At 45.7% G+C, this 72089-nt stretch overlaps 1 long non-coding RNA gene across 1 annotated transcript; it reads left to right on the top strand.

Annotated features, from left to right (window-relative positions):
* The first annotated feature begins 27067 nt into the window (after positions 1 to 27067).
* LOC138580975 (uncharacterized) lies at positions 27068 to 51686 on the top strand. The gene is made up of 2 exons (XR_011304386.1): positions 27068 to 27614; positions 50866 to 51686. It is a non-coding gene; the product is annotated as an uncharacterized lncRNA (long non-coding RNA).
* Positions 51687 to 72089: the final 20403 nt, after the last annotated feature.

Here is a 72089-nt window from a genome sequence, read left to right as displayed (position 1 = left end):
CTCTGAACTTGTACCTGCAAGATAAAAGGGACAGTTAGTGCGCATCGTGAAGCAGACTACAAGCGCTTACTTACGTGCTTCCAGGCGCTTCTATTCCTCACGCGGGTTCTATCCTCAACTCTCATCAGCCCGCCATCCGCCATCGCCGGAACCCTGCAAAACAAGAGATATCATTACAAAAGACTTTTAAGACATTTGAAGTGCCCAGAACTTACCTTTCGTGCAGTTAACGACGGACAGCAGTCCTCTGAGGTCAAGAGGCCTGCTCCCTTATCCAGTGAAGAAACTGGTTACGGCACCCTGCCCCGAGGCAGATGGAGAGCTCGGCGTTCACTTACCTAAGGTGAGGGCGTTAACCTTTGGGGTTCTACAGGAGAAGAGAAAGGGAGGAGGAGAGAGGCACCCAATAACCCCAGTTCATTAATCCCATATTTTCTATCTGCAGACATCTTACTCTTCGAGTCAGACATACAGTGCACAGAGGTCCAGCCCAAAGAGCCAACCGTGTGTTACACATCACCTTTGAAGATACGGCATTCACCCAGTCAAGACCGGCGCCTCTGCGGGAATCAGGTGAGCGTTACAGAACGCAAAGCCGACCGCAAAACTCCCACCCAGGCGCTATGGAAACCTCGGATACCGACCAGCTAGCCCAGTTACTTGGGGAACTAAGAGCAGAAGTGCATGCAGCCCGTCAGGAAACAAACGCTCTAAGAAGGGAACTGATTATTTCCAAAGAGCGAACAGACGATCTCGCTAGACAATTGCTACAGTCACAAGCCGGACAAACTCCGTTACCCGCATCAGGGGCAAATCTTCCTTCAACATCTTCTGCGAACCCAGTGCTGATCAACCTACCTGGGAATGTACCTCTGGCTCCGCCCAAACGATTTTCTGGTGACCCAAAGAGGTTTGCAGTATTTATTAATCAGTGCCGGTTGCACTTCTTATGCTGGCCAGCAGCCTTTCCAACTGATCAAGCTAAGGTAGCTTTCGTGCTTTCGTACCTTAGTGGCAATGCGGCAGACTGGTCGATCCCTCTAGTTAATCAAGATGATCCGGTTCTCCATGATTTTCAAGCTTTTCAGCTCAGTATGGAAAAACTGTTTGCAAGACATTCACAGGGGCAGGCCTTGGACAATGAGCTCCTTTCATTGCGACAGGGTAATCAAGACCTTTTGGCTTATATTGCGTCTTTCAACAGACTGATAGTGGAAACTCGATGGCCTGAGGACAAAAGGATTACGCTGTTTTATAGAGGTCTACGTGGAGAGCTCAAAGATGTGTTAGCCCAAGTAGTGAATCCCCCGCAAGACTGTTTGGACTATATTGACTTAGTCGTTCAAATTGACCACAGACTGCAGAACAGGAAGGCCGATGGTTCCAAGTTTGATGCTCAAGTATTTTCCAAACCACCAACTCCTACCAAAGGAGTAGACTCCGGGGAACCCATGCAAATAGGGGGCCTGAAAGGACCACTAACACAAAAGGAGCGGGAAAGGAGAAAACAGCTGCAATTATGCCTCTATTGCGGAAACTCGGGGCACTTTCTTCGAGACTGTCCGGTGAAACCAGCCAAGAAGGCAGTAGGAGCTGCAGTTACCAGGGTCACAAACTCTGAGCAGGGAAACGACCTCGCCCGACAAGAATAGAGGTCCTCTTGCCGAGCGTTAAAACCAGTTCCGTGACCTCGCATTTCGTGATACCTATGGTCCTCATTAGCCCTGAACATCCGGATCGATTACATGCGATTGAAGCTTACGTCGACAGCGGTGCCATCGGCAATTATGTGGATCATGAAATGGTTTTGAGGATGAATCTGACTCTTTGTCCAAAGGCTGTAAAGGACGTCATTACTACGGTGGATGGTACGGAGATAGCCTCCGGACCAGTAACGCATACCACCCAAGAAGTGACGCTAGTAAGTCAAGATGGACACCATGAGAAGATCGTGTTCGATGTGATTAAGGCCCCTCAGTTCCAGATTATTCTAGGAATTCCTTGGTTAGAGAAGCACAATCCTCAGATCAATTGGCGAGCAAGAACGGTTCAGTTTCCAGAATGTGTCTCTACGTGTCACCCTCGACCTGGTGTTGCACTGGCAGCAATTTCCTCGGCGGCTCCCCAGTTACCTCCTGAATACCTAGAATTCCAAGATGTTTTCCGGAAGGATCAGGATAACTCTCTACCTCCTCATAGGTCTTATGACTGCCAGATAGACCTGATACCTGGATCTACTCCTCCTTGTAGTAGAATTTATGCCCTCACCGAGCCTGAGAATCTTCACCTCCGACAATACCTGGATCAATACCTAGCGAATGGGTTTATTCGTCCTTCCAAGTCCCCTGCTTCCTCAGCTTTGTTCTTCGTTCCAAAAAAAGAAGGGGACCTTAGAACTTGTATAGATTATCGCGCCCTGAACCAGATCACCGTTAAGAATAGATATCCGTTACCTTTGATCCCTGAACTCCCGGACCAAGTCCGAAAAGCATGCATATATACAAAGCTGGATCTTAGAGGAGCCTACCACTTGGTACGAGTAAAAGAGGGCGATGAATGGAAGACGGCCTTCTGCACCAAGTATGGGCTATTTGAATATCAGGTCATGCCCTTCGGACTTTGCAATGCCCCGGCCGCCTTTCAATATTTTATGAACGATGTCCTCAGAGAGCTCATAGATGTGTGTGTTGTTGTTTACATTGACGACATCCTCGTTTATTCTTCATCGGAAACTGAACATCGGAAACATGTGAAAATGGTCCTCGAGAGATTGCGTCAACACAAACTTTTCGCTAAGTTGGAAAAATGTGTTTTCAACGTGACTGAAGTTGAATTCTTGGGATTCATATTATCACCTAGCGGAGTGCGTATGGATTCAAAGAAGGCCGATGCAATTCTCAAATGGCCATCGCCATCCTCCGTAAAAGGTGTTCAAAGCATGTTAGGCTTCGCTAACTTTTACCGCAGGTTTATCCCCGAATTCTCTCGAATAGTCCAGCCCATCACCGCCTTGTTAAAGAAAAACAAACGTTTTGAATGGTCTACCGAGGCGGAACAAGCTTTCCAGAATTTGAAGACTAGATTTATCTCTGCACCGATCTTAAAACATCCTCGCCCAGAACTCCCCTACATCGTTGAAACTGATGCTTCGAGCCTTGCCATGGGGGCAGTTCTATCACAAAAGGACCCAGTAACCAATCAGTTGCATCCCGTGGCATTTTGGTCCCGCAAATTCTCGCCTCCTGAAATCAATTACACTATTACTGATAAGGAACTTCTAGCTATCAAGTCCGCCTTTAAGGCTTGGCGGCATTATCTTCTGGGGGCCCGACACACCATTACTGTGATTACAGATCACCGAAACCTGCAATATTTGAAAACCGCAAAAGCTCAATCCTCTAGGCAACTCCGTTGGGCACTATTCTTTGCCGAGTTTGACTTCATAATTACCTATCGACCTGGTACAAAAAACGGTAAAGCTGATGCCCTTTCTCGGATGGGAGTGGAAGAACATTTGATCAATCCTAAACCTGTACCTATCATTCCCGAACAAAGAATTCTAGGTGTAATCGCCACACAATCCATAGAGGAAGTTAAGGATAAAGCCAGGCTACTGGTAACTCCAGCAGACATACAGAATTGGCATCTGCAGGGAAAGGACTTTACGGTGAAGGACAACCTATTATATTTCCAAGAACGGTTATACCTGCCCAGCACAGATTTACAGAAAAAGGTAATCTCTTGTTATCACGATTCTTTAATGGCAGGACATCCCGGTATGACCAAGACCTCGGAAAAGATCAAGCGCTACTTCTGGTGGCCGTCTTGGAAAAAAGATATCAGAGTCTTTATAATGTCCTGTGGAGTATGCGCCCAAAACAAGAGTCAAAAGGAAAAACCAGCCGGCCTCTTACGCCCTATTGACATCCCACCTCGCCCTTGGCATACGCTTTCTATGGACTTCATCACCGATCTACCTCCATGCTCCGGATACAATACGATCCTAGTAATCGTGGACCTATTCTCCAAGATGGCGCATTTCATTCCACTCAAAGGCTTACCAACAGCAGCAACTCTGGCCCGAGAATTTCTCGGAAACATCGTCCGACTGCACGGTTTTCCTTCAGTTCTCATTTCGGATCGAGGTAGTCAATTTATTTCTCATTTTTGGCGAAGTTGCTGTCGGTCGGCTCAAATTGATGTGAGACTTTCGACCAGCCACCACCCTCAAACCGACGGACAAACCGAGAGGACCAATCAAACTCTGGAACAGTATTTACGCTGCATGCTACAACAAACTGAAAAAACTTGGAAAGATATCCTTTGGATAGCCGAATATGCCTACAATAACTCTGTCCACTCGGGAACTGGGAAGACCCCGTTTTTTCTTTTATACGGTAGTCACCCTCGGAGTTGGATCCACTCCAAGATCTTGGAACACCAGCAGTAGACCACCTGCATTCTACAATCACTCAAGCCTTTAAGGAAGCCGTTTCTCACCTTCAAAGGGCTAAAGAACAATACAAGAGAGGAGCAGACCAACATCGGAAGGAAGCCCCCCAATATCAAGTAGGAGATCAAGTCTGGTTATCCACCAAATATCTACCTCTAAAAGGACCACGCACATTCAACCCAAGATACCTTGGTCCCTATTCCATCACTACCATAGTAAATCCAGTAGCGGTCAAGTTGGACTTGCCCCCTCACATGAAGATACATCCGGTCTTCCACGTCTCTCTATTAAAACCCGTGCAACCTCAAACCCGACGAACTAAATCTCCAAAACCTATTCTAGTTGATGGAGAACTCGAGTTTGAAGTCAAAAGCATCCTGGATTCCAAGATTTCCAAATCTAAACTATTTTACCTGATTGACTGGAAAGGCTACGGTCCCCAAGAAAGATCCTGGGAACCTGCAGAATATGTCCACGCCCCTCGTCTAATCAAAAGATTTCATCGAACATTTCCTAACAAGCCCAAACCCCCGAAGAAGCCCGGTTTGGGAGGGGCCTTGAGGGGGGGTACTGTCATGATCTCTGCTTCCAAAAGATCAGGACTTACCCGAATCCCTTGGAAGCAGACCCATAACCCCGGTTCCGAGTGCCAGCCAGTCCCAATTGGGACCTTTTGGACCCTGTCCTGGCGCCAGTGGCACCAGGCTCATAAAGATGCCCAGTCCCAGCGCTGGAAGCGCCGGGCTCATAATGCTTGGGTGGACTTACCTGCAGCAGACCATGCTGCTTACTTACCTGCCAGTTGAGCCCCTGATCCTCTTCTGTTTGGGACTACTTTTCCTGTTGGGTGGGGCAGGAGCCACTCCCTAGGTTCAGAACACTGGAACTCTTCTGGAAAGCAGGAACTCTTTTCTCACCTAGGCGAGGCTGTGGAAGGAGACACCTAAGCACTACAGGAGGCTATTTAAACCACACCCGATGGATGAATCTTGCTTTGCGTTATTCTGCATTCTCTGCAGCAGAACGCTCATCGTGTCTTCTGATCCTGGGCCTAAGGGAACAAAGGCTTACCATCCTGGAATCCAGTCTTCAGCAGCACCTGTAAAGACAAAGAAAGAACAGGTTAGCACTACGGTCTTCAGTGGCAGCGCATCTCTTACCTGGTCCATCGGCTGTCACCAACGCCTCGCGCTGCATTCCGGCATCTGAAAGACAAAGGCTTACCTACTCTTCGCATGCTCCGGAGGTCTTCGCACTGCATTCCGGCATCTGAAAGACAAAAGCTTACCAGCTCTTCGCACGCTCTGGAGGCCTTCGGCGCTGCATCCCACATCTGAAAGACAAAAGAAGGTGCGTTTAAAGACATTGGGCAACTTTATTACTCACGTGCCATTACTCCTTCCCACGCCGAATCCAGTGGGTATTCCAGCACCCTTCAGCTTCTCTAAAGCTCCGAACTTGTACCTGCAAGATAAAAGGGACAGTTAGTGCGCATCGTGAAGCAGACTACAAGCGCTTACTTACGTGCTTCCAGGCGCTTCTATTCCTCACGCGGGTTCTATCCTCAACTCTCATCAGCCCGCCATCCGCCATCGCCGGAACCCTGCAAAACAAGAGATATCATTACAAAAGACTTTTAAGACATTTGAAGTGCCCAGAACTTACCGTTCGTGCAGTTAACGACGGACAGCAGTTCTCTGAGGTCAAGAGGCCTGCACCCTTATCCAGTGAAGAAACTGGTTACGGCACCCTGCCCCGAGGCAGATGGAGAGCTCGGCGTTCACTTACCTAAGGTGAGGGCGTTAACCTTTGGGGTTCTACAGGAGAAGAGAAAGGGAGGAGGAGAGAGGCACCCAATAACCCCAGTTCATTAATCCCATATTTTCTATCTGCAGACATCTTACTCTTCGAGTCAGACATACAGTGCACAGAGGTCCAGCCCAAAGAGCCAACCGTGTGTTACACATCATGTCATGCACCAGCCCTGGAGAATCGCTAGTCGTTGGAAGTACTACTAAGATGGCAGCCTGTTCCATTCTGTTGGTCTAGTCTATTCCAAGATGGCCGACGTACTCTATAACTAGCGGCCATAGCAACGCTCTGCGCGTTGTATCGTTCCCGTTACGTGCCCAGCAAGTCGCTCTCAGCATCTAGCTATTCAACTTACCTTTGCTTTCAAGTCCGTTACTTACCCTCCTATGCTTACTTACCTCCTATTCTTTCCCTACACTGGAGGTGATTTCAGGTTTTCAGGTAAGGTGATTAGGGTCTTTGTCCTCTGTCCTTTCTTACACGACGCGCTCTATTCAGCGTCTTCCGTGTAAGTATTTTTCCCGTCTTTCTCTCTCAGCCGGCGCTTCAGCGTTAGTGTATCTTCGCTGTGAGCATATTCGACTGTGCTTACTTTTCTGTCCTTTTACTTACCTATTTCTTTTCCTCTTTCTTTCTTTTGTTGTTCCGTTCGTAACGCCTCTCCGGTGTTCCGACGGACCGAGTTCGAGTCCTCTCTCAACCACAGCTCAGCCGGCACGATAGTTGAGCAAGGTGTGGATATTCATACTATGTATCCGGAGCTCGACTACTAACAGTTATCAAGATCTCCAAGTTATTTTCGGACATTGGTATTCCACGGACACCTGAATACTGATAGGGGTTTTTTGCCAGGAGGCTTTTTCCCCATTCTTTAGGGCGCGCTCCTCAGGTATTCCCTTGGTCTGTTATCAGCTAGATCACGGAGGCTACCGAGGGAGCGCGTCCCTACCTTCGACAAAAAAAAAGAGAAGAAACCCGCCGAAGGAGAAAAGATTAAGAAGAAGAAAGCTGTAATAAAGACGGAAGAAGTACTGGAACAGACAGGTGAGGAGGAGTTTGAGAAGGCAGAGACTATTCGTGACAGTATACAACGCCCAGAAGACACGATGGCGTCACCAGAACAAATTCAAGACATGTGTAATGCCATTCAGAGTCTCAGAGTTGACATGCAATCACTGCATGCAGAGAACCTTCTTCTACGACAGCAAGCAGCCTCTAGGGAGGTGGGTAGAGATGATTTACCTCCAATGCCATTCACATTTGGTAAATATGATGGAAACCCGAGGTATATTAAAGAATTCCTCGATGCCTGTACCGTCTACTTTTCCTTCCGACCTCGGGCATTCGAGTCTGGAAGGGCCAGAGTTGGGTTCCTCATAGCCAACTTGACAGGAAGCGCCCTAGCCTGGGCTACCCCTTTGGTAACCAATCAAGACCCTTTGGTTAACGATTACACCCTGTTTATACAAGGCTTCAAGAACCGGTTTGAGCGTTCTGAAGTACAGTATTCTTAGTACGATGCCTATCTTGATGTCAGACAAGGTAACCAAGATTTACAGAGTTATGTTGCACAATTCCAAACACTGGCGACATCAGCTGGATGGCCGGATACGGCACAACAAACCATCTTCCGGAGAGGGTTAAATGAGGAACTTAAGGACGAACTGGCTAGAGCAGTACGTCCCAACACCTTTCAAGAGCTGGTTACGCTAGTCCTACAGATTGACTATCGTCTACAGGAAAGACGGGCAGAGAAGAGACGAGGAAGAGGATCAGCACCACGCTACAGCCCACCTTCAGGAAGGAGGGAAAGACCTATGTTGGAAGAGCCAATGCAGATAGGGGCCACTAGGGGACCGCTAACCAAGATGGAAAGGAGAAGAAGGCAGGAGCTCAACCTTTGCATGTATTGTGGTTCATCGACTCACATGCTTAAGGATTGCCCTGATATCCCTTCCAAGAGACAGGGAAACGCCAGACCCCAGGTTCTTGCAAGGGAAGCCATGGGGACCACCGTACAAACCCTTGCAACCTCACAAGACCCATTAATGAAGGAATAGAAGACAATCGTCTGATGGTATTCCAGCTGTCCATTTCCTACAGTCTGAGACAGAACCTTTCGGTCTTGACAATGCTTGACTGCGGAGCAGCCGGAAATTTCATAGACGTAGCATGGGCTCAGGAAAACCAGATTCCACTAAGAAAGAAGGACAGACCGATACCGGTTGAGGGAGTAGACGGCCGTCCACTCTCATCTGGGCTCATTACCATGGAAACGGAACCTATAACTGTAAAGATGGATCATCATGTTGAAACCCTCACGTTTGATGTTATCAGAGCAGCTCATTTTCCGTTGATATTGGGTATTTCATGGCTAAGAAGACACAACCCCAAGATTGACTGGACTGATAACAAGTTAAGCTTCGACGCCGAGTATTGCCGGGAACACTGCATGAAGGCTATGGAATTTCCAAAGGAGATACATTCCAGTCTCCCTACTACTCATTGCAATCTCTCGATATCCTCTATACCTAGGCAGTATCTGACTTTCGCTAAGGTGTTTGAAGACATTAACCCCAGACTCCTCCCACCTCACCGCCAAGAGGACTGCAACATCGATCTAAAGGAAGAGACCTCCTTACCTTTCGGCCGGATGTATCCATTATCCTTATCTGAAAAGGAAGCTTTGAAGGAATACCTCAACTCCAACTTGATGAATGGGCTTATTCGATCATCAAAGTCATCAGGAGGGGCATCATTGTTCTTCATATCAAAAAAAGACTCCAAGGAATTACGTCCCTGTATCGATTACAGGGGCTTGAACAGCATAACCATCCGAGACAGGTACCCAATGCCACTTATCAGAGACATACTGGAGGCGGTCAGGGATTCAAGGGTATTCACCAAGCTCGATCTCCGTGGGGCATATCATCTGTTGAGAATAAAGAAAGGAGACGAGTGGAAGACCGCTTTCAGGACGCCGCTGGGGTTGTTTGAGTACTGTGTTATGCCATTCGGACTGGTAAACGCCCCAGCGGTATTTCAGAGATTTGTTGACAAGATCTTTGCCGATATGTTATACATATCGGTAGTTGTTTACCTTGATGACATTCTAATTTTCTCTCCATCCTTGGAAGAACACCGGCTACATGTGTGCGAAGTACTCCGTAGGTTATTGGAAAATCAACTTTTCGCCAAGCCCGAGAAGTGTCTCTTTGAGACCACAGAAGTACCTTACCTGGGATTTATATTATCAGAAGGAGGTATTCGTATGGACCCCAAGAAGGTGTTGGCCATAGATAGATGGCCAGAGCCCTCGTCAGTCAAGGAGATTCAACGGTTCCTAGGCCTGGCGAACTTTTACCGCCGGTTTATACCCAACTTCTCTGATCTGGTATTACCCATTACAGCACTCCTCAAAAAGGGTACAGTTTTTCAGTGGGGCTCGGCAGCACAAACAGCATTCGAGACACTAAAAAGACGATTCATCACTGCCCCGGTTTTGGTTCAGCCCGAGCAGAACAAACCATTCATTTTGGAGACCGATGCCTCGGGGGGTGCCTTAGGAGCTGTCTTGTTACAAGAAGGAAGCAATGGAGAAGAACACCCTATTGCCTACTACTCTCGCACCCTAACCGGAAGCGAAAGGAACTATTCAGTTCTGGAAAGGGAATTATTAGCAATGCGGGCAGCTTGTCAAGAATGGAGACATTTGTTACAGGGAGCCTCTCATCAATTTGTTATTCGTACGGATCATAGGAATCTCAAGGTTCTCCAACAAATGGAATGCAGGAATTCCAGACATGCCCGTTGGGCCTATTACTTTTCAAGCTTTGATTTCCTGATCACCTATATACCAGGATCCCAGAACAGTGTGGCAGACGCGTTATCCCGAAGTTGGTTGGAGGAAGATCTATCGGAGGTTAAAAAGGAAAAGATACTACTTGAGAACCACTTTTCTACAATTGCTAACCTATTCCTTGAGAAGGTTCAAGGTGAACTCAAGGATTATGCTCTGGAAGAGAAACAGTCAGGCAAATTACAGGAACGCGAAGGATTGTGGTTTCATCATTCAGCATTATTCCTACCCACCACTGATCTTCTCAGACAGGCCATCAGCTTTTGCCACGATCTACCATTGGCAGGACATAAAGGGGAGAAGGCTACGTTCGAGTTGGTGTCCCGGAATTTCTGGTGGCCGTCGATGCGAAGAGACATCACCTCTTACGTGTCAACTTGTCCCATCTGTGCCATCAATAAGACCCCTCGCCACAGACCACTTGGACTCCTACATCAAGCCAAGACTCCCACACGCCCCTGGGAAGACCTCTCAATGGACTTCATAGTAGAACTCCCAGTTTCCCAGGAAAAGAAGGTGATCCTAGTGACAATTGATTCTTTCACCAAGTTAGCGCATTTCGTAGCTCTCGCAGGAGTTCCTTCAGCCTCAGAGACCGCTACAGTCTTCCTTCGCGAGATTGTAAGGTTACACGGTTTACCACGGTCCATTGTTTCAGACAGAGGAACGCAATTTACTTCAAAATTTTGGAACTCACTATGTAACCAGTTGGCTATACAAAAAGCGTTATCCTCGGGATATCACCCCCAGTCCAATGGACAGACCGAAAGACTAAACGCTAGTCTAGAACAATACCTTCGCTGTTATTGTAACAGGGAACAAGACAATTGGGCAGCTCTGTTACCAATGGCAGAGTTCGCTTACAACAACACTTTTCATACGGCAATTAAGATGAGTCCTTTCAGGTGCACCTATGGTTATGACCCACATCATCTAGGAGCCTTATCTTTCAGTAGCCAGACTCCAACTCCCGCCTTGGAAAGGATGCTGATGGATCTCAAGCGTACACACAAGGAAGCTCTACAAACCTTAGAGGAAAGCCGCAAGAAGTATAAGACCTATGCTGACACCAAACGTACTCCGGGTCCTCTCTGGAAGACCGGTGATTTGGTTTGGTTATCTACGCGATATTTACCGCGTTGGATTCATAAGGGGAAATTTGCAGCACGATACATAGGTCCCTACCCAATCCTGGCCCAGATCAATCCCGTAGCCTTCAAACTAAAATTACCTCACTCTCTGCGGAGAGTACACCCGGTCTTTCACTCCTCTTTACTCAAGACCCATCAAAGAGATCTATACAAGAGACCTTTGAGAAGGACGGTGATCACTCCACCCGAAGAACCTGAGGAATATGAGGTAGCCAGAATTGTAGATTCCCGCTACAGAAGAGGAACCCTTCAATATTTGATCCATTGGAAGGGATTTCCCATGGCCGAAAGATCTTGGGAACCAAGATCCCATATGCACGCTCCCAAACTTGTACAGCGATTTCATAGGCTGTACCCAGGGAAGCCTGGAGGAGGCAGGTATCGAAGGGGGCATACTGTCATGCACCAGCCCTGGAGAATCGCTAGTCGTTGGAAGTACTACTAAGATGGCAGCCTGTTCCATTCTGTTGGTCTAGTCTATTCCAAGATGGCCGACGTACTCTATAACTAGCGGCCATAGCAACGCTCTGCGCGTTGTATCGTTCCCGTTACGTGCCCAGCAAGTCGCTCTCAGCATCTAGCTATTCAACTTACCTTTGCTTTCAAGTCCGTTACTTACCCTCCTATGCTTACTTACCTCCTATTCTTTCCCTACACTGGAGGTGATTTCAGGTTTTCAGGTAAGGTGATTAGGGTCTTTGTCCTCTGTCCTTTCTTACACGACGCGCTCTATTCAGCGTCTTCCGTGTAAGTATTTTTCCCGTCTTTCTCTCTCAGCCGGCGCTTCAGCGTTAGTGTATCTTCGCTGTGAGCGTATTCGACTGTGCTTACTTTTCTGTCCTTTTACTTACCTATTTCTTTTCCTCTTTCTTTCTTTTGTTGTTCCGTTCGTAACGCCTCTCCGGTGTTCCGACGGACCGAGTTCGAGTCCTCTCTCAACCACAGCTCAGCCGGCACGATAGTTGAGCAAGGTGTGGATATTCATACTATGTATCCGGAGCTCGACTACTAACAGCTATCAAGATCTCCAAGTTATTTTCGGACATTGGTATTCCACGGACACCTGAATACTGATAGGGGTTTTTTGCCAGGAGGCTTTTTCCCCATTCTTTAGGGCGCGCTCCTCAGGTATTCCCTTGGTCTGTTATCAGCTAGATCACGGAGGCTACCGAGGGAGCGCGTCCCTACCTTCGACAAAAAAAAAGAGAAGAAACCCGCCGAAGGAGAAAAGATTAAGAAGAAGAAAGCTGTAATAAAGACGGAAGAAGTACTGGAACAGACAGGTGAGGAGGAGTTTGAGAAGGCAGAGACTATTCGTGACACATCACCTTTGAAGATACGGCATTCACCCAGTCAAGACCGGCGCCTCTGCGGGAATCAGGTGAGCGTTACACATCTGCTGCAACACAAGCTGGCTATTGTTTGCTGTCTTATGATTCCTTTCACGGAGGCTTTGTGGGTCTTGGTTGAAAAGGGCAAGGTTGCTTCTCTCCTTGTCACCCCTTCGGCTCTCGCTGCTTTTCTCCTCCTCTTGAACTGCCGCCCTGGGATAGCTGTCTCGTCATGCAGTTTGCCTTGCTTGTAGTGTGCTCTCATGCTCCACCTTTTATCCCTGTGGGGAAGGGAAAGGGCCGTCAGGTGTGTTTGGTTCTGGTCAATTGCCTGACTTTGCTGCCTGACTCTTGTGTTGGGAAATGTCAGGTAAACGCTCGGGTGTTAGTCCATTGTCTTTCGTGGTGTAAGAAAGTGTTCGTGTCGGAAAAGGGGGGTAGAGTGTTTGAGTATCCTACGTGGTAGGATGGGGAAAAGATGTTATAAGAAGGTGGATACTACATCTCACCCGTCCGTGTTCCACCTCCACTCCCCGAGACCCCTCATCCAGGTGATCCTCCTGCACTGGTCCACTCCCAGGAACTGGATACAATAGTGATGGCTGTGTCCTGACCACCTGAATGACAGATCCACAGGGACTAGTCAGGGAGACACTGTCAGGTTTCTCACACTGCAAAAATGTGGACTTTTCTCTATGGGAAAATTAATGGCAGTAGACCGAAAAAGCATTTTTTTGTTTTCCAAGATTTGCAGTCTGGGGGGAGGGGAGGGAGACGTGAAAAACTTTGCATATGTAAAATATCAGCCAAAAACATCATGCAAGTGAAATGTTATTAGAAATTCAATTTTGGGATTTCCTATAGAACGTGATACTCAACTATAATGTGGCGACCGCTGCACTATAATATATATGTAACAGCAGTTATAAAAGTTATGTATCGCTATGAAGAGTATTGATCTGTTGAGAAATACATAAATTGTGCTGTTCTATCAAATCTGCGTGAATATGTATAACAAACTAAACATTGTGGACTGCGGCCAAATATCTAAATATTACTGTGAAATGTGTCAGATGCTAGCAATGGAATGTATTAAATGTGTGCTTTTTTATTTTAAACTTCAATATCAAAATAATAGTGTCTCTCAAAGTCATCTTTTTTTAATCAAATTCATTGAGGGTCTTATCAAATGTATATAACATGTATTGGGGGTCATCAAATGTATTGGGGTTCAATTAAATTGATGTTGAATTTATATAAAAAATGATGTGGGTCATCAAATGTATTGGAGTTCAGTCAAATGTATACTAAGAAAATGTGGGGGGTCATCAAATCCATTGGTGTTCTTATCACATTTATATAAAATATATATAAAATGTATTGGTGTTGTTAAATGTATTGGAGTTTGATTCAATTTATAGGGGTTCTTATCAAATGTATATCAAATTTATATAAAAGATTTTGGGGGTCACCAATGTATTGGGGTTGTTAGCAAATGTATATACAATTCCTATAAAATGTATATATTTCTGGGGGCATCCAATTTATTGGGGTTCAATTAAATGTATAGGGGTTCAAGTAAATCTATATAAAATTCATTGGGATTCTTATCAAATGTATATAAAATGTACATAACATTTGTTGGGGGTGGGGTCCTTAAATGTATTGGGGTTTGATAACATATATAGGGGTTCTTATCAAATGTACATCACATTTTTATTGAAAAAATTGGGGTCATCAAATGTATTGAGGATCTTATCAAATTTATATAAAATTCATATAAAATGTATACCCTTTTTTTGGGGCATCACATTGGGTTTCAACTAAATTGACGGGTTCAAATACATCTATATCAAATGCAGTGGGATTCTTATCAAATGTATATAAAGTTCATATCAAATGTATATAAAATGTTGTTTTGGGGATCATCGAATGTATTGGGGTTCAATTAAATTTATAGGGGTTCAGGTAAATCTATATCAGATTTTCTTATCAAATGATTTGGAATTCTTATTAAATTTATATACAATTCATTTTAATGTATATTTTGTTGGGGCCATCGAATGTATTGGGGTTCAATTCAATGTATATGGGTTCAGATACAATTCTATCAAATGGTATATACACTACAGCAGGGTTCTTATCAAGTTTGTATAAAATGTATATAACATTTTTGGGGGGCAATACATTTAAAGGGGTTTAATCAAATGTATAGGGGTTCAGGGGTGTGGTAAAGGGACGGCCACCTGTCACTTGAAACGCTTGATTAAATGTTTCCCACTCTACTACTCCAGTGACCTGTAACTTGACAGAGAAATTGGCAAATGCCATAGGTTTCACACTCGTGCCGGCTGTAGCCTGCAATAAAATACATGCCAAATGAGTTGCTGAAAAGAAAGAAAGGGCAAATTACATGCAGCCTGTAAAGCTCTATTTGCTCATGGCCTAAACAATTTGTCGAAGCTTTTGATTAGTGACACCCTGGCACAAAAAAACTACCATTAGTTAGGAAATCATGAAACAGCCCTCAGCTCTGTTTTTGGTGTTTTCAGGGAAGTGGATGGGTGACACAGTATAGTAATTACCACCAAAGGGCCATTGAGACTGGCTGCTTCCAATCATGGCCACTGTACATGTTGCACCAATAGGTTTCTTTGGGGCCCACTAGTCATGGCCTCCAACAGGTAAATCTCCTTTGCCTATTTAAGCAGGCATGAGTTGAGGATAGGCGATACTCGTCAGGAGGGAAGCGAGCTGGCAAAGAAGCAGATCAAATAGCAATCGTTCTGTGTACCAAATTAAATGAATGTCCCACAAAGTTTCTAAAAATAGGATACTTTGATTAAGGTAACAATACAAACACTAACCAAAATCCCACCCCCGTGAAAGAAGACACAAAATATGCAGACTTGTGATGAAAAGGGTCACTCTACGTCTGAAGAGAGTGGTGCACAGGCAATCATTTCACCAGCAATGTCCAGTTTAATGAAGATTCTTTTCAAAAAGGTAAAGAGTGGAGTCTAACTAGTCAATAGTGCCCTGTAAGGCAGGCTGGTGGGACAGAACATCTTCATATAACTTTAATGTTTGTTCTTGGGGCTCAACAACATCAGGCCAGGCATCTGGCCGTTTTACAATGGTGTGAGTCAGCGTTAAGATATTTTGATTTGGTTGTTACAAATTCAGTACAAGTGATGAGACAGTTCTGTCGGCTCGCGACAGTCTCGCAATACAGTGCAATTGGCTCGAGTTGAGTGAAGAAACAGGCAGGCAATGGTTCGAGTCTGCTCAAAGGCATCCAATGATGCAAGGTGGTTCAGCTCAAAAACAACTAGAGCACAGGCAGGACATGGGTCGAGTCAACAACTTGATAGCTCGACAACAGATCAAAAAGTGGCAAGTTTCAAAGGCAGAGCCCGGTGCTTGCAGTGCTCGAAAAGCAACTTGAAGAAGTCAAGCCGGCTAAAAAACAGATCATAGACGGAAAATAGGGTACAGAGCTGTTTACTGATTCCTGGTTGCTGGGGAACCCTTCCAGGGTAAGTTCCTTGTTCTGCACTTCCCAGCCAAGAAGTCTTTCAGCAAGCTTGTGCAGGGTCTGTCACCTTCAGTGGGCAGGTTCCTGGGTACCAGTGGTCTCAGCTTGTTGTATGCCTTGTTCAGCCAGCAGATCACCCCAAGTGTTCCTCTGGGATGGCTGAGGGAAAAAGCTGCCCTTTTCTTGGATGTCTTTGTCTTCACCTTCATGGAGGAGGACTTTGGAGCAAACAGTACTCTCAACAACGTTCCAGGTGTAATCCTTCTTAAGTAGTCCAAAGATGATTCAGCCGGGCGGGTGGTCTCACCCCCTTTATTAGGCAGTCTTCTACAGCAGATTGGTTTCCTTCCAGACTCTTATAAGGTGTCTAATCCTGGCTGCTGTTTCCGAATAGTTGACCCAGTGTGCTTTTTCTTGAGAAAGTGGGGAAAGGATACAGGATGTTTAAGAGCCCTGAAAAAATCCAAGATAGGGAACCCTTCTGTGGACTGTTGCTTTTCTCCTAGACACGCAAACTCTGCCCTATTTCCCTGTCAACATATATCAAAGAGCATTGGTTAATTACAACCCTGGTTTGGTTTCCTTTGGGGCAGTTCCTGTCTTCCTGGAAGGTGACAAACTTTTCTCCGAAAAGACAAAGGCTTTTGCTTGAGCAAAGCCCACATGGTCTGTTTTGAGTGAAACGTCGTCCCAGGCAATGAATTAACAGGGTGGCTTGACAGGAAGGTAACTAGAAACCTAGATGACACTACATTGACATCCATAAAATTAGGCAAGTATAATTGTGGATTCCCAGGGACCACCATGTCATAACTAGACATGGCTTGTATTTAGTTATCAATCAACTGCCACCAGGTTCTGGAGCACAATTATGTTATTTAATTTAGGATCAGACTTGCTCACAGTTAAAGGCAGGTCCTGGCTGCTGGAGCTTTGATCTACATAAGTGTGTTGGCAGTAAAACACATGGCACTTTGTACTGCCATGTTGCCAAACTTCAAGGCAACTACTGAGAAGTGTCAGTAGACAGGACCAACCTATCTCTAAATTGCACTATGCTTTTCAGCATGTTGCATTGTGAAAGGGGAGTCTGGCTAGAAGACCTCATTTTCAGAGACAAATCTCCCTGCATCATTTTATTATTGTTTTTGTTATTTAATATGTGTTCTAGTTCCAAGAACTATTTCACATATCACATAAAATCACAAACAGTCATAATTAATTAACCAAATAGTATAGCATTACATTCCATGTTTCATCAAATAACAATCAATAAAATCAACCATTATTCCATATACTTACATTTGTGAACCGCCACCTTCCATACCTTGTACAGTGCGATTATCAGTGACACATTTCACAAACTGAGACAGTATGTCCAAATCTCCTTGTCGCATATAGCCTGTTCATTATAGACAAATCATGTTAGCATTTTTAAATAAATCAATTTCAAGGTTTCACGGGAGGTTAGAATATGTGGGGCAGTTACCATTATCTCCAGTTTAGGACAGGGACGACAGGTACGTGCATGCCTCGGTAGACCAAATCCAGGGCTCGGAGTAGTCTTAATTGGCCAATGATCTAATCTTAACAGGAGATAAAACTTCGAACCGAGACTGCTCGGCACGTTAGTGGGTATTGCTGAGCTAGTGAAAATGTATAACACAGTGAGCTATGGTTAGGATAACTCCCAAGGCCTTCCGAATCCAAGAAATTGGCAACCCAATCCCAGATCTTTATTTTCTTCACAAACTTCTCTTTTCATGTAAAAAAGTCCAATGACCAGTTAGGAGCCCAACTCAATAGTTCAAATAATTCTAACGACCCGATTCCGGGTGGTAGTTTGTTAACCACGTCCTTTTTGCGCAACTCTTGGATTGGGGTCTTGACATTGCTAGGTAGGGACGCTTTTAAGTGTAAGAATGCCTCTATCTGGCTGAATCCTAGGATTAGAGATAACTCCAGGACAATTTTTTGGCCCGAATGGTTCCTAATGAATGTTAAAAAGGTCTCCGACTTGGGGAATGATGTTCGGTGGCTGACTGCTGCTGAGCTGAGAGAGAGATGGAGTTTTGAGGATTTGTCGGACTCGGCTTATAGATGACTCAAGAGGTCTGTCGGTGAGGTGGACTGGTCTGACTCCTTTGACATGACTATTTTTCTGACGGATTCTAATGGACAGGGAGGTGGTTTAGCCAGTAGGTTATACAAACTTTTCGTGTCGTATTTTCGGAACAATGACAATTTACGGGAAGTGTGGAGCGAGAGAATTGGGTCTGATATTGATCTTGAGGCCTGGCAGAATATATGCGGAAATGTCTCATTATGTTCGCTGAATCTGGGCGAAAGATCTAGACAAATTAAGATCCTGAACCGTGTGTATTGGTGTCCGGAAACGTTACATAGAAGGGGTATGACTGACACCGCTGATTGTTGGGGTTGTGCTCTGGAAGTGGGATCATTGGAACACATGCTATGGGCCTGTGTGCGGGTCAGGGCTTTCTGGATTGACATTTGTGATGTGTGCGTCAGAATTTTGGGTGAAGGGTGTGTCTTGGACTTTAAGACAATGATCCTGGGGGATGATTCTGGGATGGCTGATGTCAGCTCTGCCCTCAAGAAATGGCTTTTCAGAGCAACCATTGTTGCTAAAAGGTTGATCCTTCGAGGATGGAAAGGTCAGATCCGTCCGTCATTTGAGGAATGGGTACAAGAAATGCATAGCCTGTCTAGAACAGAAAAAATGATCTACAAATTGAAATGTAAGTTGTCCTCATATGAAAAGATTTGGAACATGTTCAATGATTTTATTTGATCCGTTTTTTTTTCTATTCCTTGTTGTTCCTCTGTACTTTGATGTTTTTTTTTGTATATACTTGTAAATAAATAAATTTAAAAAAAAAAAAACCTTTAAAAAAAAATAAAAAAAAATTCTAACGACCGCTTCACCCATGCATAAAAACCATTCCCCTTCTTTTTATTGCACATCTCCTGTTGCATCATCCTCAAGAGCGGGCACTTTGGGTCCCTCTATGCCTTCATTAGCAGGATACCCCTCCTTCTGAAGACCTGGGAACAGAGAGAAGATCACCCAAACTCCAAACGGATCAGCTCCATCAGAACCGATCGGGACAAGCCCAACAAGGGTCTCCAGATTCTGCCTTCGATCCTTTTTGCCCAGCCTAAGTCAGTCATATTAACGTATTCAAGCCCATATAGTGCAGCCGGGCTAAAGCATTGTCTATACAGTTTTAAAATTCCTGCAAAGCTATAGCCCGCCGAACTATCAGCACATGAAGATAGCTCAGGGGCACTGGAAGCAAGACGACACGGAGCAACACAGTTTCGATCCCTGGGTCCACACTTAGAAACCTCTGGGTATTAACTGTGTTATAAATAACCAATTACATTTCCCAATTAGTATGATCTGCAAAGTTGCCATGCATATTTTATTAATAAAAATCTAAAATGCTGAGTCTATCCCATTCTTACAGACAGCCTTCTGACACAGTAAAGGTTCTGTCCTTTATGAGACGGCATGCCATCAGAAGAGACACAGACTCAAAGATATGTTTTCAAAGCCTTTATTTCTAAAAGTTCCTGGGTTGATGTAATGCCTCAATGGCCCTAACACCAAAGGGATGATTCTCTTAACTGATGTTTCTAAGGGCCGTCAATGTCTAAAAGAGCAACATAAATATCTGTCTGTGTCTAAACCTATGCCTGCCCTCACTCTTTTACAAAAATGTGCTAGGAAGTCTTTCAAAAGCAAAAAGTGGTGGTTCATCAAAAATAGGAAACCAGGATTGGTTTCAGGTGGTCTTCTCACCAGAGGTAGGTTGGTCAGCTTCAAAATAATGAGTTAAAAAAAGGGACTGTTTGTAGGACCCTCTCCATAGTTCAAACACTGTCAATGTATTTACTGCTTGGGGTTCCCTTCCCAAAGCTTCAGTTCCTTCAGTAACACAAAATAATCCAGATTCCACTTTGATAGGCATCTTAGAGTTCCCTCCCCCAGGATTAGGCCTATTCCAACTTCAAACACAAATACATTTCTTGGGTCTCTCAGGGTTCCTTTCCCCAAGTTCAGGCCCCTCTTAAGTTTCAAACACAAGTTCAACTCTTGGGCCTCTCAGGGTTCCCTTCGCTGGGCTTAGGCCCCGTTCCGGTTCAATCACAAAATTCAGCTTTCAGGCCTCTCAGGGTTCCCTTCCCCAAGCTCAGGCCTCTTTCAAGTTCAAACACAAGTTCAGCTCTTAGGTGTCTCAGGGTTCCTTTCCCCAAACTCAGGCCGCTCTTGAGCTAAAAGAGAAAACATGCAGTTGGTCAGGATGGGCCTTTTCTTTCATATACAGTTCTTTCAAGGGTTAGCATCAGAGAATTTCGAAAACGCCAGGTTATTTGCACCTCCTAAGCACGACCACTCCAAGCTTTAACCCCTCTACTTTATTTCCTGCTTCTAACTTTTTCCTTCAGGGTCTTTCTGCACCCCTTCTTGTTCCCCTCTGTTTCCTTGACTTTCTTTACTGTGCCCACTGGCACCTTTCTTTCCTTCTCCTGCACACGTGCACTCTCCTCTTCGTGCCCACTGGCAACTTTTCCACTCTGCTGGGTCGCTTGCACTCTTCTCTCTTTTTTTCGGGTTGCTTGCGCTCTCTTTAATATAGTAATTTTCCTTTGCGTCCCTTGCGTGCTCTGCTATCTGACTTTCTCTTTCTCTCGATCTCATCACCCTTCTTTCAATCTTCACTAGTTTTCTTTTCATTCCTCTTTTCCGCTCTGTGCTGCTTTTTGTGTTTCTTTTCACCCGCTCAGCTTCAGTCAGTCATATGCTCCCGAGTCTCTCTCTATCTCTCTCTCTTACCTTCACGAGACTCACCCGGGCAGCAGCGTGGTGACAAGCAGTCCCTCCTGGTTGTACCAGACACCATTGGGGCCGGCACAGGTTCCAAGGGAACAAGCAATGTTCCAACCGCCAACAGCAGTCGGAAAGATGCTTTGCTCTGGCTCTCAGGTGGCTCTCGGGAGACACGGCTCCCTAGCCACCCTGCAGCCCCTCAGAAACACTGAGACAGTGTCTCAGCATGCCGTTCTCCTCTGAGCCGTCGATCCTGCTCCTCTCTGCTCCTTGACTTCAAGTAGAGTCAGGTCTGAGTGATAATTAGTGAATGCCTGACTCTGCCTGACTATCAATGGGACAACTTAAGTTCTTTCTACAGCCGGTTTCCCTTACAGTCTCCCTGTTATTCCTATGGTAAATCTTCACTACTCCCGTTTGCCTCTTCCTCGTCCCAGTATTTGTTGGAAATGGGGTGGAGGTGATCGTATGGGTATAGAAATACCCCATGAAAGCTGAGGGAGAGTAGGTTGGGAAATTATTGGGACTGGGGGAATACCATGTCTCACCCTTGGGTCTCCTCCCAATCCCTTGTGGCCTTCCACTCAGGTTATCCTCCCTCGCTTGTTCACCCCCAAGGTCGGGATCCAAAAGTGATGGCTCTTCCCTGGGCACCTGTATGGTAGATCTGGAGGGAGTAGGTGGGGGAATATTTTCAGGTTTCTCACGCCTTGCATTTTAGAGCTCTTGCCTCAGGCTGCCACAGTATGAAAAGTTTGTGTTGGTAAAAAGAGGAACACCTCAACAACCAGAATGCATTGTGGGGTGCGCCACTGAAAACAAAGAAACCGATTCTTGCCATCTCATCCATGCCAGAGGACCGAGGTCAGCTGGTGTGAGATCTCAAACGTATTCCGGACAGTAAGTTCTATAATAGTAGCAATGTGCCCTAAATCCAACAAGGGCATCGTATAAAAACAATGCAGAATATTTCTACAGTGCACGCTACACACCAATTGTGAGTAAAATGAGTCTTTGAATCGTGTACTTTAATACAGTGGAAAATGTTAGGTGGCACCCCAAAGTAACACAATTTTGCTTTGTGTCATTTCTAATTACTTTTGAACTTTCTTTTTTTTGTTTTAAAGCAAACACACATTGTAGCACAAACACTGTATTACGCTATAAACTAACTCCATGTTCTTTCTCTTACTGTGACCTGCAGTTTGCAAATGTATCCCAGCAGTAGGTGTATTAACGCACATCAACCAAAACCATTGTTTAAAATGCGACTTCCTTGTCAATAAGACTCGTGTCTTCGCTACCCGAAACAAAGACTTGTTTTTTTGTTATGACACTTCCAAACATGAATTCCCCGTTGCTGTGCGTGCGTGTGCTAGGACCGGTCGCACTGCTGCTACCAGTGGCGTGCCTGTACTCTGTGTAACCTGTGCAAGGTCACACTAACCCTTTGGGCATGGCCCTGTTTTCTTGAAGCATTCCTTTGCTCCTGTCCGTGCTGGTCTGGCGGCTGTGCTGTGCCTAGTCTACGCATGTGAGGCATTGACATACAGCAGTCGCGGATACACAGGGGCAACGGCCAGAAGCCTGCACTTCCAATGCAGTGCACCCCCTTCATGAAGCCAATGGCTTAAACCTACCAATAAATAGCATTTCTTTGTGAAACTAAATATCCTCAACATTGGGGAAGCAGTTAGATGTAATAGGCCAAAGGAAAGCACAATGGATGGAGGAAGGAATTAACGACAGCAATGTTTAGCCTCATGGTCTCCGAGGAAGTCTATGTGTGTGTATGCGTTTGTGGTCTGTGTATTTGTGTGTGGCCGGGTAAGACCGTCCAGTGGGTTAATGAACCTACTGCGGCCACTCCAGGCCACACATCCAGTTCCTGGTCAGATACTGGGACATGTTTGCTTGCTGGGCTGGGACCCGTAGTCACCTCATACAGGGGAGTTGCTAGGTTTGGAAAAGACCCGGGGCTAAGCTGATGTCGGAACTGTTGGGACTGGGGGCTGGCTAGTCTTTTGGCTGTAGCTCCTGAGATTCTATCCGGGGCTACAACCAAAAGATCAGGGGATATAGCCCCATTAGCCCCCTCCCCCCCCCCGCCTGGCAACGCCCCTGACCTCACATCACCTCAATAAAGTGCCTTGTTTGATTCCCTGAACAAGTAGCCTAGCAACGCTGACCACCATGCTTCTCCTTTCCCTCAGTTTGTCTCTGGACATTTTCGGGCAGATGAGAAGCAGTTTGTGCATGCTAAGGGTAACAGAGGCCAGAGTGCACACAGCAAAGGCTCGGGTGACAGTGGGCATCAGTGGCGCATTGGCCATTGGGCAGATTAGGCTTAGCCCCCTCCCAAATGCTGGGTTATGTGGATTTAACTGGCTGGCCTACAGAGCTGTGGCAGGGCAGGGCACACCCAATAAACAGTGCCAACGGCTGCACAGTTAACAAAGGCCAGGCAATGACTTGAAGCGTTTCATTATTCACACCTGCATTCTTAGGCAATCATTTTTAGGCAGTCGAAATCGTGATGGGGGTTAGTACTTGCATGTCGGGGGAGTGATTTTAAGGGTAGAGGCAGGAGGCTCCTCATTCTCACAGCAGTTCTTAAGTGTGTGGTGAAGGAGAGAGCTAACTGCGTGTAACATTGAAGCTGAACCTCATTAGAATGCGTAAAGAAGTTAGATGCCCCCACACAAGTTTTTCCCTCCCCCAAAGTCTCTGCTGTTAGCACCTCTCCCAACATTTGAAGGGTTTGCACCCCAACCTCCCACCCTCCGAAAATGTCAGTCAACGTGCACCCCTGGTGGGCATTTGGAGGGGCATTGGATGCTGGGCGATCGCTTATGGCCCCACACGCTGCCCGCTTTTTAAAACCATACCGTAGCCCCTGAACAAAAACATTTTTGATGCTGGCGCCAGCGTGTGAGAGATATTGACAGTGTGGAATGTCTGAGGTGTGCAAGCTTGTGTCTGTGTCACATGGTCGTTTGAACCTTTGGTACCTTTTGCTCAGGGCTTTAAGTGGGCCGGGGCTAGCTAAGGCAGAGACCCGGCAGGCTCTAAAAAGTTTGTCTGTGAGACGGGGACCAGCCGGGGCTCCCTAAAGTCCCCTGCTAACTCCAACCCACCAGGCTCCTAGAAGTCAAGAGAGCTTCAGGCTTTAGAAAATAAAACCTCGCCTTTTCATTGTGTCGCTGTGCCAACCACCTGCCAGACACCACTTTCATCAGAGATGCAGGGGTGATGATCCCTGCATCACGAATGAAAGGGGGGGGGGTCTAGCAGGGGGCCGTGGACACAATGAAAAGGCGAGGCTTTTTTTCAACATCCTGAAGTTTTCGCATGTAAGTGAGAGCATCGTGCCTTTCAAAAAAGCCTCACCGTTTTATTGGATTGCCGTGTCAACCCCCTGCTAGACGTCCCCTTTCATTAGAGAGGCAGGTGAGAAGGCGATGATGCCCGATCTCTAGTGAAAAGGGTGCTTGGCAGGGGATCAGCGCTGCAATAAACGACCAGGCAACAATGACCTTACCTGACTACTGCCCGTTAGGCCACGCCCATGCCCTTTTGCAAAACTGTGCCCTCTAGTGAAAAGGGTGCTTGGCAGGGGTTCAGCGCTGCAATAAACGACGAGGCAACAATGACCTTACCTGACTACTGCCCGTTAGGCCACGCCCATGCCCTTTTGCAAAACTGTGCCCTCTAGTGAAAAGGGTGCTTGGCAGGGGTTCAGCGCTGCAATAAACGACGAGGCAACAATGACCTTACCTGACTACTGCCCGTTAGGCCACGCCCATGCCCTTTTGCAAAACTGCACCCTCTAGTGAAAAGGGTGGTTGGCAGGGGTTCAGCGCTGCAATAAACGACGAGGCAACAATGACCTTACCTGACTACTGCCCGTTAGGCTACGCCCATGCCCTTTTGCAAAACTGCGCCGGGGCCTCTTACGGGGGCGAGACCAGTGCTCGAAGTGCAGGAAAAGAAGTAGCGGAGCTATGTTCCCTACTGGTCTGCACCGCTCCTGCAAACCCCATCGCCACACCCCCTCCCATGCACAATATAAACCTCTAAACGCATGTGCCTGCAGTTTAAGGGAATTTGCAGTGCAGTGCACTGAAAGTGCAAGTTTCAAGTGCTTCCTACACTTTTATTTTAAAATGAAACCATACCGGAACGGTTCTTTTTAAAATAAAAGTATAGGAACTGTAAAACTTCATTAAAAGAAGTATAGGCGCACCGCACCGACCGCTCCCGCCCACTTCGACCACTGGGTGTGACCTAACAGGCAGCATTCAGTTGCCGCTTAAGTGCGGCACTGACCTCGTGGCAGGCCACGCCCCCGAAGTGCCCCGGCTCAAGTCTGAAGTCCACTTAAAGCACTGCTGGGCGTGGAGGAACCTTTGCGCTGCTTCTATCAGAACTGTAGCTATCACGTGTGTGGCAATCGTGCACCGCCAGACTATGCTTTTGGGAATGGGCGCTCCGTGGTGTGGAAGTGTACCTACTGTCAGTGTATTGTTGTATATAATTGTATATGATTAGCTAGCACATAATTCTTTATTGTAGTTCACTTGTAAATTCCTGTATATTTCCTCTGTAATCTGTGCAACAACAAGCTGAAAGTATTTATGTTTCCTCCTGTTATTCTGCACCCTGGTACCCTTGGGTCTGGCGCGCATTATAAATAAACAAACAAACAGTGCTTTAAATGGGATGGTAAATTGAGGGGCTCTCAATGGGGGGTGTGGTCTAAGTATTAGTGCTTAGGCCACACCCTCCAACAAGAGGCCACCCCCAGCCCTTGCATTCAAGGAACTCTGGTTAAGGAATTGCCTGCAGGGGTAGCTGAACCTCCCAGGCAACTCTGACCAATGCAGCTCCTTGAATGCAATGGGCTGCCTTTAACCAAGCACAGTTAATGGGCTTCCTGCTGCACGTTACCTCTTTATTCAGAAACAAAAGGAGAGACTGGCTAACTCAGCCCTCCTCCTGTTTCTGAATAAAGAGACATTACGCAGCAGGTTTAGCCGAATAGCTGCTCGGTTACACGGCTGACTTCAGGGTCAGTATTTCGGATTAGAAAAAAAGGTGATGCTGGCACCTGCATGCAGCCGTGTAACTGTGCAGCGCTCGGCTAAACGGCTGCCTGAGAGGTCTGCGCACCTGGGGCTAGTCAGGGTGAGCTCCATCAGAGCCCCGGGAGCCTATCTGAAAGATTGCGGGGTAGGCCCCGGCTAGCACCAGCCCACTTAAAGCCCTGCCTACTGTATGTGAACAAAGCAAGCGTGTAGTATCTGATAAACTTGGAACTAGACATGGCAATGCCAACAAACAGAAGCGACTTTAAGTGAATTGGCTACACAATATTACAGGGCGTGACACGGGAACAAGTTATATATCTATATATTTCACATACAAACAGGGCTCAAGTCAAGGGTACATGCGGGGGACGGAGTACACCCAATTTATTCAGAGGGTGGCCTCAGCACACACCCCCCCCACCCAGCTAAAATGAGAAACATTTAATGTCTTCTTTGAATTTAAGCCAACCTCGGGGATCAAACTGCAGTCGCCAGGTTTGTAAGCCGGACACTTCACCACTGCACTATATAACTTGAAAAAAAAAAAACAACTAAAGTTGAAATGGCCCATTTACTACTGCAAGTCGCAGGGAAAACATTTGTATTGGTTCTTGGAGTTTAAAACATGCACAACTTTTAACACTTCCCAAAAATCAATTAGAAGAAAATCCCCTCTCTTGGTTTTATGTGTGTGTTGATTTTAACCAAGGCAAATACTATTCCTCCTGTGCAATTTGGGTGGTTATGCAAAGCCAATTTAAAGAAATGTGCATATTTCACCTTGATTTGATAATTTCTGGCGACGTCACATCCCATTCGTTTGTTGATGAAGGCCCCCACTTTAATTTTTAGGACTTGACCCCTGCAAACAAAGGCAAAGCGTATGCTACGAATCTCCTCTGAGAGAACGCGGTGAATATTAAAAAAAAAAAAAAAAATACAGGAAATGGCGGATAGCAGCATGAGCCTGCGTCCTTTCCAGGAATAGGACGTGTTTCCCGGCAACATTGACGTCGCGTGCGAGCGAGGGGAATATGTTCCTCCCCGATTTCCTCGTTTGCAGGCGGCTGCCTGCATGTCAAAACAGAAAGCGAAAGAGAGTCTGGAGAACACAAGCGAACTTCGCTCTCCCCCAACAAGGTCTCCGTTGCTTTATTACTCGTTGGACACAACGAACACATGACTGCACAACAAAAACTTCACTGAGTTGAGCGCGATCGTTTCCAACGTTATTGACAATGGCTGGTGCCTCGAACAGGGTCCGTCTCCAATCCGTGCTGGACGAGCTGGTGGAGAGTGAGCTGAAGAGGTTCAAGGCTAAGCTAAACCAGGGGCGCTTGGTGGCTGGGTGCCAGAGCATCAGCAGGGCCAGGCTGGAAAAGGCCGACGTCCTGGATGTGGTGGAACTCATGGTTGCCTCGTATTCAGGAAAGGCCATCGAGGTGTGTCGGGCAGCCCTGTTGGCAATCGACCAAAATGAACTGGCTGCCAGGCTGGACGGCAGTTACTGACCGCTAACATGGTAAGGGTACAAACCCCACTTCCTCCCTGGGACTGTTCTCTTCCCCACCCTTATCCTGGTACAACATGCACTGTGCACTCCATGTATGGGGGTATGTATACAGTTAATTCCTGTGTACCATTGAACAGTGCCAAGGCCACCATAGTGCATTTTGCAGAGGACTGCCAATTGGTACAATTGGTTTGAGAAGTATATGCAGTTGCTTTCTATGGTGGCTTGCCTAGGCATGGGCAATAGTGTATATAATTCGAGGAAAGTTATGGTGGGTTTAAAAAGGTTTGAGAAAAACCCTACCACCTGAAATGTGAAAGAATAAGTCATTAGAACCACGTCACACATTCCACAGCCACCCAGTAGCCATCAGTGGAAGTTCACCTTCAGTTCAGAGCAATTCGAGCTAAGCATTGTGGGTATGCAAATCATGGTGAACATCCGCTGATGGCTATTGGATGGCACTGTGGAATCTGTGACTTTGCTCAAACACTTATCTCTTCTCTACGCAAAAGGGACATTTGCGGATATGTGTGTGTGTGTCTGTTCGAAATGTTAAGCATATTTCCCAACATGCTGCAAACCTGAAATTCGGCACGTGGATAGGTTCCATGGTGTAGACAATAGAAAAAGTATAAAATATACATTTTTTTTCAAATTTGTCATTTTTTTTTAATGCAGTCTGCAATAGAAATGTGTGGATATGTACGTATTTCTTTTCGCAAATATTCAGCATACTTGCCAACATGCTGCAAACTTGAAATTTGGCATGTGGGTAGGTTCCATGGCAGGGTTCGAAATTGAGATTCAATGCGCAGCAGCTAAAACCAGCTCCTGGGTGTCAGGCATCACCCAGTAGGCAGGAGCTACCAGAGGTGCTCCTTTAACTTTTTGTACATTTTGTATGAACCATGTGTTTAAATGTGTATTAGATGTGTTCCAGTTCTTGTTTAGTAACATACTCAAAGTTAATGTCACATTTACATGTTTGGAAGGTACCAGTTGGCCCTAGGAGACTCAAGTAGCTCCTGGTAGCTGTCGGTTTCAAGCTAACCAGGCTCTACTATGCTAGAAGCAGGAGCCAAATAGCTCCACGCGCCCCTTAATTTCGAACCCTGCATGGTGTAGACAATGTAACAAGTATAAAATATACCTTTTTTGGATTTTTGTTTTGTTAGCGGTCTACAATGCTTACCCCTGCCATGTGGCTCATTGCGCCGTAGTTCTGTCGTAGTTCTATGTTCATTGTTCCTAAAGGTCAGCAGTTCATGAAAACTTCAGCAGTTTATTGTTCCTAAACTTTTCACACTTCCAGCATTCTAGCAGACATAAGCAGCACTCACTTTTGAAGGCATGCGGGTGACACAAAAAAACAGTGCTTTTGTAGTAATGCGGTTAACAGGAAACGGTGCATGTCTCTTCAATAGTGTCCGCAATGACATTGTCTGTCACATCGCAGCAAATCTCTCATGATAATTACAGAAATTGTAGAAGACTTGGTTTTGGGTCCATGTTTCTTGGAAGATGTTAGGAAAGATTTCCCTTAGGTGCAATTTTCCCTCAATTTTTGGACCCCCCACATTTTTTACTTTTGTTTGGCTTACCTAACCTGACTTTTTCCAGCAGAGCACAGCCTTCAGCTGCACTCCTCTGGGCTTTTGCTCATCTCTTATGGGGAAACTGACAAGTCCTTCAGGCTGTCAGTACTGGGAAACTATGTTTCCCTTAGTCTTCGACTATGTTGCCATTTCTTGGTAACTTTTTATCTATGTGCCAAGTAATTTACAGTACCGCACATTGTGGTCCTTTTTGTTTTATGGCACTAGCCACCATTTAAGGATTTCTTTGGTGTGTGTACAAGTTTGCCTAGGATGAACTGGTGGCAGCAGTTTACTTTTAAAGTATTTTCACTTTGTTTTTATGGACCATATTGCGTTTACCACATTTGGCCGAAGACTGTGGACAATGCCAAAAATGGCTGTGCCACAAAGTCTTTTGTTCTGTCCTTTGGTCATGTTGTCCCTTTGCCTTGCCCCAGGTCGCGAGACCTGGGTATTCCTTATTTGAGCATGCAGCCTCCCGCGAAAACCCCATCTTTCGCAGGCTTCTGCATGGCACGTGGGCTAGCGCCCAGGATGAGGGTTGGGACTATCTGGTCCCAATCCACATTACTGGTGCCAGTATATCTGGTATGCCTGAATGACTGGAACCACCATGGGCCACAATTGGCCCACACCTGGCATGCATGCAAGAGAGCAGATCTTCCATTGGCTATCCCAGATTTGAGCCGAAAACTAGTCTTGGATAAGAGAAGGGGCTATGCATCCATTCCAGGTCGATCAACTGAAGTTCATACTGAACTACAGAAGGAGCCAAGTCTCCTGAACCGAAAGAGCAGACCCGTGGAACCGACGCAGACATGCTGGAAGGTTTGGAACCATGGCCCCGCTGTTGTCCCATCGGACCCCTGCTTTAGTATCAAATCAAGAAGGCCTGCAAGAGTGCTTTGACCCTTTGGAGTAGTGAGACAAACCACTCTCGGCACCTCCTGCTTACCCACGCAAAGAGCCTCTTTGGAAGTGTTCCTGGGCCATCCAGCAAACTGACCAGCTTGAACCCGGGGTATCGTATAGGAGCGCCGCCATCCTGAGTTGAGACTTGAGACTCTGGGAATCGCTTACTTGTGGTCCTGGGCCCTCTCCCGCCAAAACTCATCCTAGCTCCTCTGGGTCACGAATTATGAGAATGCGTAATGCCACAAGCATTTGCGGTCCCTGTGTTGCCCCGCTGTGATGACTGTTGATGTAAGTACCTGCAGACCTGCCCCCCTGTGCCCTGAGATGTGCTGCAGTGGAACTGTCTTCCTTTCTTCTTCTTCGAGAGCAGAGAAAAGGCTACTGTCCCGCTATGGACAGTTGTTCCGTCCCGCAGCTGCTGAGAGCTGGAGTGACGTGTAACTGCAGGGGTTAAACCTACAAGCGACCTGGACTAGACTGACAAAGTTTGGCCCGGACTGTGCTGAGGGTCGGTGAGTACTTGCATCACTTACCGGTGGCCCCCTGGCACATCCACAAAAGATCGCCTGCCAGCTACCGTAGATTGTTCTGGTTTGTCCAGAAGGTTCTCATGTTCCACTAAACTAGGGTGGCCTCCTAAACTTCTGCGCACCAGGTCAGAGTTTAGAAATCAATCTTAACAGAAGACTTTTGGGGTGAACCTCTTGTAGAAATGTAGTGGTTTGTAGAATGTTTTATTTAGGAGTCTGTGGTATATCAAAGCCTTGGTTTGGGAGAGCATGGTTTCTTAGAAAGCTTGGTTTTCGGATACAGGTATTGTTGAAGGTTTTGCATTCCATGGTTCACAGAAGGTTTGGTTTAGGGATCTCTGTGTTTGAAGAAGGCTTGCCTTTGGGGTCCATGATTTCTTGGAAGGCTCAGTTTTGGGGTCCATGATTTTTTGTAATGCTTGGCTTTTCGATTTATAGATTCTTGAAAGGCTTGGTTTCACTCTATATGGTTCATGGAAGACTTGGATTTCATATCCATGCGTCATGCATGGATTCATTTTGGCATACATGGTATGTAAAAGGGATAGTTTGGGGATATATGGTTTGTACAAGTGTGGGTAGAAGGCATGGTTTTGGGATACAGGGTTCATATAAGGCCTGCTTATGGAGTGCGTCACAAAAATATTTCTTTTACGTTTTTGTGGTTTACTGAAGGATGGTGTTTCCATGGTTTCTTAGGCTTGGTTTTCAGATATGTGAATCACTGGGAGCATGGTTCAAAGGGCACGCACCTGGGGGTTTACAAGTAGGGTGCAGGGGTAGCAGAGAAGTGGGAATGGGTAGAGAGACCAGGGTAGGGGGAAACTCTGGAGAGGTGGAAATATGGTTGAGTGGAGTGATCAGTCATTGGTGAGATGTTCTGTGAAGAGTAGGGTCTTCTAGTCATTGGTGAAGTGTAGGATAGAGTTGGCCTGTCTTATCTGTGTTGGCAACTTGTTCCAGCGATAGGGTGCAATAACAGGAATTGCCAGTTTCCTGTTTTTCCCTCATACAGTTCTTTGTTTACAGCATGACAATGTTGTGGCTTCCGGTGGTGTGCTGGTCTCCAGAGATGGTGAGCTTGTCGACCAAGTAGAAGGGTGTGTTTGTTGTGACTGCTTTGTAGGTGATGCAGGCAATCTGGAACATGATGCATGCTTGGCAGGATAGCCAGTGCAGCTCCTTGAAGATGGAGGTGATGTTGAATTGTCTTAGACCTGTGATGCAGTGTACTGCCACATGCTGAACAGCATTCAGAGGGTCCAAGTGGCAACTGGGACTCCTGCGAGTAGGATGTTGTCGACCATCCAGTTGGGAGATGACCAGAGCTTGAACATCTGTTTGAAACTCTGGGCAGGGATGACAGTCTTGGGCTTTGTAGAGGAGCACAAGATGGCACAATGCTGCTCGGTTCTTCTTGGCAATTTGTATTTTGAAAGCAAGGTCCGAGTTGGTAGCAAAGCTAAGAGATTTTGCACTGGGTGAGGGTTGAGGCGTGAATCAGAGGAGCTTCATAAAAGCCAGCCAATTCTGGACCTGGGTTGCTTTGTGGGGTGTCCTAGAATAATTGTGTTCCTTATAGGGCTGAGTTTGAATCAGGTTGCTGCTTGATGTGGAAGCTTGAATGAATGACAGGCAGTTCTTGAGTCAATGAATGTTGATGGAATTGATCTTTTGGTATACCGCCTTGTCAACTGTGTATTGGTGTATCTTCTTGCCAGTGTTGGCAAAGAGTTCCGCCCGAGGTTCCATATGGACGTTGCAGATGACAGGGGACAGGTTGAAGATGACAGGGGACAGGATGGAGGCTTGTGGAACTCAGCAGCTAACTGGACGTTGCTGGGTTCTATAAGGGCCCATCTGGATGCGCTAGTCTCTGCTGAGGAGGTATGAGGTGAACCACTGCACAGCGGTTACATTGAAGTCTATGGACATGGCAAAAATATTGAGGCAGGCTTCATGGTCAACGGTATCAAAGACAGCAGAGAGCCCTTAGAGAACAAGCAAAAAGGGGTCTTCTTTGTCCACGATATGTAGAGTGTCATCAGTAGCTTGATAGATAGTGGTCTTTGTTCTGCATCATGGTTGGAAGCTGTATTGGTCACACAACCAGAAGCAGAAGAGTTATCATCTGACTGAAAGAACACCAGCATTATTATACAAACCAGTGTGTTATTATTGCCTGTGAAATCTCAGGTAGTCTTGATTGTGACGCAGAGTCGAGGGCAAAGCAAATCAACGGATTTGAATTACTGATGAAAAAGCATAGACGTCCTGTTTAGTAGATTTAACTGTGGGGATGCACAGTAGTTTATTATCAGCTGATCAGAGAACCGACTGGGTTTATAGGAATTTCGTTTTAGATTTTAAAAACTGTGATTGGTTTGAAACACAGATTGATGGGCCAACACGATTACCCTGTGTTTTATGGGCCAAACAGATTCTCTTGATTTCTATTATTTTCATAAGTAGTAGCCAGTGGAATTGTCTTAAAGCTGAGCTTATAAATGTACTCTTTCGTTAATTTTAGCAGAATTTTAGACACAATGTTCTTAAATCTCTGGAGCCACTCTAGTCAGTATCACTGAAGTCTAGCATAGAATGCATTACAATAGTCAAGGCATCAAGACAAAAAGCACTGACTAATGAAACCCAGTGGAAATAACTGGTAGGACTTTGTTTATAGTTTTGAGCTCGGAAAGGCAGGTCTGCATAAACGTGGTTATTTCTGGTAACAGACTAATTTGGCTATCAAAGCGAGAGCTCACATTTTTGCCCTGCGAAACAGGCTGCAGACGTGGCCCCAACACAGATTGCCATAACTCTGGGTTCCATTTCACTGAGGCCAGACCCCACACCAAAATCTGTCTTTGCAGCATTAAATTAAAGTCTGTTGAGGATTATCCAGTTGTCCTCGCCCATCATGCAGCTGGTGAAATGAGACCTAATGGTCCTTAAATTAGCATCTGTGCAAAGAAGTATTTGTACGTTCATCTGAATAGGTATATAATTGGGTTCAATCTTTAGGCAGACGTTTGGCTAAGACTATGGCTAGTGATCGAATAAAGTAGGTGAAAAGGCAGGCCATGAGGGACTCCACATTCCAATTTATCGATTGCAGGTTCAGACTATTCCAAGACCACAATTTGATTTGTCAGATAGAAATGAGTGTAACTACTTGAGTACTGTTCCCTTAACTTCCATATGGGATAGACTGTCTAACATGATGGCAGTGTTAATGGTACAGAAGGCCACTGAGGGATCTAAAAGAACAATTGCCCTTACTCCACTACCATTCGTCGCTCTTTGGATATTTTACGACGCTGTGTGTTTGGGAGGAAGCAGTACTAGCACAAGCCTGTGAAGCTGTCTTTTGGAGTTTGCTTGCTGTATCTATTACATTGAAGGAGGAGCTTCAACTTCAAAGACTCAACACCGGTGCGCAGCACGCCCAGTGTGCAACGCTGTGTGTTTGGAGTTTCTGGATTGTGGGAGTTGGAACTCGACTCGTGTTCATTTGCAACTGTGCTGCCTGACAACTTGTCCTACAGGTCGGTGAGTGACAGTTATTCCTTCGACGGCTGCTTGCCTACTCTTACCGAGCAGTGCAGCTGTCTGCAATTTCAGCACCTTAATTGCCATTCCTTTGGAGACTTGTCATAAACCCTACTAGTAGGAAGTAGTGGGGCTTGCCGCTGTTGTCGAGAACTACTGTTGCTTGTAGATCAGTGCTACTCTAGAGGTCCCAATGAGTGCAGAGTCAGAAGTTGTGGCAAGTTAATGCCACCCCCCATCTGATCTCAGACGCTGAGATGCTAGCTGCTATGAGCTTACCCCTCCCCAAAGGAGTGTCGCTTTTTGGCGTCATTAGGGATGGCTATGGAGCCCTCATTGCCTAGCAACATACAGGGGATAAGGCTAATAAACAAGATCATGTTGTTTGCTCCTCCTGTTTCGGAGTTACTGAACCAAACATCCGGAGATGATTTCACTGCCACGGTTAGCTCAACCTTTGCATGCACCTCTGATCATTCTCTCTCGGACATGACTGTTCCTGTTGGACGCTCATCTGCTCCGGTACCTCAGCCTACCCTCCCAATCACCGACACAGCCTCCATTGACCTAAGTCCTGTTGACACTCCTCCGGACTTGACACTGAGGTGTAATTTACCTAACAATACTCTCTTGGGACTGATTAATTTTTATCCTCCTCGGATTCTTCGCCGACCCCACCACCTCCCTGACGGCTTTTCGGCGACATTGAATAAACCTAAGGATGGATCCATTGAAGGTCAAGACGGGCACTTTGCTGAAATCAATCCAGTGCTCTGCGTATTGGTCTCCCTCTATGAGGGTCTGCAGAGAGAAACCAAATCTAACAGCGTTTTGCTTGACACATTACTATTCAGTTTGATCATATCAACCTGCATGTGGCAGCAAAAAAATGTGTATTTACTCATAAGAAAGACTACTGAAATTCAAATTGTCAAGAGCTTTGCTAACAACGACAAAATGTTCGATCTTCGAGATCACGCTGGAGCGGGGCTCTCCGAGCTAATTTTGAGTACTGGTCATCTCTCATATGGTGACATGCCATTGACTTCTGCGATTGTTATGGAGCCTTTAATTTCTGCACTTTTGCGACCGACAGGCTCTAACACTACATCATGTGGATTCTACACCATCTGTGGAAGTCATCTGTGTTGATGATGAAATTATTAAAGAAGCATATATTTCTGCTTCAAACTCAAAGGCCTAAGTGTCCTCAAAACCTCCAACATGTTGCAGAAAGCGTGGTACACAGGCTAAGAAGCCCAAAAATAACACATATAAACAGTTAAACAAGCAGTTCTCGCATACATTGTTATGCTCCCCTTTTGTACAGCCCGCAGTGAAGGCAGTTTTGGCTAATCCGTTGCGCACAGCGGCTTTTTTAGCTGCCTTTGGGCCAAGTATTTGTAGTCAAAACGACTTAGAGGCAACTTCTATGGAAGTGGCAGCGACAGGTACCAGTGCACCAGTCCTTGTCAAAGAAGCATCAAAAACTGTATTACAGGCGGCAGCAGTAAACCTCATTGAATCCCCTCTAGTTCTGGATTAAAAAAGTTATACCCTCGTTTGAGCCAATGCTGAGTGGGGCCTAGGTGACTATCCAAGTTCCATTGGCCTCTCAAGGCCAAGGTTTGCATTCAGCACCAATTTCCATCAGTTCATTGAGGGGCTCAGCACAGACTCTTCAACCTACAGCTCTTATAAGCAGCACATTTGCTGCTTGGTGCCCCCCATGATCTTCATGGTAAAAGCATACTTCCAGGTATGATATATGATATGCTATGATATGGCATTTATAACAGCCCTATTGAAAGTGTTATTCCTGACACCCGACCCGTAGTGTTCAATTACAGGAGCATACTAACTCTTCTGAAAGAGATTCCTGCGTTGGCAAACATAGCTTCTAAGGACTTGGAAAGTATTGATTTTATAGACCTTTTTGGAACGGACCGTGCAGCTATGTATGTGAAGTTTAAAATTGTGTATGATATAATCCTTAAAGAACGTGATTACCTTATAATGTTGGGCTTTGACCTTTTGTCTTTTATTGACAATAGGTCTTGGGGGGAGGGCTCTACAGCCGATAGGAGGCAATTGATTGCTGTACATTCAGCTACCTCATTGGGTGGAGGTGTAGCTTTGGATGAACATGTCTTTTCTCTGAAGAGAAAGATCTTGACCTCTAAGGAAAGTCAAGACTGGTCTTGGCTGCCGGGCGCCTCAAATTAAGACTATCCTGCAGCCATCTTCCTCCTCCAGTCCTCACATGCTTAGTTTTCTCTCTCCTTTCTTTGAGCATGCGTAGGCATAATCATCTTTTTTAATAATACTGTGTTGAGCCATACTATTATTATCCTCCAAGAAACTTGGCCAAGGTCTTCCCATTGTTTCGATGGGTATGCTGCGTTCTTCCAGGGAGCCCGGCAAGGGTATTTGGGTCGCCCCTTCAGAGGCTTACAGATTTTGGTGAGATTGTGCCCTTAGGTTAGGGGGGTGGCCTGCTTTGACATTACCTTTGGAATCATGGACATACACCTCGAGATTCAGAGGAGGGGGTGTTTAAATATTTTTATTCTCAATGTGTATTGGCATTCTGGTCTTAAGTCCCTTGATGACGAACTTGATCTGATGTCATTTGTGAATGAGTGGTCCAACGAATTCCCTGAAGGGCACTTTTTATTGGCGCGAGACCTGAATTCTGACTGTATTCGATGTAACATCACGCCTGATATTGGGGGTGGGATCAGTCAGCAAAACTCAAAATTGGTGACTGGGAGAAGATAGTTTAATGGTTTAACAGGCTTAGGCCTGTTTCCTCTGACTGGGACGGTTTCCAGAGATAGCCCTCCTCTGACCATCTAGACCATTGGGGCTGCCCATTCAGCCATTGATTATATATTTGTGGGCAGCTGGCTCTTTCAGAAATGTTCTTGGTTGGAAATAACTAGCACAGATTTGAGTGATCACTCTCTGTTAACGGCCCACTTTGATAGCCTTGCACTGGGGAGTCCTGTAGATGATCACGATTATGGCCCAATGGTAACTGAATCTCATGGTCCCAGGTTTTGGCCTTGAGAGTTAATGCCACTCTTAATAGATGCCTCGCCCTGACATCTTGGGACGGGATGCTTCAAACCTTTGCCGCAGTCAATTTTAAATACTTTTCACAGGATATAATAGAGGACAGCTTACCGTGGAAACACGAGAGAGGACCAAGAACTAGGGAGCACTGTCATGCCTACAGTAATGAGTTATTTCTTAGGAAAAGAGAGATGAGACGGTTTGTTGGACAGATTCAGAAGAATAGAGCGTTTTCTGCCCTTGAGAAATGTGTTCTGATTAAAAATATTCGGCAAAATTATAAAATCTGTTTGCGTGCAACCCGTCTTTCGAGATGTCAGGATAATGCTGAGGCTATGTTGACAGCTTTGCGCAGTAAAAATTCTCAGACTTTCTGGAAATGTATTAACGGCACAGATTCTATGAATTCAAGCAGCCTGATGAATGCTGTCTCTGAGGATGGCTGGGTATGTCATTTCCAGCCTCTTTATGCCCAACCTGATAGGTCATCTCCTGAACCGTCTGCTGTTACTTATTGTAGTGACATGACGTATAATATCGACATCAACTACGAGGTTGTTTTGGAGATAATTAACGGGATTAGCTCTTCATGAGCTCCTGGTCCGAATAAACCTTTTAACGACTTATTTAAAACTGACCCAACGATCTGGGCAAGTATTCTCACCATTCTATTTACCAACGTGATACGGTTTGAGTATTTCCCGCCCTCTTGGTCTCAGGCGCATGTTGTGCCCATCTATAAGAAGGGTGCCGGATCTGGTCCTTGCCAATTATCGACACATAGCGATTCTGGATGCTGATAGTAAGGTTTTCGCTGGTATATTGCTTCAGCATCTTGAATCTTGGTCCATTAGATCAGGAAGAATTGGGAAATGGCAAATCGGCTTCCAGAAGAACATGGGCACTTCGTTTAACCGTCTGATGATCAAATGCATCCAACATCTTGCCTCAGGGAAGGGAAGCAATCCTGTTTATCTCGCCTCTGTCGATCTTACAGCTGCTTTCTATGCGGTTGATCGCAACCTATTATGGCATAAACTTCATAAGTGGGGTATTCCCCATGGTATGTTGAGGCTGATAGTTGGCTTATACCATCACTTCTCTATACAAGTTTGCTTAAATCACAATGTCTGTTATCTTGCCCAATTACCACCTCAAGGGGGGTCAGGCAGGGTTGTGTTTTAGCCCCCTGTGTATTTAACTTATATATGGCTGACATAGGAGAATACCTGCAACCCAAAGCACTCAAAACCCTGAGACTTCATAAGTTAAGAACCTTATGGCTGGACTATGCTGACGATTATTTAATTTAAGATTCTATGCCAATTGGTCTGCAATGCCTGCTTGAAGGTTTCTCTAACGTTGTTGAGGTCCATTCTTTGTCGATTAATCCTTGTAAGACTAAAGTGACTTTTCAGTGGTGGATACAGGCTGAGCCAGTGGCCACAATCGACTCCCTCCTTTATCTGGGCTTCTTTATTACTGCTAAAAATAACAAAACTGTACTTCGGTCTTGTTTGCAATCACGAGCAATCGCACTGTCTCATCAGTTGCATAGAGTTGATTTCCGCTATGGTAGATTTTCCCTTCTACCTTGTATTCGTTTTTATGAAGGGAAAATCGTTCCGAAGATTTTATATGGAATAGAAGTTTATGATCTGTCTACAGTTGATTATTTACCTGTTCTTGAAGACCTCATTCGGAAGAATGTCTTGCGTGTCCCGGGTTCATTAAAACTCCTAGAAATGCGCAATGAGCTTGGTCTAATCTCTTTAAAAGCCAGGGCCCAGTGGAGGCATCTTTCATTATACAGGAACATTCTTGTTTCTGTGAAGGATCTTTTATTTGTGAATCTCAGAGAAATTTGCCAGGAAAAGGGCTCTGCTGTATTGCTAGAACTCGAGGTGTTATGCTCCGATTTAATAGCTGAATGTAGATGTAATATCAGTGAACTGATAGGGAACCCGCCTAAGGTAAAACACGCCTTATATGACCTTGATTAGGTACACAATGTGAACGGCTTTCATCAGTACACCTGGCTATGCCACTTACAGGGGGAACATAAGAAGCGGGGTATTTTAGCTCCTTTCTTATCGATCTACCCTGAAAAGTGTACTCGTCATCTCTTTCTTAGGTTTTCGATGGAACCTAGTGCACACTAAAGAGATTTTGGTAGAGTATGGAGTGGAATAGCTAGCGTTTTGTAAAGATAAAGACCATCAGGAAACAAACATTTGTTATTTCGTTGTCAAGCCGTTCAAGGATTGAGATGGAATGTTTTAAAAAAAGTTTCAGCACCTATTTATTAGTGGAGGAAACAAGTCTATGTGGAATTATTGTCTGTCTGGCTCTACTACCTCCATTGTGGTGGATATCACTACTTTTATCAGAGCCTTGAATATTGATATTGAGTCCTACATTTAATCTTGTTATATTACTTTTACCTCATTGTCTTATCTTTTTCTTTTCCTTTCCGTTTATAAAATGTTTTTTCTTGTACTCTTTCTTTCATTCTTTCTTTTAACATTGAACTATTTTATTGTGTAATGTTTGTTTACTTTGTTGATGTTTCAATGTTAAAGGTAAGTCATTTTAAGCAATAACGAGCCACATGCATGGTTAGTCGCTTCAGGGTACTTTCATTAGGAAGAAGATGAAAAAGCACACATGAGCTTCAGCAAACATGATCAGCAAATTGTTACAAGTAAACATACAGGCACCTGCGCAAAATGCTACAAGACATTACAGGATAAGTAGCAACCAAATAGGGGTTCTAGGATTGCTTTTCTGGAGGCCCACAGTGCAAAAAGGAAATGCAGTGCAAATGATCCGTTTCTTGGAAGTAGTCCTCCATTTTATGTGTGTGAATTGTTGAAAGGTTTTCTCCCATGGATCGTTTGAACTGGTTATGGTTTAGCTCCAGCCTTAGCTCCCGGCAGATCTTGTCCCACATTACTGGCCCGTGGCATAACAAACCATTCTAGAGCCACCGTCTGATTTCTATTGGATAGAAATGAGTGTAAGCACCTGTGAACCATCAGGCTTTCAGGATATCATCCATTATAGATATTACTACAGTTTCCGTGCCTGTACTATGTCTGAATCCTGCCTTATTTGTGCCAAGAGGATTTGATGCAGATAGCGTTTCTGGGACCTTTCCCCAAAAGTGAATCCTTGAGATTGTCCTGAAGTTGGCTGAATCAGCGAAATTGCTGTTATAAGTTCTACGAGCACCAGGAAAGAATGAAACTTATTTGCTATAAGCCTTTTTCCCAGTTTTAGGTGGGGGTCTACTTCAGAAAGCTTTTTTGTTTCAATTTCAGTCAGGCAGGAAATAGAGCTTAACATCAATGCCACCAATAACTCTTTGCATAAGTTCCTGCTTACTGCTGACGAAGGCGGTTGGTTGCTTGACCAAGCTCAAAACTGTTGGCTACAACATGAGCCGGGATCTTTGCCAGTCCTATATCCAGTCTTCCCTATACTTTACCAAGTGAAGTAGCAGGTTTTGAAACAAAGCAATAGTCGGTGTGCCTCCCCTACAAGAAGACGCTGATCCCCTTTCAGGGCCTTTGTTGGGCTAAAGGCTCATTTTCTTGTCTTGGGGAAAGTGAGCCTACTGGACGAGTGAGGTCCCTTGCAAGAACCTGGTCGGAGACTGCAGTCTGCCTCATTGTTGAGCACAAAGAGCATGGAAGCCCTGTGTTGCAATGCCTAGCTTTGTGTGCCAAGACCAGCATAATTGTTCTCTACCCGCCAAGAGACAGGACCTCAAAGTGATGTTTTGAGACACAGCAGGAACAAGAATGGTGGTGCCACAATGTTGATAGCCTGCAAGCTTTTTCTCTAAACTGCCAAAACTCCAAACTCCAAAAGCTTGCAGCTTTTACCGATTGCAAACTTGCAGCTTGGCCCTGAGCTCTGTAGATAAATCATCCCTTATGAAAGGCCTTGTGTTTCACCCAGGACTTGCTGTTTCCTTGAACCACCTATTGCTTCATTTGCAGCCTGGCTTGAGATCTGCTTAATCTATGGGCTACTGTGTCCTGGCTCTACTCAGAACCTTGCCAGAGGCCATCCATTAGGGGGCTAGTGAAAGGCCAGGCACCACATGAAGAGGTCCTCTTGGAGACCGCACTGCGTGGTGCTGCCAGCTTCAATCCTAACTTTGGCCCCCTGTGACACTGTTTCCCTTAATTATCCCTGTCATGCTCACCTGCAGTCTTCATTAATAACCCCTCATTACAGTAGAAGCCAGCCTAAGCGGACCCCACATTCTGCACTGCTGGGGTGGCCCAAGAACCCTTCCTCAATAATTAACATACAGTTACCCGGCCTTCCTGAATCTTGCTCCCGACCAATCAACGATAATAATTCAGTTCCTGATTCCTTGAGGTTTCTATACACTATCAGATTGGCCAGTCAAGACAGCATTCATGTGTCTTTCTTCTATTTTCATTCTAAATCTTTTATGTGGCTACTAGGTAATACAGTTGTCTTTCTGGTTTTGACCATAAGACCATGTCGTCCTTTTTTATATACCTGTATTGTGATTTTGGCGCACAGTTCTCATCACCAAGCAAAAAGGTGAGTTGTGGTACTTCAACGGGGCTCCTAGCTTGTTTATTGTCGCTCATACAGTGTTGGGAATGAAAGAACGTGCAGAGTAAATTGTACAAGGGCCTGGGGACGAGCCTGAAGACTTGGGGTCTCAGAAACATGGAGCCGATTGCTGTGCGTGAAAAAAGGATTTGATGAGCAGTTACCAAAACCAGCTCCTGGGCGTTAGGCATCAATCAGTAGGCAGGTGCTCGCACTGGGGGAACAGGAGCAAATACACAGGGCACTGTGAATCGAACTTCCACATGAGATGCGCACTTTAACATTTTGCCTATTATACACGATCCATTATGTTTAAATGTCTTCTAGATGTGTCCTAATTCTTCTTTATTTACATTTTCATACACTCAAAATTAATGACACATTGTAAGGCACCAGTTGGACTGAGGAGCCAAACGTTGCTCTTGGTCACTATTGTTTTAAGCTAACCAGGCTCTGCGAGGGTAGAAGTAGGAGTTAAATAGCAAGCAGCAATTTTGATCCCTGCGATTGTCTATTGTTGGGCTTTCAATGGCTGTTGAAGTTAGAGGACAATAGATGTTATGTGTGAGGTGTCTACTAGCTTTTAAGATCACCATTGCATGATAACCGAAGTGGTGATTTTTTCTCCATTCTAATATGCTTGGTCCTTGTGCACTGTCTTGTCTTGTCAGCTACTGCCAACTTGTGCAAAGGAGGCAGTTGACGGGATGGAGGTTGTGCACCTTACGTGTTTCATCACAGTTTTTCTGATCTCCTAGCCGCAAACCTTCTAGCTGAACTCAGGTTCAGACCTTGGTGTTGTGTATGCCTTTGGGGGTTTTCCTCCATCAGTGACCAGTTCCTGTGGACATCCAGTTACTCCCCTTTTGCAGTCAGAGTAGCCAAGGCCATCCCTTTCTTCAGAGGAGGAGAGACGGGGCAAGATCGATGCATCCTGAACCTGGCACATGTTTCCAGCAGCTGGATACAGTGTTGGAGGAGCTCAGTTGGAGCACTTTAAGCCCCTGGCTATTCTTCCACTTATCTCTGTTTGCCTTGCAGAAGTGAATGCTTAGAACAACAACGTTTTGAGTGGGCTTCTGAATTGTAGAGGTTTGTGACACCGTGTGAGACCCTACAGCAGAGTGTTCCAGAAAGTGGGGTCAATAGCAGAGTACTGATGCACGCCTGTACAGACTAACTCCAATTATGGGACATCCAGTGCTCAAATGGAATAGCAAATCTCCCACATTGGGGCAACCATTTAAGTTTATCTCTTTGCAGAGGTTAGGTTTTGACGCGAGCGCAGGGGTTAGAGGTGGCCGCTAGGCAGTTATGATCGGGATGATCCTGAAGGAGTGAGTTAGGTTTGGTTGGGCTGGAGAGAGGAGGAAGTGTCGGCTGCGGCCTGATGGGTGCAGCAGCATGATCCGTGTTGTCGAATGGTAGATGTGGGAAGCACTTGATGGCAGAGCATGCAGTGAATACCAGGTGGAGTACATTGTCTACTCTTGTGTGTGGGCTTTGAGAGCTGTTTCATGTTCAGTGAGTTGAGTATGCAGAAGAGGGTTGCTTTGCTTTTCTTGTGAACGGAAGTGCAAATGAGTGTGAAGGAGTTGAAAAATGAATGCTCCTAGACTTTGTAGCTCAAATATGTCTTGTGAATGATTGCAAGTCCTCCTCCAGTGTTTCATGAGCAGTAGATGCGTTGTACGCTGTATCTTGAAGGACTGAGAACGTCGGGGATGTGTGCGGTGGAGGGACAGAACAAGGCTTCTGTGATGAAGAGAGCATCAAGGCTGTATGTGGTGATGAGATCAGCAATGTCCGCAGCATAAGGGGCGGCTGATGTGATCAGCAATATCTATAGCATTATGGGCGGCTGATGAGATCAGCAATGTCTGCAGCATAAGGGACAGCTGTGTGTATGTTAATAGGCAGCAGGTTGCATGATTGGCTTGCTCGCTAAGATTATTCGGTGTTTGTCGCCAAGTACAAACACCCACAGGCATCTTTGTGGGCAACCTTGGAGGCAGTGGATTTCATAGTAATATCATACATATACCCCCTCTCCCCCACCATGCGCACACATTCAAGAACCTTGGCCAGCCCCTGACCGGAGCTCAGCTGTGAGATGAATTTGCAAGGTCATTCCTGGTCACCACCCTTTCAAAAGATGGCAACAAAATACAATTGCCTAGTTCCTGAGTTTCAACCAAATTAGCAACTTGATTTTAGAGGCTCCAAACAAGGTTCTCTGGTGTGGCAAAAAGGCCACATTTCGTGCAGCTACCATCGTAAGGTACACCGCCACCAACCACAACCAGAGCATCTTAGGTTACATGCCCAGGGAGACTCGGAGGGGTCCTTTGCAATATCCCCCACATCAGAGCCCCTAAGAGACCCCAAGTTACACAAAGCAGTAATAAGTTGTGCCTCTAATTAAATTGGGATTTAATAATAATGAATCAAAAGAATAATTATATGTAATATAATATATATAATGCACAAGTGTGTATGTTGTATATATAATGTATGTTCTATATATAATGCAGAGAAGCGTTCCAGACCATAAAAACCAAACTAGTTACCAGCCGCAGACTAGCTTACTTTGACCCCACGTTGTAAACGGAAATAACAGTGGACACCAGCTCGGTGGGGCTGGGAGCAATCTTGGCCCAGAGTGCATCTGTGGAACAACCCAGACGACGCATCATTGCCTACGCCAGCAGAGCCCTATCGGCCACCGAGCAGGCATACTCACAAACCGAAAGGGAAAGGTTGGCAGCAGTATGGGCTTGTGAGAAATTTCACCATTTTGTCTTTGGCCATCGTTTCACTGACCATCAAGCACTTTTATCCCTATTCGGAAACCCGAAGACCAGGATGCCCCTGCACATAGAAAGATGAGACATCAGGCTACAGGAGTATGATTTCCATATTGTTCACAAACCGGAGGGTGGAAGCAAATCCAGCACACTACTTATCCAGACACCCGGAAGGTCAAGCGTAAGACATCCTCGAGAGAGAGGTCGAACACAACATTAAATACCTGTTGGAGAACGCGCTGCCCCCGACGCTCGTCCTGGCAACATTCATTGACAAGAGCAGACTAGATGCCACCATCAAGGCTGCAGTTCAGCTCACTAACGTAAACAAATGGACGAAACACAGACAAGAACTGCAAAAGCGTGAAGAGGTGGACATGAAAGAGATTGAGAGGATGGCCGAAGTACAAGGTGAGCTGGCCACAACTGAGCAAGGTAATCTCTTGAGAGGAAATCGCCTGGTTGCACTCAAAGCACTGAGAAAGACAGTGGTCAACCTGGCCGACGAGGGCCATAGGGGACTGGCAAATACAAAAAAGATATTGCAAAATCAAGTGTGGTTCCCCTACACGGACGCAGTGGTGGATGACATACTAACGCATTGCCCACCATGTGCCAAGCATGTCTGATGGCAGTGGCAAACACAGCCCGTGCCCCCTACGGATTGTACCACTTCCAAAGGGTCCATGGCAATGAGTAGCAATAGATTTCTATGGGCCCCTAGAAGAAGGGGGACACCTGCTACTGTCCGTGGAAGAATATTCCCGGTTCCCAGTGGTGCAGTTAGTACAGTCCACGGCGTTCCATAGCATGGTAGGCGTCCTTGGCGAACTGTTCAACGAGTGGGGTGTACCGAACATCGTGGAAACAGACAATGGACCAGCATTCCAAAGCTATGGCTTCAGGAAGTTTGCAGCACACTTAGGGTTCCGACACCAGAAAATTACAATGCTCTGGCCCGAAATGAACGGGGTGGTGGAACCATGTATGTCTACCATCAAGAGAACCCCTCAGAAAGCACTTGTTGATCAAGTGCCATTTCCACAAACCTTGTGCTGCATCATAAGAAGCTACTGCAGCACACCCCACAAGGCCACACGGAAGACCCCAACAGAGATAATGATCAGATACAAACCCCAAACTCGGCTGTTGAAGTTTGAAGACTATACGGAGGAACAGGACGCAGAGATCTGGTAGCGAGATGCTGAGAGGAAGCGGAAAGCAAATATATGGGCTGGCCAATGAAGAGGAGTGAGGGAGCCATCGCTACCCATGGAAGAACAAGTTCTGGTCTACCAAAGACAACAGAGAAAGACTGATACTAGGTACGACCCCAAACCCTTTCGAGTAACTGCAATAAAAGCATCTGTGGTCACTGCGGCAAGGGACGGACGTGACATAACCCGGAATGCCTCCTTCTTCCACAGACTGCAGGTATCGTACGCCGAAACCACAGAACCACCAAGAGGAGAGATTGGCAGAACCGTCAGTGGAGGACCTGGCAGAGACTGATGAAGGAGGATCAGGAGAGACTCGCAAATCCCCCAGGCGGCCCCATCGGGTCATTCAGAAACCCAAACGGCTCATCGAACAAATGTGAACCTGAGAGGCATCATGATAAGTAGGGGGAGATGTTGTGGATAGAAATGCGAGCGGATCTTTTAAGTGGGAGGACACGGGGCAAGGGAGGGCACATGGGAGCAGGGAGGAATGGGAGCGCCAGGCAAGGGGAAATGAGTTGTTTGATGGAAGAAATAAAGAAAGGCTAAACTTCAGAGTCGCTCTGTGTCATCATTGAAGCACCTGGTGATAGGCCCACTATCCGTCACCACACCTTGGTGACTTTTTTTTTCCAATTCGGTCCCTGATTCTGATGGCCAGCGAATGGGCCACAAATAAATGACACCCCCACTCCCTGCCAAATCTTTCCTCCACCTGTCTAAGGGTGCAGGGAGGAAAAGTGGGGGTGGAGATTGTCGTGCCATTAGCATTGTCAAGCCTCCTAACATTGGCGCAGAAGAAGCACTGCAGGCTTTGCATTCCGTGGCATGTCCAGGGAGTGGCCTGGGGTGGCACATGCTATCACTGGAATCTGATTGGCCAACCCATTATCCTAAACTATGATCATCATGCATGTGTCTGCTCGTACTTCATGCTACCCCTGCATAGGTCAGTGCCCCACTTGGGCCACCACAGTCAAGAGAGTCTGGACTCACCACATTGGCAGAGCACATTCAGCAACAAATACACACATTTCTATGTTCCCGAAAGTGTGGCCAAGCCTGCGCATGCTCGGTAGCCCTTTCTGTAAAATAGAAATATGGCTCCCTGCGAACAACAGCATGCTTCGTCAACATGGCCTGATGTCCTAAGGTGCATTAGCTATACACCTATGCAGGGGTCCTCGACCTGCGACTCTCCAAGTGTTTAGGACTGCAACTCCCATGATCTTTCAGCATTGACTATGCTGACTGGGACTGGTGGGAGTTGTAGTCCAAAGCATCTGGAGAACCAAACGTTGCAGACCCCTAACCTACTGTATACTGTACGTGCAACTGTCCAGCAGTTTATGGAAGTAAATAGATGTTAACATCATGGTGCTCTTGTTTTATTTTAGAGTAGACTCCACTGACTAGTTATGATATACACTTGAAGCTAATGTGATACCAAACTCTTTTTTGTAATTGTGGCAACGAACACTGGGCCTCATTCCGAGTCGGGCAGTCTGGTAAAAAAAGTGCTGGTATGCATGGATACCGGCACTTTACCCGACCGCCAGACTACGGTTTTGTCAGTGGGGCACCTGGCTTACCTCCAGCTAAAGGCTGGAGGTAAGCCAGGTGCCCTACCGGACAAAAAAAGCCCTCATAAGGCAATGCCGGTGGCGGTAAAGACAGAAAATGCCTCATGGAGTCCTACTGTGTGCTAGACAGACTTCTATCTGCCAATGCTGATAGTTCTTGACTCTTGTAATTCCTCCATCGTGGATGCCCCATGCAGAGTGCCACAGGGTGCCATTATTTCCCCCCTGCTTTCTAACTTGTACATTCCCCCCTCTTTAATATATTTAAACAATTTAACATTGGATAACATTGGCTATCATTTGTATGCCAGTAATACCCAGCTCATTCCGAAGCTCAACCATCCATTGCTTCAAAGTCTGCCTATTAGCCATTCAGTCTTTGATTAAACAAATAGTTGCGGCTCAAAGAATCCAAGACAAAGATCTTAGTCCTCCGTCCTCCTACCTCCTCTGGAAAACTGATCCCAGCTACCAGGTATTCTGTCCGATGTTTCCATTTCCACTATCCCGATTCTGAACTGTGGAGTCCTGATGGAGGCCCAGATGTCCTGCTCCCCCTTATTAACAACGTTAAAAAGACCAGCTTTTGCCAGCTCAAATTCATGGGACAGAGTCTCCCCAATCCTCCCCGAAATGACTGTGGTCTATTGGAGGGAACAGTGGTCAATTCCCAGCTAGATTGTTGCGATTCCCTGTATGCAAGTCTATTCTCACCTTCCATCGCTAAGCTTCTGGTTGCCCAGAATGCAGCAGTCAGGCTTTCTCTAGGACTTCGGAAACAGCACCACACCTCCGAAGGTCAGGAGTCCTGTTTAAGATACTCTTTCTTCTTCACAAATGTCATTGTGGATCAGCACCGGAAGAGCTCCACCATCATGTCCTATCCCAATCACCATCGCTACTGGTTATCTCGCATACACAGCGTTTCATTTATGGGGACTAAAGCTTTTCTGTCTGGTTCAGTTTGCTCTCTCATTTAGGTTAACTTGGCCCTCCTGCTGTGGTGATAATTTCCAGCAGACTATTTCGTTTTCAGTACACGCTCTTATAATGATCCCACTCACTCACAGACGATGAACGGTGGGAGTCAGTGACTACGTGGAGGGTGGTTAGTATGTCACGCCTTTGAATGCCTATCCAGTGATAATCCTGCAGCAAAAAAGCCACGGAAGAAAAAGCCGATTTTGAAAAATCCTTTTTCCGATGGATTTGTGGGGTGGGTTATGGTTAAATATACATTAAGAGGATAATGTTGAAAAGCTGCAAGGCAGCGGGGTCTCCCCCTGCATATAAATGTGTGGAAAATGTATTTAAAATGGCGGCATTGTCGCTGCAACATTATTAAATCGAACATTTGAATGGATGTGTTGGCAACAATGCCTCATTCCGGCACGGGGGAGTAGAACATTATTGTGGACCAAATCAGGGTTGCGCCTTGTCCCAGTTGTTGCTCTCAATACAGTGCCACCCCGGCATACTTCACAGATATCCACAGGAAATTGAATACTCCAAAAAACTGGACATATGGACTAAGAAGACACTACCGCTTGGCTTGAATTTAATAAGGGCAGTCAGTTGCTACAGTAAACTAAAAGGTCGACTTCTTGGTGAGCCCAGTGACCATCCCGGGAACTTGCTTTCACCTGCCAGCAGGCTTGCCAGCAAGGTAGGTTGCCTCACTATTAGGTGTTCACAAATTCGCCTACCTTACTCCTGAGAAGTGAGTGCTAGCAGGTGCCGCCACTGCCCCCCCCCCCCAGCCTCACAGAATGTTGCCCCTTTCCCCTACTGGGCTGCGTAGGCATTCCCTCCCCGCAATCGCACTTTTTTCTAGTAGACGCTTCCACTACTTACAATGAGCATACTGCATGGACCTCTGACCCATTGGCACGTGGGAAAGCAGGTTTTTCTGGTTGGCCTTCCTGTTCTGTAATTCCTGAATTTGCATATGGCTTTGTCCTGCCATAGGCCAACCTATGACGTTCAAAAGAGAGAAAGATAATTGCAAGCTGGCACCTACAGTGGGGTCGGGCAATGGTGCGGAAGGTTTTTTACCATTCAGTAGATTCTTGCTGAGGTGCCTCTGCCAATCCGGTGCTCCCTTCCCCCTCGGATATGGCCTCCCAAAAAGTTCAGTCTCTGGAGCACTCATTGGTCACGTTTTTCCCCCCAAGCAGGAATTCTCTGCAATGAAAACAGAAACAATCTTCTTTCTGCCTTAAGCCGATGATTGGCTCGCTGAAAAACCTGACCTCTGGCCCCCCAGTAGAGTTGCCACCCATCCCGGTTCCAGGCTGAAGATAAAAGGCAGCTGGAACAGCAGTGTGTCCCAGTTGCACCTCTCTCCCCAATGCAAGGGTGATGTAAACACGACTCTAGTGAATCGAGAACATCTTACAAAATCTCCAGTAGCTGTGACGTGCCACCTTGGGGACCAGTGTTTGGTGGACACAGTGTAGTTCTTCTCCAGAGCAAACACAACTTCTCCATTTCATCCTGCGGGTCAGGGCGTGCCCAATAAATCCAGTTCCCAACCCTTCACCGTAGGAGCATGAATAGCTCTTCCAGTCCAGCTCCTTGCATTCTGGGACTTTTAGTTTTACGTTCTTCATCATAAACACAGGTCTAGGAGTCATTGAATGGCAAGGAAACGCAATCATTGGATGGTCTAGTGATGCCTTAAATGGGATCACTTGAGATCTCTGAATATAAGTGGTTGCAGCAAGCCTGTTTGTGAAGGAGCCTGGCTGAGCGATCTGTTGTCTCCTTGTTAAGCGAACATGAAGAAAGGTACTCGCTCTGTGCATGCAAGGTACGGTTTGCATTTCTACTGTGACATGTGCGGTCTTGACACAGAGGAACATTGTTAGGTAGGTGTAAGGATATGGTGAAGGGAGAGCTTCACAGAGGCCACACCATTGTGTGTGTTGGGGTGGGAGGTACAAATCTAGCCTTTTTCTTACAAATTTAATTAGCAGTGCACAGTAAGCCTGTCCGCATCAACTCCCTCCCCTTAATTGTTCAGGAATAAGCATACCGTCACCCCAAGAGGGACATTTCCCACCAGAAGGAGGGAGGTTTGATTTTTACTGTTGACCTCCTTTGGAGTAAAGTATGTTTTAAGATGGAGCAAACAATTGAAAATGTTGTAAAAATCTAAATTGTTGGCTGAAAAAAATCATTGGTCTCCAGCTAACATAAGGTAAGTTGCTCGGCATGACTGCAAGTTCACCAGCATGTGAAACATGATGTGGTTCTTAGTGCTGGCCAGGGTTAACCCCAGCCCCGAGCTCGCTCATTCACTGATCTGAGTGCAAGTAAGCCCCTCACTGGCTTCCATGGTTGATGCCTCTATCTCTCTTTCCACAGATTTCAGTGATGCTCCGGCAGAGGCCACGCCAGCCACAGGAAATGCTTCCAGAACCCTCAAGTACAGATTCGAGAGGGTTCAGCCTGCCCCACTTCCAACCACGCTCTGAAACAGCCTCCTACCTCAGTGATCTGCAAACCTCTCTAGAAGACTAAGACGCAGAACTGGATTCCCTGCCAGCCACAGATGTTCTGGTCTATGCCTGCCTGGATAGTCTCTGCTTACCACAACTGTAGAACATGGCTCCAGAGTCACAACCTACATTATAACATTGGAATGTTGGGGGGTCTTGTAAACAATGGGTCAGCAGATGGCAAGTGCTGTCAGCCCTCTGATTCGCCTCAAGCCCATAACTCTGGTGTGGGCTGGTGGCACACCCAACAGCCCTCTCCACCAGGGCTGTAATGCCCAAGTAGGATTAATGAGAACATGCCACTGGCAACAAATGTCTCACATCATTTACCAGCAGGCCTATGGCTCAAAATGGCGTACTGAACATGTACACTTGTTTCTATTTTTACGAACTATCATCTGAATTCCTGTTTTTGGGATGGTCTCTGGGTATTTCTTTTTGCTTTTTAAATAAATCGTTTATTTAGGTGACAGAAGCATAGATATTGAAGACTTCTGCCATGATATGTACTATTGTCCCAGATATGTGGAAATAAAAAAAAGATGGTAATCAGTCTCTATATTACCCTCTATGGTGGAGTGCACTCTTTTCAGTAATGTCTTTTTGTATGGTCCAGAGTGTGACATTGCAGCTACTGTGCAGTTCCTATGGTTTCCAAATGCATTAAATACCTCTTCTTAGTGACAAGTTTCACGTGTAATTTCTGCGCGGTCCAACCCTTTTAAGTCAACATTTCAATTTGAAACTTGTACTTGTCACTGGTAAGAGATGCAGAATGCAACTGCATACAACAAAGGAAAACATGAATTAAGTGACATTATTTTCACAGTAATTCCATAGAGAAGGGCCCACGACTCAGAGTGTGGCACAACCCGGATTTAGTCCATGAACCTACTACATGGCGCATATGCGATAGGACAGCAAACAATAGACTTTTCCAATTCAATTTCAATTCAATGTATTGACCTTAGTCGACAATATGTCATACTGTCCACAGTACATTTACACAATACAAACACAAATGTAGTAAACCGGTTAAAATCCAAGATGTTACATTTCTGAAACATTAAAAATGCATATTAACAATCAGTTGATCTCTAAAAGTCATACATGTAGAAAAGGTATGTGTATTACTTTTATCTGTGCTTGGCTCCTCTGCCATGCTGTGTAAAAATAATTTGCCACTGAATGTACAGTCAATTCATCGGTAGTTTCTGAACTTATGTTGAACTGTATCAATTTCTGTTTTTGTGTCTGCACATAAAAAAAGCATTTTCTTGTCGCGCCCAGATACCCTCGGCTGAGGAGCGCTATATAAATAAAATAAACAAATAAACAACCATAATGCAACAGTGTGGGGCTTCCCTCGGATTGCCAGTGCTGAAAACAGCGGTTTCAAATATCTTCTTCGCAGGTGTACAGTACAGTGAGCAAATGAACACAAAGTGTGAGACGTTCTCTACAATCTCATTAGAGTCAGCGCACTGATCTGTGTTGTCAACATCAATGTATTCAACTGTAATGATTGTGCTATACCACTGATTCGGAGTCCTAGAACTTTTTATTCCAAATATTCATTAATAGTGACCAAATCAGTAAACACAATGCAAATCCCCAGCTACTTGCCATAATACATCACACTGATTACGTGCCCATAAAGTTTCTAGTCGACACATGTTTCGACCCCTAGGTCTTTCTCAAGACTGATACTCTAATTAAGGCCCTTTCTAGTAACATATCCATTAACACCATTGGAGTATATGGATTCAAATTCAATTAAATGCTTTCATATAATTCACAGATAATATACCACATTATTAAAGAGGGATACATTAATCATCAAGCATGTCAGTCATCCTCCTCCTGATTGTTTGCCACACTTGGATATACATATGGCATAGCCCTATGGTGATTTAGCATGTTGATGTCATGTGTTGTGGCAGCTAATAGGGATTCCCTCCTAGGTGCCTGCACTATGATCTCAGTAGGTGCCCCCTGGATGCTCGGGGGTTCATGAGGACTGGTCTCCAGAATAGCCAGAGGTACATGCTCAGTGAATATAGATGCCACGGTGGTTGATGTGCATTTAACGTTGGTATTTCTTATGGGGTCAGTGGCTTCTGTCCTAGGGTGATGCTGAGATTGCGCGAGTGGTGGGTTTCTTACTTGTAGCACCCATCGATAGGCTCCCTTGGGAATCGGGTTCATGTGTTCCTCCTATATCCATCATATTCCCACATACTGCTGCTCCGGCTCTCATGAAGGTTTCTAATCCTTTCTAATCTCTGTTCAATTTTCAGCAGCCCTTCTACTAGTGTCCTCTGTTGATACGACTCAAAGGAATCCTTCGATTTGGGTGCCGAGTACAACTTGATATGTTGCTCCGAATAATGGCACAGCAGCCCCTCTTTACTCTAATCCAGTGGATAGTTGTATTTATTAAAGCATCCCAGGGTTCTCCTGCCTCTCTCTCCAATTTCTGGACATTCACTAAATACACACAATTGCTTTCATTTGTCATAGTTCTATTAGACATGTTCATGAGACTGGTCGTCCCCATCTGTTCATTATTTCCCAACCTCATTCTACCTGGTAATTCCCTCTAACCATTGCTTCTGTCATAGGTTTTTGACATAAGCCTGTGATCCCTTCTTACACCACCAGGAGTTTTTTTTTGCCAATAAATGCTTGTATTAACTTAGTTACCTCACTCGTCAAGGTTCTATTCTTGTTATTAGACAGACCACTAGAAGGGGTTTTGAGTTATCAATGGTTTTGATCAGTTTGCCTCTGGCCAGGCAGATATGTGGGGGTATAATGGTCTCCATGACATAGGCTTTGAGCTCGGTCATGTCACTGCGAAGTGCAATGATGTCTGCCTTCAAGCTTTCTACTATATGCCTGAGTTCATGCAACCCAGGCAATTCTTGAGGGATAACGCATTTTGCTCATTTGGCCCACCATCCCTTGATGCCCCTGGTCTTGGCGTAGTCGTGTTTATTACGCGATTCGGGTGGGCCCCAGTTCCTCTCCCTTCCACACCTTCTTTTACAGTTTGCGGATCAAATCTGTTAGCAATCACAAGTTCTGGGGGGAAGGAAAGTACGCTGGTGGTAGGCAACTTTTGATAGTTTGGCCTTAAAAGTTGGGACATTCCCCCGTCCCTCTACTTCATGGGCGTAATTTTAGGGGGGACAGGGGTGTTTGTCCCCCCAACTTTCATTTTGTCCCCATTCATTTGGCTGAGGCACCTTCTCTTCAAATGTCATGTCCCCCCATCATTTTCAGCAAAGTTACTCCACTGCTCTACTTCATGGCCTATGATATCCTATAATCCCCCCCCCCCCAGTTTGGGTTGGTACCTTAGGAATTTCATATCCAACTAGAGTTTTCCCCACAACTAAAAGTACTGTCAGAGTATGATTTACCACCTAAGCGGCTTTTCTTCTTGAGCCTATTAGATGGTCCTTGACCTATCAGTGGCCACATTCTTATCCATGGCAGGACAATCTTTGGAATTAAAGGGACCTATCGCGAGCAGATGCTCAGTTAAATTTACTATGCAATTAGTCAAACTTAGTTCCCGCCTCTTGCCTGCGTTTCCTGTGGGTTTACTAGTATGGTCTAGGGGATGAAGATCACACAGGAGATGCTCTATCTCGCTAGCAATAGATTAGCCTCATCAATAAGTTCTGGAAACTGTGCAGATCTTCTCACCGCCTTTGTATTGCGGGGGCTGGGGGGGTATTTAACAGCTTTTCTCTTAGTCATATTTCGTAGCTGTTAATTAATCCCGAGGCTATGTAAGAAACTTCCACCACTATACGACTAATACACTGTTTGGGTCTATATTGTGCGCAGAGGTTTGTATAATGCTAAATAAAGTGCAAGCTCGTAAAATGCAATATTGTGCAATTTATCTTTACCAACCACCTTGATAACATGTTACTATGCAAATCAGTTTGACTAAAAAGTTAAAATGTACTACATAAACCACCATATTCTAAAAGTGCATTTGCGATAAATAATTAATTCATAACACTATCAAAAAGGAAGAAGAAGAAAGGCAATGCCAACGGTAATCTGCTTGTTACTACCCTGCTGGGAACAATTAGCAGTTGAGGGGAACACAGTGCGACTCTTTATCCCAGCACGGTTATGATAACAAAAGCAACAGTAATAAGTCCCAGATATGAATCTCAGAACCCAGGGGTCCCGGCCCCAGTACTAGTCACACACTTGTGCTTGGAACGTCTTGACAGATAGCGAGCATTCCTAGTCCGACTCCCAACCCCAGCACGGTGTTCACTGCAGGAATGCTACCTGTAACTGTAAATCGTATTCTCTCCTGGACTCCTCGATGGTCTGATAGGAATGGACAGTGGGCAGTCTTCTCTTTACCCTTCGAGTAAGTCTGTTTCAAGTTACCCGTAGAGGCCCATGGTCATCAGTGCCGGCCAGGGGTGTTGCTAGGTCTGGAAAAGATCAGGGAAACCCAAAGGGTGGGAACCTCAGTTATCACTGGCACCTTGAGGTAGAACAATACTATAGAACAGTGGTGGTGCCATGAAGAATACCAAGAAAAACTGGTGAGGGCGAGACTTGAGCTACAAGTATTAAATCATTATTTTTATTTAATTCTGATTTAGATATAAAAATAGAGGTAAATAAACATTTTTAATTATTAGTTCAATAAAAAACATCGTAAAGTCATACTTTCATTTGTACCATTCAATCCTAAAACAATCCATAATTTTAAGAACTTGGACATTTCCTAATTGTCTTAGACTGTGGGCCTCATCACGAGTTGGGCGGTAATGCCGGCGCAATTAGCGCCGGCATTAATAGCCCTACCGCCAAACCCCCCGGTGCTAATAGCGCGGGATCACGGGTTTGGCGGAACAGGTATTGCCCATTCCCCACTGAGCCCATTCGGGAATTTCCCATTCCCCATTGGGCTCAATGGGGAATTTTCACGCTCTTACCGCCTGCGGATTTCGCGCCGGCGGTAATAGCACGAAATTTCGGCGGATTTCCCCCCAGCTCAGAGCTGGGGAGAAATCCGCTGAAGCCCTGGTTTAGCGGACCCTTAAATCCAGCGGTAATAGCGCTACCGCCAGATTTAAGGGTTACCGCCAAACTCGTGATGAGGCCCTGTATCTCTAACAGTTGTTCACTCAAAAACTCAAAAAACATTATCGAATATAGGTGCCCCAACTCATAGATCTTCCATCAGGGCAGTGGATATATTCCCTCAAGGCTCGGTTTTTCTCCCCCCTTGTCCTTGTTCTTCCGGATTATACATACTTCCGGTTTTCGTCTTTGAACCACACGCACGCATGGCGAAAATGGAGTAGGACCTAAATTGAAGGACAAGGGGGGAGAAAAACCGTGCCTTGAGGGAATATATCCACCACTCTGGTCACCTGATGTGGACACAGAGGTGGCCATTAAACCCGCAACGAGAACGCTTTAGAGTGTTTCGGTCAAGGCTAATTCGAACACAGTCCCTTCGATATCGCAAATGGAACTTGCGGCCTTCTCATTGAAGCTTCCTTTCGCTCTGTTGAAGACAACGACAAATTAATTTCCAAAGTCAATTGACAATAAGATCCATTTGGGAATTGAATTCTTTGAATATCTGTTGTTACAGAATTCATAAATGTTCACCTATATTGAAGAAGACACACACAATCTGTCTGGAAGATCTTTACCAGACATTGTCGAGTCGAAACTATTGTTAACCTGGAAGCCCTTTATTAATAGAAGATCTATGAGTTGGGGCACCTATAGTCGAAGATCTATGAGTTGGGGCACCTATAGTCAATAATGTTTTTTGAGAGAGCAACTGTTAGAGATACAGTCTAAGACAATTGGAAAATGTCCAAGTTGTTAAAATTATGAATTGTTTTAGAATTGAATGGTACAAATGAATGTATGAATGTATGACTTTACGATGTTTTTTATTGAACTAATAATTACAAAATGTTTATTTACCTCTACTTTTATATCTAAATCAGAATGAAATAAAAATAATGATTTAATACTTGTAGCTCAAGTCTCACCCTCACCAGTTTTTCTTGGTATTCTTCCTGGAACCACCACTGTTCTACTGGAAAAGATCAGGGGCTAAGCTAATGTTGGGACAGGTGGGATTCAGGGCTAGCTATATCCTTTTGGTTGTAGCCCCTGAGCTTCTATCTTCTATCTATTCCCCAGACCCCTCAGCCCCCCCTAGCAAGGCCTCTGGTGCCAGCTCAGGCATAGTGGCTAGCCGAACGGTGGTTGAATCCCCAACAGTGAGGACACTGGCTCTACACTGGTAGAATTGTGGGTCACATTATCCCCAAAAGCCTATGGCAGCCCCAACAGAACTGCAAAACTTTGTTACTTGGCGCTCCAGGAAGGCTTCTTGAAGCAGTGGCAGTGATGAAAAAGTGTGTGTGCCCCTGTGTGTCTGCCATAACACTGCACAGACTTGGCCAAGCACTTGGCGCTCCATGAAGTGTTTCTTGAAGTCACTACAGCAGCAGTGATGAAAAGGGGTGTGTGGCCTCCAGACCCTCCCTGTGTCTGACAGAACACTTCAAAACTGTGTCACTTAGTACATAATTAGTTCCAATCGAATTTTGGAAAACTGTGCATTCATATTAATGCTAATCACCTAATTTTATTTGCAGCATTATTATGTTTTTGGGGAAAGGGGGCAGGGTGAGAACGTGTGGAAACCCCTTAGTTATACACAGTCCAACATTGATATCTTACATTTTTTCAAAAACCGTGCACACAGGCAAATCTGGGTATAAAAGACCTAGGATGATGCAGGCAAGTGGGACCGGAGATAGTTCCCCATGAAATCAAGGTGGTCTCTGGCCCAGGCTAAGCCCCAAGCTCACATGTTCCTCAGCACCTCGAGCCTTGGGTGAGGGAAGAGTCCAACGCCAGGTGTGCATTTTAGTGGCCTTTATACTAGAAGGGAGATACAACGCCCTTGTTGGTTGAAGTTCACCCACATCGTATCTAGATGCAGACCTGGCATAAGAAGTCCTCTCTTTATTCTGGAATGAAAAAATCTGAAGAGCGACTAACATCCAATACTCACAAGAGTCATGTACCTCTGGGACTTCCAGCAGAGGAGGAGGACACCAACACCTACATCACCTACAGGGATGGAATGCTGTGGAGGAAGCCTACCAGGGGGAACCAGGATCTTGGTGAAAACCTAGGATGTAAAGGTGGGATTGAGGGGGAGGACCATGAACTGGGAAAGGACATCCTGAGTAGCAATCTTAGGAACCGTTTATGTCTCTCGGATGGCATGCAGAGCTCGGCTTCCTCCAGATGAACAGAGCATAGGTAGACTATTAAGGTTGTCACAGGGAGGCAGATTAAGGTATCTGTCTCAATCTTTGCACACTGAAGAACCTGTTCACTCCTCTGAGGTCTATGAGGAGCCTGAAGGGACCCGGAGGCTGGGCACTAGGAATAGGAAGGAGTACACTGTCTAGTCCTGCTCGAGTGGCAAAACCTCTATTAGCAACCGGAGCAGGGGGAGCTGTCAATCCAGTTTGTTGCATTGCGCTAATTTCAGCCTACGTTCTATGGAACCTGGAGGCTGCTTCCCCGCCTCGCAGCACCATCTTCCCTCCACCCTCCCGTATCTGTTTGTTTTCTTGTAAGGTTCCCTGTACCCCACTTACCTCTTTTCTTCAGTGGCCGTGCTGACCCTGTGCTTCTGCTGCTGTAAGGAGCCCCACCTTCCATACTTCCATATCCACAGTGGCCATCTTCAGACAGTATTTTCATTCAATGAACAGGACACTGCAGGGGTGCCGTTCGTTGGATGAAGATACAATTTTCTTAGCACCCGGGTTTCCGGATTGGAAACCTGGGGTGCTAATAGCGTTAAGCGCCCATTCCAATGGCTGGAACGGGTGTTAACGTCCAAACAGGTGGGTGAAGTTTATGGCTGTGCCTTATCACCCAGGGGTGACCAAAGGGTGTTTGCATAACTCTATGATTTTTTAAAATCTTATCAACACTTTGAGGCAAATGATTAGACATAAATCCTTACCACAACTGCCATCTGTCCGGCCTAACCTTACACTCAGATGGTAACTATAAGGGCGAGCAAGGCCCCATACTACTGAACTAGGATTGACTTACTGCCCAAGAGGATTTATTGCATCATACTACGCTTGTTATAGTCTTAAATATTTGTCTGGATCACAACGTTAAAGTCAAGCATAAGCTTATACTTCTCAAAGTATCTTTTGTAATTTCAGATTATGTATTTTTTGGGACTCCTATGGATCTTAGCTTTGCAGCACTTATGACTTCTGCCTTTGGTTCAAGGGATTGATCCTGTTGTTTTTTTGTTCCTACCCTTTTTCAGGCCCTCAGGAAACTTAGCCTCACAACATCTAGGTTCACAGGCCTGCACCTGGAACTAAAACTGTTGAGTAACACACTCTTTCCGTGTACCCGTTTTTCTTTTGTAACAGTACTTCTCATTTACTTTCGATATTCCAACCCATAACTTGTTACCGTTTAGGAAAGAACAGTCAACAATCTTTGAATTTTCTTCTGTCATAAACAAAAAAATAAATGATGTAGAAAATGTCATTTCCCCATTCAATGCGCTGAACACATTATATTAAATTCGGTGCAGAGAAAAAAATATGGGGATAGGATGTTTGTAAAATTGCCATCTTTGACAATATCATTATTGTTCAGGAGTCAGTAATGAACAACATGGAGAGATCAAATGTGCCAAAACAAGAACAAACAGGGAAGGGGTAAGGGGGTATACATTAACTTCCTCTCAGAATACATACATTTCAATCAACTTTTCAAAGGCCTTCAGGTGTGTATGAGAAGTATAAAAAAGCCCAATTGAGACCTCAAATACTTTGTCTACCAATTACCCTTTCAGACCAAAGTGGATCCCAATCGCATTCCTTATTATAGTAATTCAGCCCTTTCAAATATCTTTAGTTCAACTGCAAGAGAAAGTTGAGGAGACAAGTTCTTTTGGAAAAAAGGTAAGAGGTACAAAGGAAGTGGCTACAAGAAGGTGGTGAAAGTACATATCCTTACCGTGCCTACTATCTATCTGCCACCTGGTCAGATCTCCTCCTTCCTCTCTGAGTGGTCGGACCTCTCCTCCTCACTCCTGGCCTCGACCACTCAACTCCTCCTTCTTGGAGACTTCAACATCCACCTGGATGCCTCCTGTCCTCCCCCTGGACTCTTCCGTGACCTCTGCGACTCTCTCTCACTTACTATTCTCCCCTCTGGCCCAACTCACTCTGCAGGGCACACTCTGGATGTTCTGACCTCCACAGACCTTCCCCTCTCTGACCCTCTCTCCACTCCTCTGCTGGACTGATCAATGCCTCCTCTCCTCCCACCTCACCCTCCCTACCGCTCAAGCCACTTTCATCACTGCCACCCACCTTCTCGGTCATCTGACCCATGAAGCGCGTGTCAGCCGAGGCTTTCGCCGCCACCGTCTCATCCCCTCCCCTTTGGCTGACTCTCACCCTGACACAGCCCTCTCCATGTTCCACTCTGCTATCTCTGATACTCTCAATATCTTTGCCCCTGTCATGAGTGTTCGCCTGTAGCCCAAGGACAAGTGCAACTCCTGGTATGACTCAGACCTCGTCACCCTAAAACGCAAGTGCAGGGTGGCCGAGAGGAAATGGCGTGCTTCATGTACATCCTCTGACAAACTGGCCTGCCGCCTGCTGCAAAGGCAATACCGGCTCTCTGTCCAAACCAAAAAGAGAGTGCATATCCAAGCCCGCATCGCAGCGGCATCTAACAACTCGGCTGAACTCTTTAAAATCTGCAAGGAATTGGCCAATCCTGCCGCAGTCTCTACCTCTCGTGTCCCATCCCAGGCCCTCTGCACGGCACTGGCTTCTCACTTTATCTCTAAAACTCAGGACATCCTGTCCTCACTCTCCTCCTACCCCTTTGCTCCCCCTACACCCTGCTCTTCCACTGGCCCTTCTGCAGCCACCTCTCCTCCCTCCTTCTCTGCCTTTCCCCTGTTCTCCCCAGACAAGGTTTCTAGACAAGCCCGATCTATGAAAGTCTCATCGATAAAACAGGTTCACCCCTGTTCCTGCAAAACTATCAAGGACCACATCGACTCCCTGGCTCCTGCCCTGGCTGATTTCTGCAATCACTCCTTCGCCACTGTCTTAACACCCCCCCCCCCCCCGAAGCACTCCCTTGTGCACCATCTTCTTAAGAAACCCTCCTGCCAACCCCTCCTGCCCGGCTAACTATCGCCCAATCTCCATCACTCCCCTCCTGGGCAAGCTCCTGGAGAAACTGGCCATCTCCCAGCTTAATCTCCATATTGAGTCTGTTGGTTGTCTCCATGACCATCAGTCTGGCTTCGGAGCTGCCAGAAGCATGGAAACTGCTCTCCTGAACACCCGTAAAGACCTGTTCTCCAACCTTGACCCTAACACCCTGTGTGTTCTCATCCTGCTTGATCTCTCTTCTGCCTTTGACACTGTCAACCATGCCATCCTGCTCAACCGTCTCCATGATAACCTGGGACTTCTTTCCTCTCTGACCGACCCTCCCAGGTCCAACTTGGGTCCTTCCTCTCTGCTGTCTTTGTCTCTACTTGTAGTGTCCCCCAGGGGTCTAACCTCTCTCCCTGGCTGTTCAACCAATACTTGGCACTCCTTGCCCACTGCATCGCCTCTCTCTACCCCAATAGTGCTATGCAGATGACACCCAGCTCATTTTCAGGCTACCTTCAGCCTCCTCCTCTCCTTACCTCATCTTTGACTGTCTGTCTGCTATCCAGGAGTGGTGTGCCACCAATGATCTCTGCCTCAATGCTAGTAAGACTGAGATTCTCCTCATCGACACACCCGCTCCCTCCTTTCCTGTAACTCTCTGGCCGGCCTCTCTTGGTCCTCTTCCTGCTCCCACCTGCAAGGCTAAAAACCTAGGGGTCATCTTCGATTCCACACTCTCCTTCTCTCCTCACATTTCTGACATCTCTAAGAAGGCACACTACCAGCTGCACATCCTCAGAGGTATTCTCCCTTTTCTCTTCTTCCCCCAGAAGCTCACTGTCTCCAGAGCTCTGGTTCTCTCTAGGCTGGACTATTGCAACAGCCTCTTTCTAAATCTGCCTGCTTCTACTCTCCGCCCTCTGCAACTCATCCAGAACAGGACTGTGAGACTTGTCCTTGGCCTCAAGCCCAGGGATCGCATCTCTCCTGGACTGAAACCTCTGCACTAGCTACCAGTGGCTGCGAGGATTAAGTTTAAAACCCTCTGCATCATCCACAAGGCCTTCTGGGGACTGGGTCCTCAATACCTTCAACTCTCGCTTCCTAAATATCTCCCTTCTTGAGCTCTTCGCTCATCCGCCTCCAACTCCCTCAGGGTCAGTCGCTTCGGCAAGCAGCGAGTTCGTGGTAGATCTCTTTCTTCGGATGGTGCCTTCCTCTGGAACAGCCTCCCTGCCTCCCTTAAACTTGAGGAGAACCATCTCCGGTTCCGGAAGCACCTCAAAACCTTTCTATTTGCTTCTGCTTTTTCTCCTCCTCTCCTCTGCTGGCCTCCTTACTGTAAACGGAACTGCACTGGCTACCTGGACACCCTCTGATCTTGGGCCCAGGACCCTCCACCGCCAGCGTCACACCTGCCCTGCCCACCTTGCAACCCCCGCACTTGGGGACTGTTTCTGTATCCCTACAGTCCCCCATCCAGCCCTTAACACCTGATGTCTGCACTTACCTTGCACTTGCCACTTGCTGGCCGTTACTTTACTTACTTATTGTTATTACCTATTCTCATGTTCTGCCCTGTCCCTGCTCCCCCTCCCACGCACTTTCGCGATCTGAATCTGAATGACACCTGGCCTAGTAGGATCGTTGTCCGTCCTCCCTTTGTTCCCCTCCCTTTCCTCGTCGCGCCTTGAAACACTTGTGTATAGGTGCGTTATAAATGCCATATCATATCATTTCAAAACCTAAGAGGAGAGGTGAAGAGGGCCCAAATATTGCAGGGTATTGAGAAGGAAAGTCAGGGGAGGAAACCAGTGGAGGAAAGGGGAAGGAAAGAGCAAGGGCGTTCAGGCAGAAGAAAGGCGCAAGGGTAGCAAACTGGTAGGACGCCCAAAGCCCCAGTGTTGACAGACACTGCGGCAGAGTCTGCCAATGGCACCAGGGGCTAGAGCCTTGCCATCCCTGACCTGAGATGTCTTGGGGCATATTGTAATGCATGGACATTTGCCCCACGGCCCAGGTTCCTCATGAACCCAAGAGAGTGGAAATTACCAAGGAGAGCATCATACTGACACGTGCAACACAGGGGAAAGCAACCCATCAAGCCAAGAGAGATGCGCTGATCCCACCACACGTTTTATTACACAGGCCACTTCCTGTCAATAGTTACGTTTGTCAATATACCCTTACTGGCATGTGCTCACTGTAATCACTGAATATAGATTGGCAACACCTAGTGAGGTGAACAAGTTACTTACCCCTGGTAACGTTGTTTAGATTGGATGTTCCTCCCACATATTCCTCATCTTTGATATTCGATGTCCAGCTTCAGAAATTATTTTTGAGCAGAGGGCGCTGTGCATCGATGCAGTCAACTCGATGTCCCTCGAGGGCCTCCGTCTCGAGGATGATGTCATTGAAGGTATATATAGCACGCGCAGAGCCGTTGGCTTCAGTTCTGTTTTTTCTTACAATAGAAATAACCACGGGAATGACCGTACTCAACCATGAAGGAGCAAAAGCTGTAATAGCATGGGAAATTCTACTATGTGGTAGGCTGAGAGGGCGATGAGGAATACATGGGAGGAACATCCAGTAAAAAGAACGTTATCAGGCGTAAGTAATTTGTTCTTTGAATGGATTGTGTCCTCCCACATATTTCTCCTCTTTGATAGACTCCCAAAGCAGTATTAGATTTGGTGGAGGGAGTAAGAATTCTAGTTTTTTAAAGGTTTTCATGAACCGAATGCAGGACAGCTTTTCCAAAGCTCCCATCCTGACTTAGGGAAGACTCCAGGCAGTAATGTTTTGTGAACGTGTCAATAGTAGACCACGTTGCTGCCTCACAAATACCTTATCAGTACACCCCTTTGAAGGGCTGTAGAGGAAGCCATGCACCTGGTGGAATGGGCCCTAAATCCTTCAGGAAGAACCTTGCCTGCCAGTCTGTAAAATTACAAAATCGCCAGAATGTTCCACCTGGATAAGGTCTGTTTCGTAACAGCCCGACACAGTTTGTGGCCTGTATAGCCAATGAAAAGCTGAACATCAATGCAAAGATTTGACAGCCTAGATATATAGAAGCTCAGAGCTCTACGAGGGTCCAACCTGTGTAATCTCTCCTCCTCCTTATCAGGACAAGGTGGGGGCTAGAAAGAAGGTAAAACAATGTTCTGCCCTACGTGAAAATCAGAAATGATTCTGGGTAAAAATGGGGGCTTATTCCTCAGAACAACCCTATCCTTATGGAAAATAGTAAAGGGTGGCTTGGATGAAAGTGCCTGCAATTCACACTCTACGGGCTGAAGTTGGAGCAACCAAGAGATGGTCTCAAAGGTTAACAACCTTAATGGACATGAGTGTAAAGGTTCAAAGGGTTCACACATTAGACATTTAAGTACCAGGTTAAGGTTCCAAATTGGAACCTGGAAAGGAGATGGATGGAACACATTGGTGAGCCCCTTTAGAAATTGTGTCACCCGTGGAATCTTGAAATATGAACATTCGTCAGACGAGCGATTAAAGATGGATATCGCCGCCAAATAGCCTTTAATAGTTCCAACTTGGAGCCCTAGATTGGCTAAGGATAATAGAAAGAATAATACCTCAGGTGTTTTGCACAGAAAGGGTCTACATTTTTGTCTCTACACCAGTTGCAGAATTTGTTCCAACGGCAATGGTACAAAGATTTTGTTGCTGGCCTTCTGGCCGAAAGCAAAATCTCCATTACGTCATCCAGGAGGTCCCAATCCGTGCATCTCAGCCTCGCAGAAACCATGCGTGAAAGCTGAGTGTTTTGACTTACTTCTGGATGGAGAACATGACCATCCTCTCACGAGAGAAGGTCCTCTCTTAGTGGAAGGCATATTGTAGGACAGATGGACATGTCCAGAGGTCTGGGTACCACGTCCTCCTGGCCCAATCCGGGGCAGTTAGGATCATGTGTTTCCCGAACTTTATCAACCTCCTGATCACATGAGGAATGACGGGGTCTGGAGGAAACACGTACAGGAGTGGAAACTCCCAGTCCACTATGAACCCGTCCCCTAGAGCTCTTCTTGGGTGAAATGCCCAGGAACAGTACAGTTCGCACTTCTGGTTGATACTGGTCATGAACAGATCCAATTGAGGGGTTCCCCAAAGGATGAAGATCTGTTGAAGGACTTCCTGAGCTAGTTCGCACTCGTGGGAGACTCTGCTCTGCCTGCTCAGAGCGTCTGCCGCTGTGTTTTCTTTTCTGGCTAGAAGAAATGCCGATAGAGAAATTCCTTCTTGAATTGCCCAGTACCAGAGCTGCATTGCCTCTCTGGACAGTGGTAGTGACCCTAGACCTTCTCTCTTGTTGAGGTATTACATGGCCACTGTGTTGTCTGTCATTATCAGGACATTCTTTCCCCGCACACATGGCAGGAATTCCTTCAGGCTAGTCTGATTTCCCTCAGCGCCAAAAAAGATTGATATGTAGTCTGTACTCTGATGGAGACCAACGACCTCCGACTGTCAGATCGTTGGTGTGGGCTCCCCACCGTGTGAGTGAGGCGTCCGTCACTACTGTTATCTCCGGCCACGGTTGGCAAAATGGTTCTCCCTTCAGAATGTTGCCCGAGCAGGCCCACCACAGAAGAACCTGTGTGACCTTGTTTGGAACCTGAAGTAGGTCCGATCTTTCCTAAGAACTGGCACCACTGAGTTCTGAGAGCCCATTGAAGGGATCTCATTCTCAGGCGGGCGTCTGGCACCAGTAAGATGCAGGATGCCATGAGACCGAGCAACCTCAACAAATCTTAGAAATTTGGTGACATCTGTAAAATGTCTTGGGTGGCAAGCTCTTTCCCAAGGATGTGTCCAGAACAGCTCTGATGAACTGGAGCTTTTGAGAAGGTGTCATATGGGACTTCTTGTAATTGAGGCAAAGCCCAGTCTGTGACAAGAGTGGCAGGTGATGTTGAGATGATAATGGACTTGTTTGGGAGAACGCGCCCTGATCAGCTTATCGTCCAGGTAGGGGATGATGTGAATCCCCCCTCTCCTGAGACTTGCTGCTACCACCGCCATCAGTTTGGTAAAAACCCTCGGGCGGAGGTCAGTTCGAAGGGCATAACTTGAAACTGATAATGAGATAATGAGAACCATCAACTGCAAACCTCAGGTATTTTCTGTGCTTGAGATATAATAAGCATCCTGAAGGTCCAATGACACCATCCAATCCTGGAGTTGGCGGGCCTGAAGGTTCGGAGAAAGTGTGACCATCTTGACCTTGTCCTTCCAGAGGAACTTGTTCAAGTATCTCAAGTCCAAGATGGGTCTCCGTCCTCCGTCCTTTTGGGTATTATGAAATATGGAGAATACCAACCCTTGTTCCTCTCCACTACAGGCACCGGCTCTATAGCATCTTTCTCTAGCAGAGTTAAAATTTCCTGCACAAGGAGCAGGTCTAGAATCCTCAAACAGTGGCTCCCCGGTGGATTGCTCCGAGGTCTCTGTATGAAAGGAAGGCAGTACCTGTGCGCTATGGTTTCCAATGCCCAAGCATCCAAAGTAATGACTCGCCATTCTTCTAGATGCTGAGACAGTCTGCCCCTGTAAATATGCCCCTGCTTGAGTTGGCTTCACACCTCTCTCTCGTCCACCACGAGGGAACTTTCTTTGGCCTCTTGGACCAGCCATTCCTCTTGCTCTTCCAACTGATGACTAGTAGCAAAAAGATCTACCCCTCCAAGTCTGTCCACTAGGGCGATGGCTGCCGCCTTAGCGGTCTGCAACTTCTTACAAGCTTTCATCAGCCTTATTGCAAAAAAGGTGAGAACCGTCAAAGGGCGTGTTGAGGAATCTGGATTTCACTTCCGGTGCAAAACTCGACTTCCTCAACCACAAAAATCTGCGTATAACAGTGCTAGTACCCATGGCTCTGCTGATGCTGTCAGCAGAATCCAGACCTGACTGAAGAGACTCACACATGGCTTCTTTGCCATCTCTAATTATGGCTAAGAACCCGTCTCTTTCATCCCCCTCGGGAATGTGCTCTGCCGTCATGGAAATGCAGTCCCATAGAGTGAATGTAAATGTTGCAAGGGCACATGTGGAGTTGGCCGATTTGGATGCCATACTCCCTGCAGAAAATATCTTCCTTGTCCATCCATCTACTCATTTGTCGTCCCCATCTGGAAGAATGGTAGGGTAAGCTGCTTGCTTAGAAGTTGTGATAGCTGCCTGTACCACCAGACTCTCTGGAGTGGGGTGTTTAGACAGGTAGTCGGGGTCACTACTGGAAGGGCAGTATTTCTTGGTAAAATTTTTATTCACAGCCGGATTGCTTTCTGGCATCTCCCAATTTGCTGCCACCCTTTTTTGGAGAGCAATGTGGAAAGGTAATATAGGATCCGACTAAGGACTCTTATCCAGGATGCCCATCAGATCATCCTGCTCAAATGGTAACGGTGGTCCACACTACCCCATATATTCCACTACCTTGGACATAAGCTGTCTATACGATGCATCAGCATGCTCCCCAAATTCTGGTCTTCCAAACTCTAGCTCAGGTGAGGTGTCCATCCCAATTAAATTTGTAGAAAATCAGCCTTAAGACAGCTACTGGCGCCCAATGTTGTTGATGTGTGTAGGTTGTTTAGTTAAAGATTCTTCCTTTTTGTAGTCTAACTGGCAGCTCTAATTCAAAATACAGTTTCCCACAGGCTGTCCAAGGGTTGAAAAATTGAAAGAAACAACAGAACAATACTGTATTGATTGAAATGGCGCCTTTTTATTAAGCATACATGTAACTAATTACTGCAATAAGTGTCTTGCAGTTATGCACTTAGTTTATCACTGTAATAAATGTCTTACAGTCTGTTAGTGTGTTCATTTTCTCTTTGTTTAAGTCCTTTATCCTCTTGCTTTTTGCTTGTTCCTCTTGTGTCCTCTTTATACTTGTCCTCTTTTTGAATTATTTGTGTCCTCTTTTCACTGTAATAAATATCTTACAGTCTGTTGATGTGCTCATTATTTACACTTTGTTTAGGTCCTTTATCTGCTTGCTTTTTGCTTGTTCCTCTTATGTCCTCTTAATACTTGTCCTCTTTTGATTTATATTGTGTCCTCGACACGTGTTTCCCCGTCTGCTTATCTGACGGTTCTTCAGGAGGATCTTTATGTTTATCTGTTCTACACAATTGCTTTGCTTCGAGTTTACTTTACTCAGTTGCCTTTCCTTGTTCCTTGTTAGGTTTGATATTTGTTTGCTGTGGTTTTTTATCCTTGTATTGATGGTTCGGAAATCACTGAAATATGTAAATGTTCTATTGCATCTGTGTTTCAAATTGCCTGTAAAAGAAAAACCTGCGTCACTGTTTAATTTGCTTTCTGTTGCTCTGTTGTTTAAACTAATACTGATCATTTAGTCCAACATGAAAACATGGTTATTATCCAATATATATGAGACAATAATTCTTTTCGGTTTACACTGTTTCTAAAAAATGCCTTGTTTTCTGAAAAAAGCCTTTTTGTCTCTCCGATTTTCTTATTTACGTATTAAGCTTTTAAACAATTGTATATCCGTTTTTAAATTCAAACTTATTATTACCTTCTTATTTCTTATAGAATATCAAATGTTATGTTCGTCATTTATGTGCTCCTTCACTGGATTACAACGTTTTTACGATACGTCTAGATGGGAATTGTGAAAATAGTAATGTTTTAACCCTTAGTAGTAACTGACTTCGTAGAGATGTTAAACATCTACTTTCACATAAAGCACAATCATGCGGTCCTAATCTGTCCGAGTCTCTAACATCCTTGTTGCCTTACCGTTGTTTGTATGATCTCCGTGCTTCCCCCGTGTGCGATGGTCCGCCTTCGTTTCTTCTGTTTGTCGTATTCGATTCTCGCGGCTGTGTTAGTCACATATTGATGCCTATGTTCCGCATCACGTGTCTCTCAAGTTTGCGGTCACGTGACGTTTGTTAGTGACGATCACCATTTTGGTTTGGACATGTTATTCTCTCTTATCTTACACGTTTTGAAACTACGTTTGTTATTGCTTCCTTATTTCAATTCAAACTTGTGGTTTTCCTTCTTATTTTGCATTTCATTGGTACCTCGCATTTTGAAAAAAACATTTCCTTGTTGCGAATGTTGTATTTGTTATATTTTCTTTTTTACAGGCAATTATTTCTATGTTATTGAGTAGATTCTTACTTTTCTTACATTTCGTCTTTTTTGCTTGCCAGACTTCTAATGTTGTCATATACTTGTATATGTGTTGTTAGTTAGCCCAATGGCATGCTTTATTCATTGATGTTGCTTCAGAGGAAATGGTGCATTTCCTGGTCTTTGTTGAGTCCTGTGTGGCATGTATCAAGATGACAAATCCAAAATGCCTCTCTTTTCGTTAGCATTTTTTCAACATTTCCACCTCTGGGTGGAATTGCAATTTTTTCAATGCCAAAATATTTGAGCTTTCCAATGTCAGTTAATGAATGATATTGCTTAAAATGGTATGCCAGAGGTGTTTCGGGTATTTCACTTCTTATTGACCTAATGTGTTCTCTGATTCTGGTCCTGAGCATGCGTTTAGTGCTTCCAATATACAATTTCGTGCAGATGCATTGTATTGCATATACTACCAATTTACTGTTACAGTTGATGAACTGTTTTATTTGTCCACCCCACTAGCCATCTGCAGATTTCCATAAAGGTCTTTCAACCTTGATTCCTCAGAGATGAAACATTCAGGCACATTTGGTGTGCCAAATTGGAGGCCAAAGGGTGCATCGTTGTCTGAGGTTTAATTCGCCTCATATATTGAGGCAAGGGACTTAAAATAGTCTTTCCTTGGTAAAGAGACACGTTTTTTCAGGCATCAAGGGTTTGATGAATAATGGATTCGACGCTGAAGGTGCCGTCAAAACATTTTTCAATGATGCCATAGGTTTTAATGGGGCACTCAATGTCGATGGCGCAGCTGGTGTCGGTGTCGAAGGTGACACCGATGTCGAGGGCTTGGCTGGCGTTGATGACGTCAGTGGTATTGACGACCTCACGCTGTGCTTATGTTTTCGGCTCAATGGATCCTTCGATGATATGTTATCGAATTGAGGCCTCAACCCCTGCTGGTGAGGATCAGGCCTTCGTCCTGGGCTCGAGGGCACGCAGGATTTAGGTTGAGCCTTTGCTTACCGGCTTCTTTGGAAGGCGCAGTAGGAGCATGGCTTGCCGTGGATTTCAGCTTTTCAAATATTGTTTGCATTTCTGCTCTAAAAAGCTTCCAATTCTGCAGGAGTGGATTTTTTTGTGGTGCAAGATATCCTCTCAGCTCAGGGTAGGTGTCCTCCGATGAAGTCGAAGAAGGTGACCTATGGTGTCTCTTTCTGGACTTCTTCGACGCCGATGAGTGGTGGGAGCCACTCCTCGATCTCAACCTCTTAACTTTCTTCCTCCGAGGAGAGTCGCCTCTCAACTCGTCGGTCGAAGGTTTTTTGGTCGGGGTAGATGATTTCGGGTTTCAACCTACTGCCAATTTGCCCTTTCGCTCCTTCAGGCCCTTTCGGGTCATCGACTGACACTTGGAGCAGGCCAAAAACTTATGCTCCACCCGAGACACCATAGACATATACAGTGTGGATCGGTCAATGACATTTCCGATTCACAATCTGGACACTTCTTGGTCCAGGTCTTCGGGGTTGTCGGTGTCGACGAAGAAGACATACTTGTGTATGAAGTAAAGAAGCACGCCGTATTTCTCAAAGCAATAGCATTCGCAGAAAAACAGACCAGAAGCCAACGGGCATTGCGCATGCTATATATGTCTTTGATGACATCATCCTAGAAAAGGAGGCCCTCGAGGGACATTGAGTCAACTTCATCGACGCACAGCGCCATCTGCTGAAAAAAAAATCCTGAAGCAGCTGAAGCTGGATATCGAAAATCAAAGATGAGGAATACGTGGCCCTGCTCAAGCCACTTCACTCACTCCATGAAGGCAATTGTGCACAGTCCCAGGTCATGTGCGTGCATCAACGTGATGGGTCTTGGGAGGCAGTGACAGCCTGCTCCTACTACCTCTCCCAGGGTATCGGCACTGGCGTAGGAGGGCAAGAATATTAGAATCACGTGGGTCAAAGAGGAGTCCTCCACAGCAGAGCCACACATTTAGGGGCCCTTTACAGCGCTTTAAGAGGTGCTATATTTTAACCCGGCAGAGGCCCACACTAAGACATATCAAGTGAGTAGACGTTAATATTGTGACTTGTTGTGGCGCTGAATTTCCCTCCACGTTGAGTCGTGGTTGCAACGTTCAATGCATTTTACAGGGGTTTAACTACAGACAGATCATTTTTGAGGTGGCAGTTAGCACCGTGTGTGTTGAGGGACATGAATGATTGCAGCAGTGTGGAAGAAAAATCTTCCAGGTTCACATTTAGCAGCAACAGGTAACGGAGACAACTTTATTTCACGCAATGCAAGAAACAAAACAGACATGGTATCCCCTTCTAACAGCAACTAAATGAGGCCCCCTTTGTGTGCAGATTATTTTCTCATATCTTTATGAATGATTTACATGAATAAGTTCAATTGATTTAACGCCAATGTATTTTGTTTGCTTTTTCATGAACAGTTTATGTTTTCAGCGGACTTGGTTGGCTTTTGGTAATGCTTGTTTTATATCCATGCTGTTTTTTGTGATGTACGGATTGAGATTCAAAAACTGCTAGCTTGCACTTTTCCATGCCAAGGATTTTTGTAGACACATGTTGTAAACCCCCTGTAAACCAGAATATTCAGTGTACATTGTGAAGGGATACAGGGAGGTGTTGTGAAAGGC

Source organism: Ambystoma mexicanum, chromosome 3p (assembly GCF_040938575.1).
Source record: "Ambystoma mexicanum isolate Mex_15411 chromosome 3p, UKY_AmexF1_1, whole genome shotgun sequence".
Lineage (NCBI taxonomy): Eukaryota > Metazoa > Chordata > Amphibia > Caudata > Ambystomatidae > Ambystoma > Ambystoma mexicanum.
This window is presented reverse-complemented; position numbering and strand designations above follow the sequence as displayed.